The sequence below is a fragment of the Pongo pygmaeus genome, chromosome 1 (assembly GCF_028885625.2).
Source record: "Pongo pygmaeus isolate AG05252 chromosome 1, NHGRI_mPonPyg2-v2.0_pri, whole genome shotgun sequence".
NCBI lineage: Eukaryota > Metazoa > Chordata > Mammalia > Primates > Hominidae > Pongo > Pongo pygmaeus.
The window spans coordinates 208,178,142-208,248,668 of NC_072373.2; the positions used below are offsets into that span (position 1 = coordinate 208,178,142).

General features: G+C 55.0%; 1 protein-coding gene across 2 annotated transcripts; it reads right to left on the reverse strand.

Moving 5' to 3' along the window:
* Nucleotides 1-18,982: 18,982 nt before the first annotated feature.
* Nucleotides 18,983-60,104, reverse strand: EPHA8 (EPH receptor A8). 2 transcript variants are annotated; one of them, XM_054456403.2, is made up of 17 exons: nt 59,869-60,104; nt 54,262-54,326; nt 46,455-47,118; nt 36,136-36,291; nt 33,547-33,882; nt 29,311-29,435; nt 29,075-29,237; nt 27,433-27,526; nt 26,586-26,653; nt 25,286-25,450; nt 24,921-25,106; nt 24,574-24,635; nt 23,741-23,950; nt 21,760-21,909; nt 21,482-21,672; nt 21,097-21,270; nt 18,983-20,933 (listed from the first exon to the last, which is right to left on the reverse strand). In XM_054456403.2, the coding sequence occupies exons 1-17, from the start codon at nt 59,960-59,962 to the stop codon at nt 20,819-20,821; spliced, it is 3,018 nt and encodes a 1,005-aa protein (XP_054312378.1). In that variant the 5' UTR covers nt 59,963-60,104; the 3' UTR covers nt 18,983-20,818. The 2 variants fall into 2 exon arrangements, with proteins under 2 accessions (XP_054312378.1, XP_054312367.1); XM_054456392.2 differs by lacking the exon at nt 59,869-60,104 and adding an exon at nt 59,661-59,692.
* Between the last annotated feature and the right edge of the window lie 10,423 nt (nt 60,105-70,527).

Sequence of the window (70,527 nt, forward strand, 5' to 3'; positions counted from 1 at the left end):
ATTGTGACAACAGTTAATGGAGTCAATAGGGTAATGTCTTCGGAACAGTGACAAGTGTATAGTAAGCGTTCACCAAATACCAGACATGATTTATTAAAGGAACACATAGTGCGGGCTCAAGGAATCTTTGCCAAATTAATGGGAAGAGTGAGACCCAAGGGGGAGTTTGGATCCAAAGGAAGCAGGTGCTCGGGGTCTGGAGAGAGCTGCTCAGCCTCCCTCCACTGAGTGGGTAACATGATGCTGGCTGCCCACACTGCAAGGCTGTCCTGGGCATGAGTGTGGGGCTTGGGGTGGAGGCATAGGGCAAACAGGGCAAAGGGCCCTTGACCCAGCTCTTTCCTCCTCAGGGAGAGCCCCCACTGCCTGGCTTTCTCCAGGCAGACAGGCAGTTGCTGGGAGAGCCAGGTGGGAGTTGGCATATCTGGGCAGCAGCTGTGGGATAAGCCATCCTCCCCTCATCCCCCACTCTCCACGGTAACTGAGGCTTCAGGGGGATTTCTGAAGGCTGGGTGGACCCTGGCAGGAAGGAAAGGAGGCAAAGGCCCATGGGGTGGACTCTAGGGTCAGCCTGGGGTGATGGGAGTAAGTGCCAAGTCACTCTTGGAGCCAGGCCACAGTCAGCAGTTCTGCCCAGGCACCTGGAGAGGGCAATGGGACCCTGGAGAGCCAGGTTCTAGGCCCAGCGGAGCCTATGCTGCCTCAGCCTCCTCCTCCTTTCTCAGAGTTCAATAGCTTTGTCTCTAACAAGTACTATCCTGCCTGCCCCATGGGGTTGTGGGGCGATGCTTCTAAGAAGATACTCGAGGCCAGGTGCTGTGGCTCACACCTGCAATCCCAGCACTTTGGGAGGCCAAGGTGGGCCGATCACTTGAGGTCAGGAGTTCAAGAACAGCCTGGCCAACATGGTGAAACCCCGTCTCTACTAAAAATACAAAAATTAGCTGGGTGTGGTGGCCAGTGCCTGTAATCCCAGTTACTTGGGGGGCTGAGGCAGGAGAATCGCTTGAACTTGGGAGGTAGAGGTTGCAGCGAGCTGAGGTTGCACCACTGCACCCCAGCCTGGGCAACAGAGCGAGACTCGGTCTCAAAAAACAAAGCAAAACAAAACAAAACAAAAAAATCTTTGTGAAGAAGCTACCCCAAACCCAGGCAAATCTAAGGGCATCAAAGTCCTGCCGGTGGGTGACTCACTCAAGGGTCCCTCCCACCATCCAGCAGACAGTGGAGCGGGTCTGAACATAGAGAGAGAGATGTTTATGGAGCAGGAAGAGGGCTGGCTGGGAGTCCTCTGCTCCCTCTGCCCCTCTGTAGCCCATGTGCTTGCCTTGAGTAAGCAACCCCATCTTGGAGCCTCAGTTTCCCCATCATGGATGGCGCCATGCAGGGCCAGGCAGTTTTTGTTGTTGTTTTTGTTGTTGTTGTTGTTATATTGTATCTAAATGTTCACAACTTCCCTGCATGGTAAAGATCTCATTCCTGATTAGGTGACGTTGCTTGCCCTAGGCGTTAGCACATGTGCTGTGTGGCCTTGAGCTGGCACCGTTGCCTCTCTGAGGACCAGTTTTCACATCTGTAAAATGGGAGTGGCACTCTCTCCCTTGAAGGTGCTAAGTATTGGTGGACAATGAAAATCCAAGGAAGGGCCAGGTGTGGTGGCTCACACCTATAATTCCAGAACTTTGGGAGGCTGAGGCGGGTGGATCACCTGAGGTTAGGAGTTCAAGACCAGCCTGACCAACATGGCGAAACCCTGTCTCTACTAAAAATACAAAAATTAGCTGGGCGTGGTGGTGCATGCCTGTAATCCCGGTTACTCGGGAGGCTGAGGCAGGTGAATCGCTTGAACCTGGGAGGCAGAGGTTGCAGTGAGCTGAGATTCCACCACTGCACTCCAACCTGGGCAACAGAGAAAGACTCTGTCTCAAAAAAATAATAATAATAACAAAATAAAATAAAATAAAAATCCAAGGAAGCATCGCTGAGGTTTGAACCAAGGGCTGTCGCGCCTTCCCCTGCTGCACACCAGGCTGCCCCTGTGGGTGGGGGTTGGACAATAGGAACTTCAGGAGTCTTTGCAGCTTGACTTGGACACTCCCAGGCCTTCATCTAAGCCTCTGGGTTCCTTGGAGCCCTCTGTCTCACTTCATTTGGTCTGTTGCCTGAGTTTACCTGAGGGCTGTTTTTGATGACATAGCGGCCCTTGGTCCCCCAGCCCCATTTCCCAGAATCCAGGTGTGTGTGGGCGTCTTCCTTGGCAATGAGGTAGCGGCCATGACTTTCTGAGGCTCTCAGCATCCGTGAGGGGCTAACTGGGGGCGCCACTCCAGAGCACCCTCCTTTGCTTCTCAGCAGGAGGGAGTGACCAGGTTATTTTTGTGATAAAAGTTGAATAAATTGAAAGGCACGGTTTTTATTCAGTGGGTAATTAGCTGCCGCTGCTGCACTCCCTCCTAATTGTCTCTCTCACTCCAGACGGGTGGAGATCAATAGGAAGCGGCCGCTGTGCAGTGAAAGTCACAATTAATTAATTGCCGGGCGTGCATGTGTCTCCATCTCTGTCACATCAAAGGGCCTGGGGCGGCAGCTGCCCAAGTCTCAGCTCTGCTGGGCCGGTCCAGCCCAGAGGCCCCAGATGCGTGTGACCACGAGCCACAAGGCAGCCTTCCTGCCTCTCCCTCTGGCAGCAGGAGGCTCCTAGAGAAGGGGTCCCCTGAGACCTCAAGCGTATCGTCATCCCACCACCCCCAAACGTCCACCGTAGCATCCCTGCCTTGGCTACCCCAGCCCTGGTCCTCTGGCTGCCATTTGCCCATTCAGTCTATTCTTTTCCCTGCAATTTTGGCTGTATCAGTGATCAGAATAGTGGTTACCTCTGCTGGTGGAGGGGAGGTAGTGACTGGGACAGGGAATGTTCTGGGGTGCTGGAGATGCTCTACATTTTTTATTCAGGTGGTGGTTTCAGGGGCATACACCTGCATCATAAGCCATTTGACGCAAGAGCCAAAGGTACACTTAAGATGAATGCAAACAGTTACACACACACAGCACCCCTCCCCATTCAGTAATAACCACTTCCGTTTATGTGCCAGGCATGTAGACATCAGGATGACGAGGATCGCACGGCCAGTGAGTGATGAAACCACAGGCCCTGCTTAAACATCTCTTCCCTAATCTTCACCACCAGCCTTGAAGATAGGTAGCATTATTTCCATTTTACAGATGGAAAAACAGAGGCACAGAGAGGGGCTGGGAAGGAACAAAGGTGAGGAGAGGGGAGAAGAGGATGGAAGGTGGTGGGGAAAGTGGGAGGGAAGGGCTTGTGTATGTGGAGGGCTCATGTGCGCCAGGCATGAGCTTGAAGCTCTGCGTACCTCCACCTCTCCATGAAGGTGGAGCCATGCATCCCATTTTACAGACGGGGAAGCTGAGGCTCAAAGAGGTGCAGTCCCTTGTCTAAGGCCACACTGCCCGGAAGTGATGGGCCGCATCCGGAGTTGCCTCACTCCGACGTCCCTGTGATGGGAGAAGGATGAAGAGCGGTAGGACAGAGACGGTGGGCAGGGCTGGTCGGGCCGGAGAACGCACGGAGCCGGGAAGCAGGTGGCCTTAGTGACTTACAGAAAGAGCTGGGGGTGAGAGGGGGGCCCGAGGCAGAATGAGTGAACCTAGCAAGGTGTGACCGTGAAATAGGTGCTGCTAAAAGACACCACCATGTGGGTGCACACGTATGTGCATACAGTGCACATGCACACACACACTTCTACACTTTTGCTCCGTTCCAACCTTTGCAGAGGGCTTCCTGCTGCCTCACGGGGGCCAGCGTTTTCAGCTTCTCCTCACCTGCCTCCAAGGTTTGCTGTGCCTCACATACTGCCTGGCACAGAGATGGGGCTTGGCATGTGGGCTGGGAGCCGGGCAGGGCCATGCTGGACTCCGGCTACCCAGCCCCCTGCCCAAGGCCCTTGGCTGTGCAGGTGAAGCCTGGCTTTGGGAAGCATCAGCCTGCGTGTCCCAGACCCCAGCCAGTGCTCCTTTGTCCTCCCTCGGCTCTCCCAAGCGGGCTCCTCTGCCCCCCTGGAGCTCACAGGTTGACAAATATTGTAACAGCTTCCTGCTGGTGGGGGAGGCAATGGCTATCCTTCGGTCTGCTGTTTCTCAGTGAGAACACCACAGTGAGTCCAGCCTCCCGCTCCTAGCTGGTCGTCAGGGGAGGCCACCTCCATGCTCCCACCAGCTTTGCCGCCTGTCACTGTGCCTTTGAAGTGGCGCCTGATTTTCCAGTCTGTCTGAAGTTGCTCGCTGTTTATGCAGCAGCTGGTCCGGCAAGTCCCCCCGCTGGGCCTTTCCATGACGGTGCTGGCCGCTGGGGACTCGGGGAGACAGCCACCGGGCCTCCGGGGGGATAATGGGAAGAAGCCGAGATGCCATTTCTGTCTTCAGGGTCTTCTAGACTGAGTTTGCTTATTTTTTGCTTAAAAGGACAAAAAAAAAAAAAAAAGAGTTTCTATGAAACCCAATGTGCTATCTCTTCAAAGAAAAGGGAATAAAGATTTAAAGCAAAACAACAAAAAAATACACACAAAAAAACAAGAGCCAAAGCTAAAACTCTTACATTTCTTTGAACATTTTTATGGCTGCAACTGCTGCATGGCGGAAGGTGCTAGACAGGGAATGCTTTTGCAGATGCTAATGTGCCGTGTAACCTTGGGCAAGTCACTGCGCTCTCTGACTCTCTGCTTGTCGGATCCCCTGATGAGGGTTCGGTGGGCTCTGCCCCACACTACACTGTGGGACTTCCTCACAGGCCGTGCTGTTTGCTGCCCCCAAGACTCAAACCCAGAAAATCAGAGCAGGGAGGTGGAGGGGCCTCCAGGGATCATTGAGCAGGATGGTCCCTTTCAGACGTGGGTGTGTGAAATCTCCATTGTAAGGATGTCACAGCTGAGGGTCAGAGGCGTTAAGTGAGCAGCCTAGTCACACAGCAAGGGAGTCCGTGGTAGAAGCAGGATTATTGAATCTGTGTCTTCTGCCTCCCCAGCCAGTGGCTTCTTCTCCTCCCTCATTAAGCTGCAGAAGGAAGCTCCCAGAAAGCAGGGGTCACCTTTATGTAACTTACGTTTTTCCATAGAAATCTTTGGGAGTGGAGTTTAAGGGTGAAGGCTCGGAGGTCAGACAGAACTCGGTCCTGCATCTGCCACTCCGTTCACGTGACTGCATGCAATTGATTTCATGTCCCTGAGCCTCAGTTTCCCTAACTGTAAAATGGGGCTGTTCCTCGTGCCTCCCCATGCATAGCTGTGAGGGTGAGGGAGAGGACACAAGTGAGGCCCTCAGCTCACAGCCTGGCACGCTCAGCTCACAGCCCTCCATCAATGCCAGCAGCCACTCCTGTGAGCCTTCAGCGTGGGGCAGGAGCCTCATCTGTTTCCTTCGTCAAATTCTTGGGGTAGGAGAGCACCCTGGACTGTTCTCCCAGGCCTGCCTGTCACATCGTAGTTGTCATCCCACAGCCCCTCCCACCAAAGCCCCTTCCCAGGAAAGACAGGCAGCCTCTGGCAGGATGTACAGGAAATGTCAACCTCATCTCGCCCAGAGGCCACTGCTGACACTGATGAGACCCCCGGCGGGCGGGGCAGGCAATGAGCGGCTCAGGGCTTGGCCTTTTCCCCACTGGGCTCGGCCTTTCTTGGTCTCCCTGTCACAGCTCTGGCTCCAGCCTGGGGAGGTGACCCCGCAGGTTGCTTGGGTCACCTGCCTGGCTGGGAAGCTGTCAGTCTCGGGGCTGGCCTTAGAGGGAGCTGGCGGGCAGGCAGGTGGGGGGCCAGCCTCCAGCTAGCAGTGCAGACGGCAGGTACCTGATGGGCATGGGCTCAAGGTTCGGATGCAGAATGAATTGGTTTGGAAGCCTGACTCTGGCTCACTGTGCGACCTGGGGCAAGTTAAGTCGCCTCTCTAGAGGAAGGTTCTTCAGCTGAAAACGTGCACAGGGTAAATGCTCTCCCAACAGGGCAGCTGGGAAAACTGGAACAATGGCAGTTGGGGACACACAGAGTAGCAGCCTAATGAATGGGAGATGCTATTCATTGTGTTGTGTCCCCACCCTCTCGGGTGGGCAAGAGAGTCATTCAGTCAGTCAGTCATTCACTTATGCAATAAGGCGGCTTTGCACACTTACTATAGTTTGCCAGACCAGTTCTAGGCACTGGGGAGACAGCTGTGAACAAAGAGACTAGGCTCCTTGCCTTCATGGAGCTGACATTCTAGTGCAGAAGGAATGGGGGGCTGGAAGGGGAGGCTGCTGGAAATCAGAGGCCCAAGGAGGACAAAGAATGTGATGAGGCTACAGTAGAAAGAACACAGAAGACCTATGTTCAAAGCCTGTCTCAACTGCTAACACGCTGTGTGAGCTTGGGCAAGGCACTTCCTCTCTCTGGCCCTCAGTTTCCACATTTGCAAAAGGAGACTCATCATCCTGCCTCACATCACCGAGAAGCAAGTCTCCAATGAGGCCAGTCTTGGAAAGTCACCAGGAGAATGGGTTCCTCTGCCTGCCTAGCTCCCCTCCCCTGAGAATCACAGCTGGGCACCTAGTAGAGGAGTAGGGTGTGACCTGCGGCTTCTCCCCAGCCTGTGAGCCCCAGTCCAGCATACCCAAAGCTACAAACCTGAAAATGGCCGCTCCACATTTTGAAGTCTGGTGCTCACCTGAGGTGGAGGCAGGAGCTCTGCACGTCTTCTCCAGCCCTATGCCTCTGGACTAAGACCCCCTCCTTGAGATCCTGTTTCTTCTAGTCACCCTCCAGGTGGGATTCTGGGGATCAGAGTAGCCTTGCAGCTGGAGAAGACTAGCATTCATCCATTCATTCATTCATCCATCGTCAGTCAGTTGGTTGGTCAACAAACACTCACCTAGCATTTACCAGGAGGCAATGCCATGCTAAGCACAGGTTATTGGGGTGTGTCAATTTCTTCAGCAAACACTGAGCACCACCTCCTCTGTTCTGGGGTTCCATACCTGGCACTGGGGATGAAGTGATTAATTGATTTATTAAATGTTTAGAGGCACCTACCATGTGCCCTGTGGTGAGTGTCAAAGAAATATGGAGGCGGCCGGGTGTGGTGGTTCATGCCTGTAATCCCAGCACTTTGGGAGGCTGAGGTGGGCGGATCACAAGGTCAGGAGATGGAGACCATCTTGGCCAAAGTGGTGAAACTCAGTCTCTACTAAAAATACAAAAATTAGCTGGGCATGGTGGTGCGTGCCTGTAGTCCCAGCTACTTGGGAGGCTGAGGCAGGAGAGTCGCTTGAACCCAGGAGGCAGAGCTTGCAGTGAGCTGAGGTCATGCCACTGCACTCCAGCCTAGCGACAGAGTGAGACTCCATCTCAAACAAAAAAGAAAAAAGAAACATGGAGGCCTTACTCTGTGCCAAGCACTATGATGGGCATGGGGAGCAGAGTCATGGGCTCCCTGAGCACCAGCGCTGAGCCAGGCACCATGCCTGGAGAGCAGCGGCTGGCGTTTTGTATGCGGACATGAAACCCGGAGTCTCCCTGTGGCTAATGAATCATCGAGCTTCACAAGAGAAGCGTGAACGGACCCCCTTGTCCATGAATTTGCTAATTGAGCTCCTCGAACTCAGACATTAACCTGCATTACCATAAATACTGCAGAGAACAGCCGTTCTCAACTGCTGCTCAATGGTAATGGAGAAAATCAGTCGAGAGATAAAACTGAAATGGAATCAGAAAACCTGATTTTTACCATTAATTCAAACCTAGTCTCCCCCAAATACCTTCAGCTAAATCTTTCTCTAACACTCAAGGCTGGAGAGAGGAGCATGGGGATGGGGACTGGAAGAAGGGAGAGGCTTGGCCATGGAGGCTGGGGAGTGTAAACTGGGACAGGGGCTTGAGGGTAGCAGTGGGCCTGTTCTACCTCACTGGAGGCAGCCAGCCCTGGCCCATGGCCTAGAGGGGTGACCTTGGTGATGAGTGAACTCAGTGCCATACATGAGAGAAATGGGCAGAGAGCTCGGAATAGCAAGGGCCAAGAGTGGGGACAGAGACAGAGGGGGCAAGAAGTGGATGGACAGGCAGACAGGCAGCTAGACGTACTGATTGACTGCCGGGTAGACAAAGGAAAACAGACAGGCAAACAGAATGACGGATGGACAGCCAGCGTGACCCACAAGAAGCCTGATGACCCACGGGTAGACCAACAGAATCACAGGCAGACAGACAGGCCCAGGGAGAGTCCAAGCAGCAGGTCCGGAGAGAGGCAGACAGCTAGGCTGTCCATTGAGAGGACCATTGCATGGGCTGACACCAGGCAACAGGGACTGGAGGCTGGAGCTGGGGACAGAGGCTGGAATCGCTGAGCCCTCCCTAGACAGGTTAGTGGGAGGAGACCTGGCAGATGGCTTCATATTTCGTGTTAAGCCCCTTGCGTGACGAGACTGGCGTGCGGGGTGCTCCCCTGGGCCCCAGGCTTCCCGGCTTCTTCCCCCACCTCCTCCTCCCCCTCACAGCCACACGCATGATCTGGCACGCAAGGCAAGGAGGCTCAGAGCAGCTGTGACGTCTGCTCCATGGTTGGGCAGTGGGGACACTGCCTGGACCCCTATGAGGGCCCAGTTTTCTGTGGGGGACTCAGACCCAGTTCAGGGTCCTAGCCCTAGGGACTTGGACTTGGGGGGTTGGGAAGTCCTAAAGGGAGCCTGTTGGGCTGCTGCCCCATCCCTCTGCCTCATTCATCTGTTCCATCTGACCCTGGCCGCCACACTGTGTGGTAGATTCTGTTATTGCCCCCATTTAACAGAGCAGCAACTGAGGCTCAGGGAGAGGAGGCAGTTGGGCCAAGGACTTTCAGCGTCAGAGGGGTGGAATCTTTCCGTATTGGAGGCCGGGCTGCTCACAGGAAGCTCACGTGTGCTCTGCTCTTCCGTAGCCGATGTAGCCGCTAAGTCCAATGTACTTTGGCAGGGCAGTGACTGTGCCGGACCCTAGAATTCCCTTTAGGAAACCTACCAGCTCTCAGACGGAAGCCACGTTGACAACATCAGCTTCTTCAGTGATCCAAGTGCCTCTGGTATCCATCGGGAGCTGCCATCTGTCTCTTATTTGGTCACAAAGTCAGGTAAGGCAAACCCCGGACATGAGCTCTGGTCACTCAACTCCCTCTTGCTGACTGCCCCCCATCCCTGACACCAATGTGACAGGAGAGGAGGAATTTGGCGCTTCCTTGAGGAGTAAATGGGGCCTCAGCACAAATCACCTTGATTTTCATCCATTTCTCTCTTTGGTTGTGAGTCATCAAAACTCAGGACAAGAAATACTTCCATTCGTCAAGATAACGATAGCAGTGGTGGGAGCGGCAGGAGCAGTAATGGTCATTTATTGAGTGTTACCCAGGAAGAGGTAAACTGTGTTCCAAGCCCAAGACACATTAGCTCACACCTCACAGTGACTCCGTGAGGCAGGCATCTGCCCCATTTTACTGGAGTGGAAGCTGAAGCCTCTCTGGCTTCTCTCAAGTCTCTTGGTGAGAGGCAGAGCTGGGATCTAGACTCCAGTCTGATTCTAAAGCCTGGGCTCATTGTGCTGCCCCAGGCTGTCTCAGAGATGGTGCAGGAGCTTAGCAGGGCTTCTGAGAGCTGTGGCTGGGCCGTGGAGAGGGAGGGAGGAGGGGAAGGTGGTGGCAGATGGTGGGTGGGGCAGGCCGGAGAACCCACGGAGCCAGGAGGCAGGTGGCCTTAGTGACTTCCAGGCGGCTTATTCCAAGCCCTGGGCTGCTGCAGGTGAGAGACACCGTCCCATCCCTCATGAAAGAAACATCAGTGTTAATCGGATCAGGCCCCACCCCCTGGGCTGGGTGCCTCACCCATTTTTCATTTATTTCTTCCTTAAAACTCAACCCAAGGGGAGAAAGAGGGGAGGGAGCTGAGAGAAGGCTGCGGGGCGTGGGGAAAGGTAGAAATGCTCTGCCTTCCAGACTGGTTCAGGGAGTTTTCGTAGCACAGAGGTTAACAGCACAGGCTTGAAGTCAGACTCACCTGAGTGTGACCCCAGCCCAATTACCTCCTAGCTGTGTGATCTTGAACAAGTCGCCTTTCTTCTCTGAGCCTCAGTTTCCTCATTTGTATCATAGGGCTAATAATACATATACTTCTGGGTTGTTGCCGGCACATAATACGTGTTTAATAAAAGGTAGCCATTGTGCCTAAGAGCTGGTCTGCTGCCATGAGAATCCTAGAAAAATAATGTTTTTTTCTTTCTCATTGTTGGGAAGCTCATTTCTTTTGGAGGCAAAAATGATTCCTTGTTGAGGAACTCTGACAGTAAGAAAGGGTTTCTTAAGTGGAGCTGAAATCTGTCTCCCCAAAGTATCCACCATCTGGTTCTGCAAAGATCTAGCCTGGGTTCCTTTCCCAGGAGAGATTCCAAGGGACCTGAGGACAGACAGCGTTTGGTGATGCTCCTGCATCCTCACCAGGGTCTTGCCACCATCTCCCCATGCCGTGGCGTCCAGAACCCCATCCACCAAGGTTCCATCCCCTGGACACACCCAAGGCCCTGTTCTTTCCCTTCAGCTCAGGCCAGCAAGTATCGCAGCCAATTCCTGGGTTGCATCAGCCTCACCCTGCCCCTGAGAATCTGCGTAAGGGGTGTTCAGGCTACAAGAGAGGCAAGGCTCTAGATGTGCTAGGCCAGCATAGAACGCGGTGGGAAAATCGTGAGTTTCTGCTCCCAATAATCCAGCCCCAGGTCCTGGGGACTTCTTGGGAACAATGTTTGCAGCTTCTCGAAGTCAAGAAGTAGCCCATCCCAGCCCAGGGCCCAGAGGTAAGAGCCGGCGGATGCCGCTTCAGCACCAAGGACAGCTCAGCCATGCTATGGCTCTGCGTGTGTCCTGCTGAGTTGGAGGCTGAGGGAGGCCGAGGAAGGTGGTGGCTGCATCCTCAGAGACTTGGTGATGAGCTGGCAGCCCAGGTTGTGTGGTCACAGGATGGGAGTGCTGACTAACTGATAAATGAGCGACTAATTGAATGTCTTGGTTTCAGTCATTGCTGAATTGCTTTCTCAGAAAACTAGGGAACCTTCAGAGAAAGCAATTGGACTTGAAGTTGAAGGCAAAGTCTTAACTTGTCCGAACCTCAGTTTCCCCAGCTGTGAAATGGGGAGAAAGATATACAGTATATAGTACATCTAACGTCCTGGTGCATAATCCTTCTGAGATTTGGCCTTTCTTGAGGATACAGCCAGGAGTGTCTGCCTGGCCGGGAGGGACACTGGGAGGATCTTAAGGGAAACATGTTAAGCAGGACTCTGGGGCTCTGCTGAGTATCTGCAGTTGAACACTCCATGTCCAGGCTGTCCCTGCAAGGATCCTTGCATGGAGGCAAAATGATTCCTGTTCTGAGCGTCTCAACAGACATAAAATTCTCCTGGGGGCAAGATGGGGGTGGGGAGAGAGGAATCAGAGGTGACCATCCTGGCTTGGCATGTGCACAGACACACACAGCTCTCTGTACACATAGGCACACAACTCACACCCAGTCACAGCCTGGCCCATGTCACAGTCATGGAAACACATGCACACCAAGCACACACATATACAATCGTGTATATAAGACTATACCTACACCAATCACACACACACACGTACACTTTTTTTTGTTTTTTTTTGTTTGTTTGTTTTTGAGGCAGGTTATCACCCAAACTGGTCATTTTTAAAATTATTTTTTGTAGAGACTGGGTCTCACCATGTCGTCCAGGCTGGTTTTGAATGCCTGGGCTCAAGTGGCCTTCCTGCCTCAGCCTCCTAAGTGGCTGGGATTACTAGCACATGCCACCGCACTGAACCCATTTGTGTATTTTATATATTTTAGTAACTGGATTTTACACACAAAGACACACCCATGATCAGCCACTCTCATGCTCATAGCATATACTTACCCATCACAACCATACTCATATGGACACACACATGCCCGGTGGTACACCAACAGTCATATACACACGTGGAGATAATGCCACATGTACCCTTTGCACAGTCACACACCATGACCTGCACAACTATGTCACAACCCCTGCTAGTCATCTACTCACATCTAAGCACAAATCCATAACAGTGAGGTGGGGTTTGGTGACTCACATCTGTAATCCCAGCACTTTGGGAGGCTGACACGGGAGCATCACTTGAGGCCAGGAGTTTGAGACTAGCCTGGACAATGTGGTGAGATCCAGTCTCTACAAAAAATAATTTTAAAAATTAGCCAGGCATGGTAGTGTGTGCCTGTAGTCCTGGCTACTTGGGAAGCTGAGGTGAGAGGATCGCTTGAGCCCAGGAGTTCGAGGCTGCAGTGAGCTGTGAGAGTGCCACTGCACTTCAGCCTGAGTGACAGAGCAAGACACTGTCTGAAAAAAAAAAAGAAAAGAAAATAAAGAAAGAAGAGAGGGAGGGAGGAAGGAAGGAGAGAGGGAGGGAAGGAGGGAAGGAAGGAAGGAAAAAGAAAGAAAGAGAAAGAAAAAGAGAGAAAGAAAGAAGAAAGAAAGAAGGAAGGAAGGAAGGAAAGAAAGAAAGAAAGAGAGAGAGAGAAAGTAAGCATCCCTCTACTCATCACTCATTATCCCTGGCCAGTGGGCCTGGGATGCTGTCCCCCAGGAGAAATTGGAAGACAGATTCAGGTGTGACCTGCCGGCTGGCTGAGTGACTCCCAAACTTCAGACAGGGCCCACATCCTCAACCCTTCTCCCAGCCCCAGCACACACCAACACTGCCCCTCCTCGAGGAGTCAGCCTGACCTGTGTTTGGATCCTGATTCTCACTCACCTGCTGTATGACATGGAGCAAGTTACATAACATTTCTGTGCCTCAGTTTTCTTACTGGTGAGAAAGGGATGGTAATAGCAACACCCTGCTAAAGTTGCTGTGAGGACTGAAAAGCACAGTGCACAGAAAGCACTTGGCACTGTGTGTGGTGCAGGATAAAAGCTCGGTAAATAGCAACTCCCCATCATTAGTGACAATGATGACAATCAGCCACCCACAGAGGCTCCCGTCAGAGGCCATGCAGACAGCCTTCCCTCCACAGCCCCTCTAATGTGAGTGTGTGTGGGGATTATTACTTTTAGCATCTGAAGAGGGCTTCCAACCTGGGAGGGAAGGGGCTGCACCTGGACGCCCCTCTGCTCCCCACCCTGGTCCCACCCATTGGTCACCTTGGCCATGCATCCATGAACTTCTCTCCTGATGCTTTAGGCTCTCTTCACCTGAGTCTGTGACCCCCCGTCCCCTCCTGCTCCCCACCAAATGCCGCGGGGTGCCTTCTCCTTCCTTGGGTTCTACCACTTCACAGCAGAAAGGTGGCTTTCTGGTTGATTTTGGTTGATTTTGCACTGGATGCTGAAACCTGCGTTCTTGGTATTCAGGGAGAAGTTTTGCGCTAATCTCCCCACTCTGAATGCTCATCACATTTCTCTTAAAGCCACAGGAGCTCCCCCCGTCCCCATCTTTTATTCATCACCTTCCACCATCCCCAACACAGGAGACATGGAAATGCAAACCCTCTGAGGACTGCAAATTCCATCCAGCAGCTGACCCTTCACCAGCTGCCCAGCGTGGAGGAGCTGGAGGGTCATACAGAGGTTCTTGGGCTTTGGGGATGGAGTAAGATGGGCAGCCAGCTCTGGGTCCAGGCCACCAGCCCCAGGTGGAGTGAGCAACAGAAGAGCAACAGTGGGGCCGGGACCCGACTACTTGGGCTGCCCCCCCTCCTATTCCCAAAGACTCATCCATGCTTGCCAAGAACTTTGCTCTTGGCCCCTTCATAGAGACACCCAATCCCCCCCTCCCCCAGCAACAGTGACAAACACTGTCCCCTGCATGCTATCCTCACATTACCCTTCAATCCTCATGGCGAGCCTGTGGAGCAGATGAAAGTGGTGGCCCCATGTTACCGAGGATGAAACAGGGCTCAAAGAGAAGTGACTTCCTCAAGGTCACATGAAAGGGAAGGATGAGGAAACTGGCCCTGCTTTAGGGAAGATCCTCAGGGCCCCTGTAAGGGCGATTTGCCTGTGCATTTATCATTCACTGAATTCTTACCATGTCCCCCCTCCCCCTGGGCTGGGCACTGGGGTTCTCTGACCAAGTGGAGATAGTTCTGGCCTTAATCCATTCACGATGAAAGTGAGAGATTGATGACAGTAGAAGATAAGTGCTTCAATGGGGGCAGCCCCAGAATCTGTGGGATCTCAGAGAAGGGAGGCATCTAACCTCGAATTAGGAGAAGGGAGCCAGAGGTTGAGATCTTCAGTGTGCGTTGAAATTGGCCAGGGGCAGAAGGGAGAGGAAGGACATTCCTCTGGTGGAAAACATACACGCCATAGCCATGGGAAAGGGGTGAGAGTATTGATCAGCCTGCAGGTGTTTCCTCCTGGCTGGAGGTTTCCTGTGGGCTTGCCGGAGAGTAAGGACAGGAGGCAAACCCAGAGATTTGGATGGGGCCAGATTAAGGGGGGGAAAAAAGGTATGCTGGGGCCAGGCACCATGGTTTATGCCTGTAATCCCAGCACTTTGGGAGGCTAAGGTGGGCAGATCACTTGAGATCAGGAGTTTGAGGACAGCCTGGGCAACATAGCAAAACCCCGTCTCTACAAAACAAACAAACAAAACAAAACAAAAAATTAGCCGGGTGTGGTGGTATGCGCCTGTGGTCCCAGCTACTTGAGAGGCTGAGGAGGAAAGATTGATTGAGCTCGGGACATCCATCCAGACTGCAGGGAGTCAAGATCATGCCACCCTGGGTGAGGGTGACATGGGAGCAAGACCTTGTCTTTAAATAAATAAATGAAAGAAAAGAAAGGCACTAGAGAGGGGAGGATAGTTGGAGAGAGACTGGAGAGGCCAGCAGCAGCAGATGACGGGGGGCTTTGCAGGTTGGGGGAGGATTTTCGATGTTATTGTAAACGTGATAGGAAGCTTTTGCAGGATTGTAATCCAGAATGTAGCATGATCTGGTTTATGTTTTTAAAAGATCCCTTTGGCTGCTTGTGGAGAACGGATTAAGGGGGCCAGAGAGGAAGTGGGGAGGCTACTGATGAGGCTTCCGCAGTCGCTGAGGGAAGCGGAGGTGGCAACAGACCCAGGGGCAGGAGGAGATGGTTAGGCTCCGTGTACATTCTGGGAAGAGAGCTGACCAGATCTGCGGGTCTGTTGCAGCACAACCAGCCCCCGCCACCGGAGTCCAGGACCATGGACAGCGTCAGTCCTCCCCACAGCCCAGAAGAGCCAGTTCTTCGAACCTCCCCAACCCACCATCCCCCCACTTCCCCACCCCCATTTCTGAGACCCCAGGTTTCCTGAGGGCAGCCTGCAGAACCCCTCCCTCCCTTGTGGATGTTTAAAAATAAGAAACTTTATTTTTTAGAGCATTTTTAGGTTCACAGCAAAATTGACCAGGAAGTACAGAGACTTCTCATATAGCCTCGTCCCCTTTGTGTTCTTTAAACACTCTTACTTAAAATTATAGGCCATTTCAACATATGAGAAAATTGAGAAAGAATGTAGCAGACACACATCGAGATTAAATGGATATTCACATTTTGCCATATTTTCTTCAGAGTCCTCTATTTTTACAAAAGAGCTATCAATGAAAGACAGATACAGTTGTGCTGACCTGGTGTTTATCTGTCTCGTGAATATTTTTATGCTGTCATTACCTAGTTATGCATTCAAAATCTGTGTATTCAATTCTTACATATATTTTTTTAAAGTTCACATAAATGGTGTAAACCTGTGGAGGTTCCTTTGTTATTTATTTTTTTCATTCCTTGTTATGTTTGCAGACTTATCCCTATTGATGGATGTTGATCTAGTTTGTTCATTTGAACTGTGGTTGATTATTTTATTGTACTTATAAAGCAGTTTATTTTTTGTTTTCCTGCTGAGAGGCAGTTAGTCTCCTCTTTGTCTTTCTATTACACACTAAGGTACAATAAATACCCGTGGACATGTATGCTTCTGCATATGAGTGTGCTTCTCTGGGACGTGGTGGAAAACACTGTTGGTGTCCCACTCAGATGCCTTTTACCTGTAGGTGTTCCCACCCTCCAGGTGTGAGTGTTGACACTAAGGGCTCAGAGCTACTCTCTTCTTGGGAACTCCCTTGCCCACAGTTACACCACTTCCCCATCCTCCTCATGGGGTGGCCACAGCTGATGACTGAGTGACATGGGGGTGGAAAATCTTGGCTCCCTTGCCTCAAGGTAGACCGACTCTGTGTTGTCACTCATGCCCCAGAGCTCCCATGGGATCAGATTGAAGCTAATCTCCAAATGAGAACATATCACTGCCTAGCGCTTCCACCCTATCTGCCATCCCATCTCCCTTTCACCTCAGAGCTCTGCTTCAATAAATCACTGCACAAGAATCCCTGACTCCGGCCCCGATTAGGAAACTTAACCTAAGAATCACACATCAGTGGCGAAGCTGGCTGGATCATAGATTTGCTCGTCTTAAAGTTTATCAAGCATTTTCAAATTGCTCTCCAAAGTAGTTGTGCAAATTTAAATTCCCATCAGTTTATAAACATTGGTATTTCCCCCATATCTTCATCAATACTCCCGTTAGACACTAATTTTGCCAATCGGATTGGTGTAATGAGCCATCTCATTATTGTTTCAATTTGCATTTCCATGTTTACTAGCGATGTTGAGACTCTTTTATATCTTGTTTGGCCTTTCAAATTTCTTCCTCTGGTACTTATTCACATTTTTTGTCCATTTTCCTATTGCTCTGGAATGTTTTGGTAGATTGGTTCTCTGGAGTTTTTAAAAAAAAATTCTTTTGGAAACTAATTGTCTCTTGCTTATATGGGTTGCAAATATCTTCTCCCAGCCAGTGGCTTTAACAAATCTATTCATCTTTTGTCAAAGAGAAGTTCTTGATTGTAATAAGATTTATCACTTTAAAAATCATTTATGCTTTTTGTGTTTTGTTTAGTTTCTACTCTAAGATCATAAAGTTACTTTCCTCTGTTTTCTTTTAAAAAGTTTTATAGTGTGCTCTTCACATTTAGGACTTTACCCAACCTGGAACTTATTTTGTGAGTGGTGTGAGCAAGGATCCAATTTTGTTTTCCAGTAGGGATATTCAATTGTTCAGCATCATCTGTTAACAAGACCATTTTACCCTTTGTCGTGTTTCACACTCTCCTATATATTTTGATCTGCCCCTAGGCATTATTCTCTGTTCTATTATCTGTCGGTCTATTCCTGGGACCAAATCACACTATTTTAATTATTAGAACTCCATAGTGCCTATTGATACCTGCTAGGGTGAGGTTCCCTTCTTCTTCCTCTTTCTTTTTCAAAATTGTCTTGGCTATTCTGGGTTCTTTATTATTCCATGTACATTTGGGGATGACTCTGTCAAGTTGCCGGGAAAACCCCACTGCAATTGTTATTGGAAAAAAAAAGGTATAGATTAAATTGGAAGGGCATAGCCAGCGTTGTGGCGGTGAGGCTTCCCATCCATGAACATGGTTTGTTTCTGCTCTGGCTGTATTCTTCCTCTCCTCTGCATTCCATGCCTTGCACAAAGGACTGCCTCCGAAATTAGCCTCCAAACCCTTCTCATTCTTCAGTGCTCAACTGAAATGCTTCCTCCTCCAGTAAGTCCTCCATGACAGACCTGCCCGTAAAGGCTCTCTCTGACCCTCTAGAACACTTCCGTGTGCTCCATTTTTTGGACACTTAGCACATTGGATGTGATTGAGGGAACCTCTTTTGGGCAGTCTGCAGCTCCACCTAGTCTCTGAGCTTCTGAGAAGAAGGGCTGCATCTCATTGTCTTGTACCCCCAGTGGTGCCCAGCACAGAGCAGGTGTTGATTAGGATCTGATGATTGGATCCTATCATCCAATAGGATGTTAGGGTCTCTTCCCCTTAAGGGAAGAGAAGTCTGTAGTAACAGATTCTTCCTCATAGGAAACAACTGGTTTTGTGGGGAAAGGGCCTGGTGCTTAGTTTGGAGTCTCAGGGGAAGCATAGCTGGCTTGAAATCAGACAGATTTAGCTTTACGTGGTGGTTCTGCCATGTGGGACATTGGCCTCTCCAAGCAAGCCTTTGCCCATGTGTAAGTGGGGGATGATATTCTCAATATCATAGGGCTATTGTGATTCTGAGTGAGACAATGTAGGAAATGCAGTGTAGGTGTTTTCTGCCTGTTCCCACTTCCCCAGTTTGAGGGAGGTTCAGGAGCGAAGCCCTTCTCTCAGCTGGAGATCATCCACTCCCTCATCTCTAAGACCCTGGAGCACCTTTTCCAAATGTCTGAGCCACTGGCACAAATGGATGCTGTTGTTATCTGCTCTGCCTCTGTCTGTGTCTCCTGCCCAGAACCCCTGCTGCTGTTCCCTCTCCCCATGAGCAGAGGGAGTCCTCGGCTCCCTGATGTAACTCTGGAAGATGCTCGGACCCTGTCTTCCCTGTTCTGCCTCCCAGCACCCAGCTCTCCCAGTGGCCCCCCTTGATCCTGAGAAAGTTGTTCCCAGGAAATGTCCTTTCCCTGTGTACACCTCTTCCAGGGGGGCATCTTTCTCTCCAAAGAGAACTGAAGGGCAATGCCCAGCTGGGACTGGACTCTATGGTTAAGTACCATGTGCACCACTTGGAAGAGAGAATTTGGGGCTGTGGGGTGCTTCCTAGCTGAGCCTGGGATTTGGGGTGTGACAAATCTAGGTTCTGATTCATCCCCTGGTCTGTCCTTGGCTTTAGGCAGGTTGGCTGAACCAGGACTCAGCTTCCCTGTATGTACAATCCATGCACTAATCCTACCTCCCCAGACAGATGAGAAAACCAGAGGGGAGAAAAATGAATGGGATGCAAACAGTAGGTGCTCAGTATGAGGCTGGCCCTCCCCCAACAGGAGATGTCAAGCTTGCAGAGATGGGGAAAAAATGGGGGACACAGGCAAAGATGAGGCAGAATTTATTCTTATTGTGGGTAAGTTCAAGAGATGGAGACCACAGAGAGACAGATCCCCGGGACCCTGAGAGGGACCACACACTAGAGTGAGGGGCCACACTTTTGCAAGTGCCAGGCCCCTGGTGCCTCCATGACTATGAGGATCCAGAGCCCAGAAATCGGGTAAGAGTGGGGTGGGGTGGGGAGGAAGACAGGATCCCCCCCCCAGATCGTGTTCTGACCATGTTTCCGACTTCCATAGGAAGGAAGAACAGCTCGGCTATATAGTAATATAATATATAGAGGTGTAGAGAGCTGGCCGCGGCATCTGGATGGGGCTGAGACTCCCCAAATTATTGCAGGAGGGAGAGGGGGCTCAGTGCTGGTGTCCCCGCGGGATAGCTGTGCTGGCTATGGGGAGGGGGGGCAGGGCTGGGCAGCTGGGCTCGCCGCTCCCTCTGGGGCTGGCAGGGGGCACACAGTGGGGTTCCTGCTTTCCTGCCTGCCAACGGCCCCGGGATGGGGCTTTCTCACCCTGGGTGCTTTTTATGTGCTTTGAAGACCATTTTTGCATTGTCAGGAGTGAGGAAAAAATATTCTGACATGGTAGAAAAGAGATATTTACATACCCTGGTGGGCCGTAATGGGGAGGTCAGTATGAGTGGGGAGGAGCTTCCAGGGCACTTCCACTGCCAGCGCCCTTTGTGGGATGGTGTATGGGGAAAAGAGCCTTGGCGGGAGGCCGGAGCCCTGACTCTGACACTTGGTTGCAGTGCGACCTGGAATGGGGCATCACCCCTCTCTCCAGGCCTTAGTCTCCCCATATGCTACAGGAAGGGGGGGGGGGTTGGGGGCTGAGAAGATAGGATCCTCTGGTCCCTGATCCTAGGCCTGGGGGACAAAGGGCAGGTGTCAGGGCTGGGCATTGAAAGGTTGGTGAAGAGACTTTGAGTGAGGAGACCTGGGCCGTGGAGGGAAGGCATCAGAGGCTAGAGGCAGCTACTGAGCCCCTGGCCCTGGCCAGGCAGCCAAGCCCAGCTGAGGGCATCTCATGTGCTCTGCTGTGATGCCTCCATGAAAGCGGCCAGCAGGACTGGCCGGGAACCCTGTTTTCCTGTTGAAGCAGCGGTGAGAGCCGGGTGGAGGCTGCAGGTGGCCTCCTCGGCTAGAAGGAGGACCCAGACCTGAGATACAGCCAGGGTGGGCTCACCCAGGCAGAGACGAGGGTGGGCCTGGTGCTGGTGCAGTTCAGAAGTGGCCCCTGGCTCCAGCCTCCATGCGTTGGGGGACGTAGGGGTGAGCCTCTCCCCTACCCCCGTGGGTGCTGGACCTGGTGGTGTCACACTGAGTTCCCTGCTCACACACCTCCTCATTCATGACACATCATCCACCATCACCCACATGTGCCTCCAGACTTAATGGACAAGCACACGCTCATAACATGCACACGTCCATGCTGAGACCTGAAGGGGTGGACACACTTGATCACACACTGTTCACAAGGGATCCCATGACCTTGTGAGAACACCCCCCACCACACACACACATGCACGCACACAGAGGCAGGTGAGTGATGTCCCTGTTGGACTCTGTGGCGTGGAGGCCCCAGGCTCTGGAAAAGAGAAGGTGCCTGCCCTGGGGGACAGGTGTCCTGGCCAGGGTGGCCACCAAAGGCCACTGACCCGATAACTCCAGGTCCTGTGGTGAAGCCTTCAGCCCTCCTAGCGCCCGAGAGGAAGGCAGAGTCCTGGGGCCGCCCTGCCTGCTGCCAGCCCCGCACGTCCTCTGCCACTGGCATAACCTGGGGTGGGCTTGCTGGCCGCCTGGGCCCTGCCGGCTGTGCATCAGAGGTGCCGGCGGGGCCCCTGGGTGCTGGTCAGCTGGGCCCGCATGGTCTGAATGCTGCCTAGGATCTTCTTCTGGTGACCCATGAGGGTGATGCCCAGGGCGCGCACATCCCTGTGAAGGAAGGGTGCTGCTAGCCAGCTGGGCCTGGGAGGCTGGAAGCCGCGCACGCAGCCAGGGCCATGGATCTGGACCTGTAGCCTCCCCGGCGGCCCTGCCTCTGGGTCCCCGCCCCTGCCCCCACATGCATGGGCCCCCAGCCCCACCCGTCACTCACTGGGCGTTCATGCGTAGCACCATGCCCAGAGAGGAGTAGCCGCCCGCAGCGAAGTGGTCTCGGTACCGGCCCATGCGGATGGAGTCCAGCCAGTCCCCCACGGTGAGGCCCCCACCGCCACCGCTGCCCCCTCGGAGGTCAAAGCAGCTCCGGGCGAAGGAAGGGGGTGGGCACCTGAAGCACAGGGGCTCTTGGTAAGTGGCCAGAGGGTTCGGGAGGCTGGACCCCCAGAAGAAGCAGGCTGAGGAAGGGGTTAGGCAGGGCAGGGGCCGGGGGCCCAGGCTGGGCCTGGTCCTAGTGTCAGGGCCAAACTGTCCCAGGGACAGATCTGGGGCAACACTGGGAGGCAGCTGGGCCTCAAGGAGCTGGGGTGGGCACAAGGCACCTGCTGACAGTGGCGGTGGCCCTGAGACTCTCGGGGCTGCGGATCAGCGCGTCGAGGACACTGACAATCTGGGAGAAGCGAGGCCGCTGCGCCCGGTCCTTGTGCCAACAGTCGAGCATGAGCTGGTGCAGGGCTTGAGGGCAGCCCATGGGCGCGGGCAGGCGGTACCCCTCCTCCACGGAGCTGATGACCTGCAGGGGATCAGCGCTGGGCTCAGCCGTCCCTCCCTGCACCCCGAGGCGCCACCGCCCGCGGCCCTGCCAGGGCCCGGCACTCACATCCCGGTTGGTCATGTTCCAGTAGGGACGCTCCCCGTAGGCCAGCACCTCCCACATGACCACGCCGAAGCTCCACACGTCGCTGGCCGAGGAGAAAGTGCGGAAGGCGATGGCCTCTGGGGCCGTCCAGCGGATGGGGATCTTCCCACCCTGCAATGGACACACAAGAGTCGAGGGGCTGCCCAGGCCTGGCAGGGTGTCCCCCGAGCCGTCTGAGTCAGAGAGCTAAACACTGGGGTCCTGTTTTCCGGTCCAGAGGGACAACACAGCCCCCACCTTCCCAGAGCACCTGTCCTGAGGGAGGCCTCACAAAAGCCACTGTGAGGACGAAGGAAGGAAGGAGTGAGACGCCTGGTACAAGCAGGTGCTCAGCCAATACCAGTCACAAGCCAAGGGGGCTCAGGGGCCACAGCCTAGTCGTTTTCTAACTCTTCCTCTTCCTTCTCTTCCCCCACTTCCTTCCTCCCTCCTTCCCTCCTTCCCTCCTCCTTCCTTCCTTCTCTTTCCCTCCTTCCTCCCTCCTTCCCTCCTTCCCTCCTCCTTCCTTCCTTCTCTCCTTTCCTCCTTCCTCCCTCCTTCTCTCCTTCCCTCCTCCTTCCTTCGCTCTCCTTCCCTCCTTCCTCCCTCCTTCCCTCCTCCTTCCTTCCTTCTCTCCTTCCCTCCTTCCTTCCTCCTTCTCTCCTTCCTCCCTCCCTCCCCCCTCCCTTCCTTCCTCCCCCACTCCCTCCCTCCTTCTCTCCCTTCCCTCCGTCCCTCCTTTCCTCCTTCTCTCCTTCCTTCCTGTTGTTCCTTCCTCCCTCCCTCCCTTCCTTCCTCCCCCACTCCCTCCCTCGTTCCTTCTCTCCTTCCCTCCCTTCCTCCCTTCCCTTCCCTCCCCTCCCTTCTCTCCCCTTCTCTCCCCTTCCCTCCTTCCTTCCTTTCCACCTTCCTTCCTTCCCTCATTTCCCTCCTCCTTCCTCTCTCCCTCCTTTCCTTTCCACCTTCCCTCCCTCCTTTCTTCCTCCTTCCGTCCTTCCTTCCTCCCTCTCCCTCCCTTCCTTCCTCCCCTACTCCCTCCTTCCTTCTCTCCCTTCCCTCCCTCCTTCCCTCCGTCCTTCCTTCCCTTCATCCCTTCCCTCCCCTCCCCTCCTCTTCCCGCCCCTTCCCTTCCTTTCTTTTTCTCCTTCCTTCCCTCCTTTCTTTTCCCTCCCCCTTCCTCCCTCTGTCTCTCCCTTCTTTCCCTCCTTCCCTCCTGCTTTCCCTCCTTCCTCCCTCACTCCCTCCCTCCCTCCTTTCCTTCCTTCCCTCCCTCCCTTCCTTCCCTCCTTCCTCCCTTCCCTCCCTCCCTTCCCTCCTTCCTCCCTCCCTCCTTTCCTTCCTTCCCCTCTCCCTTCCTTCCTTCCCTCCTTCCTCCCTGCCTCCCTCTCTCCACTCCCTCCTTCCTTTCCTTCCTTCTTTCTTTTGTTGTCACAGGATCCTTTCTCCATGCGAAACCTTACTCAGAGGCTGTGGGACAGAGGCTAAGGCAGGGCTCCTATTGGGGCCAGGGTGGAAACTGGCCCCTGTGCACTCAGCTCCTGCGCACTCAGCTCCTGCCTTTAAGGCTGCTCCTAAGGCACCTCTAGAGAGGTCCGAATCCCCATGGAACGTGTTTGAAAACAGCTGGGTTTTAGGCAAACTTTAGAGACAGATGTGGAGTCTGGGTACAATTCGGGGAGATTCCAACCCTCCTGAAGTCTCCTGGTGAGTGAGTGACCGTAGGGACCAGCCCTGGGGTCTCCCCTGGCCACCTGGTGACAGAGGAAAGGCAGGTAAGGCTGTTCCCATTTCCCAGAGGAAAGCACTGGCATGAAGAGGAGAAACAGGATGTGCCCCAGGTTGAGGGCCACCCCAAAACTGCCAACTTCATTCAGCTACCTGCAGAAGAATTGTCGGGCCCTGGGTGCCACCGGTGCCACCTCCCCACTCCCCAGTCTAGCCGGAAGGAGTGTGGGCGACGCACCGTGGTGGTGTAGGCAGCATCCGGGTCGTCCTCCAGCACCCGTGAGAGCCCGAAGTCAGACACCTTGCAGACCAGGTTGCTGTCAACTAGGACGTTGCGGGCGGCCAGGTCTCGGTGGACGTAGCCCAGGTCTGAGAGGTAGTGCATGCCGGCACCCACTCCTCTCAGCATGCCCACCAGCTGCATGATGGTGAACTGTCCGTCATGGGTCTGCAGGGGGACACGGCTTGGGCTTCAGGAAAGCCCAGAGAGGTGCCTGGTCCGTGAACAGGAACACCGCCCATCTGTAGGATGCTCTTGAGTTGAGACGGTGCTTTGCAATTTACCAAGTGCGCCACTACTTCTGAAGCACTTTGCAGTTAAGGGTTATTCTCCTGGTCTCATTTATCCTCACAGCAGCCCTGCGAGGCAGGTGGGGCAGCAATGACTGCTTACCCATTTTGTGGAACGAGAGATGGAAGCCCAGAGAGGTTAAGCTCTGTGCCTAAGAGCACCCAGCAAAGAAACTGGGCAGGAGCTGGGAATCCAGCCATCTCCACCACAGCCAGCATGCCCCCCAGCTGGGTGGGGCCTGGATTCCCACAGAGGCACCCCCCTCAGCCTGTGTGCAGGGCAGCAGGATCCCATGGAGCAGAGGGACTTTCATGCAATGGGGGCTGAAAGGCAGTTCGACTGGCTGACCTCGAAGACCTCCTCCCTATACCTGCCTCTGGTCCCCCGGCCTGTGGTGTCCAAGCCAGGGAGGGGGCTTAGAGGGCTTTGCACTATCTCCCAACACCCAGACTGGACCTCCCTCCCCAAGCCCATGCGAGAGGCAGGGGTGGGACACGCACCCTCAGGAAGGTGTCCAGAGAGCCGTTCTCCATGTACTCGGTCACGATCATTGCCAGGCGGCCTGGGCGGAGAGTGGGGAGAGGACGGCTCTTGGTTTGGGGCTCAGGCTGATCAGAGACCCCAGGAGCCTACCGCCATCCCAGGACCTGTGCCAGCACGGGAAGCCCCAGGGTGCCTTGGGTTTCCACTGGGGTCCCAGGCTCTGGGCACCCCGAGTCATTCGGGGACCTGAACCAAGAGGACAGGGTCAGGTGGGGCAGAGCAGGATGGATGAGGGGATGGACCCAGAGGCCTCTCCAGGCAGGAGGGGCACTGCAGGGGGAGGCTGTCCTTGCCTGGCACCTACCACGGGTGACGACACCCTCGAGGCGGATGATGTTGGGATGGTCGAATTGCCCCATGATGGATGCCTCGCTCAGGAAGTCCCGCCTCTGTCTCTCCGTGTAGCCGGCTTTGAGGGCCTTGATGGCCACGGGCACATCCCGCTGTCCTGGCACCCGCAGCCTCCCGTAGCAGACTTCCCCGGACTCTCCTGCAAGCCCCGAGAGGGGCAGGCGGGGAGGGAGGGCAGTGGGACCCTCAGACTCCCCCAGCCTCCCAGGCCCTTGGACCCACTGGGCCTGCCAGACCCCTGGGTCACACGTTCCCTCTGCCCTGGGTGCCCCCACCTTGCCCCGTGCTGGCCCCACCCTCACAACCCCTGAGACTCACCAGAGCCGATGATTTTCTCGATGTGGATCCTAGAGGCCTCGATCTCCCGAGTGAAACTGCGGCCCGCCCGGCCCGGCTCCTCGTAGGTGTGGGGTTCCGCATAGAACTGGGGCTCTGGGAGCTTTCCCGGGGGGTGGTGCAGAGGCAGGAAGACAGGTGGGGGTGCTGAGGGGCGGGAGGAGGGCCTTCAGTGGGGCCCAGGAGGGACTGCTTTTTCCTGGCATTCCCTGGGCCTGGGATGGGTCTGGGGTGGGGTGAGGGGTGTCTCTGGGAGTCTCTGGATGTGGTAGCAAACAACACGCACCCCATAAGTACTTCCCAAGTGAAAGTGGGGTTTCTGGAGTTGCTCTGGGGTTTCTATGGGGCTGTGGAGTCTCCAGTGAGTTCTGGGCATGTCTGTCATTTTCTGGGGTCACTTTTACAGTCCTTGAGATCTTTCTAAATTGTTCTGGAGTAGGGATGTAGCAAAAATAAGTTTTTGCCACAAGGGTCAACTTTGATTCATTGAAAATAGTTTATGGCCGGGCGCGATGGCTCATGCCTATAATCCCAGCTTTTTAGGAGGCCGAGGCGGGCGGATCACTTGAGGTCAAGAGTTCGAGACCAGCCTGGACAACATGGTGAAACCTCGTCTCTACTAAAAATACAAAAATTAGTAGTGCATGGTGAATGCTTGTAATCTGAGCCACTTGGGAGGCTGAGGCAGGGAGAATCACTTGAACTCCGGAGGCAGGGGTTGCAGTGAGCTGAGATTGAGCCACTGCACTCCAGCCTTGGCAACAGAGTGAGACTCTGTCTCAGAAAAAAATAATAAAATAAAATAAAATTAAATTAAAATAAAAAGTAGTTAAGGAGGAGTCTGAGGCTGCACCCAGGCCCAGTGGGAATCAGCACCATGCTTGATGCTAATGTCTGCCACGGGCACAGGAGTGGGGCGTGGAGGGAGGCATCTCCAGATTCGCCTTGTTGTCTGGGATCTCTACAGGATCCTGAAAATCTCTCCGTAGTAGGGGTTCTTGTCCAAGAGTATATGCACTCCCACCCCGAAATCATATACAAACGTGTGCCCTTCCCTGGGGAGAGGATCTCTAGCATCCTGAATGGGGTCTGGGAGTCCAGGAGGCATGAATGGCGCTGCCTTCTGGGGCACCAGGTCTCTGTGACACCCTGGAATCTGTCTCTTGGGCTCTGGTTTTTTCACTGGGCACCTTCCTCCTTCCCATCTGTGCCACCCCCAGTCCAGCACTGGGTCCCCCTGTGGCCTTCCCTCTGCCCCAGACCACTGGGCCTCTGCACTCACCCTGTCCATTCTGATAGTGCATCTTCTCCTCATCCGAGTCCTGGAAGGCCTTGCTGTAGCCACAGTGCCTGCAGAGGAGGGCACCGCCCTGCCTGAGGCCAGGCCATCCCTAGCCCAGGACCTGACCCCAACCAGGGGACGAGTCATGGCTTCTCTCTTCATGCCGCTTCCCCTGACAGGTCAGCTCCTGCTCCTTACAAAGTGTGCAGGGGAGAGTCCCTGACTCCAGGCTCTCAACCCAGCTAAACTGTGACAGCCGTGATGGTCACTAGCACTGTGGGATCCTCAAAATGTCCTCGAGTTCACCTGATCCTCTTGGCAAAGTCTACGATGCTGTTAGCCCCATGTTATATGAAACCACCCTTGGTGGGGGCATTGGGAGATGAGGCTTCTGTGGCCAACTACACTGGATGACCTTGGCCAGCCCCTTCCCTTCCCTGGGTCACCATTTCTCCATCAGTTAGATGATCCTTACAGTTCTCATTGTCTGGGATCCCAAGCCCACACACTATCCTGTCTCCACCTCCCTCCAAAATGGAGTGGGAGAGGACAAAGTAACTGAGAGTATGGGCTTGAGTTTGACAGACCTAGGCTCATGTCCTAGCTCTGGCATTTATCAACTGTGTGATTCTGGCAATAAGCCTAACCTCTCTGATCCCCAATTTACTCACCTGCAAAGTGAGGTCAGAATCTCTACATCACTGGCATGTCATTAGGTTAAATGAGGTGGTGTATTTGTGAGCCAGCCCCAGGCACACGGGGACCACCGGCTCGGTGGGGCTGGGGGCAGGCAGGAGGTACGGCGCTTGAGAGGAGGGGCTGGGTGTGGCTGGGCCAGACCACCCACCTCTTCTTGCAGATGAGCAGGAGCAGAAGCACCACCAGGCCCGTGATGAGCGTCAGGCAGATCCAGACAATGGTCCTGGTGTCATAGCGGGGCCCTGCAGGGGAAAGCCAGGGTTGGGGGACCAGGCTCTCAGCCCTGGCCTTGGGCCCAGGGGTCTGGCAGACCTCTGAGCCTGCCTGGCTGTGACCCTGGGGCCAGTGGGGAGCCTCCTTAGCCATGAGCCAGCCCAGAGTCAGGGCGCAGGCCAGCTCCTCCTCTGTTCCCACCCCACCCTCTACTAAGCTTCCTCTTCAAGCTCCTGAGACCTGGATGCCCGGCTCCCTAATGCTGGTGCCGCTGCTTCTTGCGGCTGTGGGACCAGAGAAGAGTCACGTGTCCTCTGAGCCAATAAATTCCTGTCCTTCCTGTTATCCTGACAGTGACAACAGGGAGTGTGCTGAGAGCTGCACCTTCAAGCCCCAGTAAACCCTCCCCACGTCCCTTCCAGAGAGACCCCAGCACTATCTTCAGTTTTCAGATGGAAAGAGGCTCAGAGAACTCAAGGAATTGACTCGAGGCCACACAGTACATAGGATGCAGGGCTCAGGATTCCTATCCGGGTGGTCGCCAGGGGTTGCCAGGCCTACGAGCACTGGAGGCACTCAGACGCCCAGGGAGCGCCAGGTGGGCAGTCACTAGCTCTGTCCTAGCTCCACCATGCAGTGGGTGCACATACAGGAGACCCTGACTCAGGCTGGAGATTGGGGCAGGAGGAGAGTGAAAGGGACAGCCTCGAAGTCAGAGGGTCCCAAATGTGACAGTGCCTGGGGATCACCGAGGGCTTGTTAAAACCCAAATGGCTGGGCCCACCCACAGAGTTTCTGAAGGGCTGGGGTGAGGACTGGGAATTCACAGTTTTGGTAAGTCCCTAGGTGAGACCGATGCTGCTGGTCCCAGACCCTGACACTCATCTCAGTACCAGCCATTGTGTGTGGGGGGCTGTCACCATCTCTGCCGCCTCAGGCGAGCAACCTTCCTTCTCTTAACCTCGGTTTTTCATCTGTGCAAATGCTGACAGAGGCCGGGTGCAGTGGTTCATGCCTGTAATCCCAGCACTTTGGGAGGCCAAGGTGGGAGATCACCTGAGGTCAGGAGTTCAAGACCAGCCTGGTCAACATGGTGAAACCCCATTTCTATTAAATACACAAAAAATTAGGCTGGCAGCAGTGGCTCATGCCTGTAATCCCAGCACTTTGGGAGGCTGAGGCGGGTGGATCACAAGGTCAGGCGTTCGAGACCTGCCTGGCCAAGATAGTGAAACTCCATCTCTACTAAAAATACAAAAATTAGCCGAGTGTGGTGGCGGGTGCCTGTAGTCCCAGCTACCCAGGAGGCAAAGGCAGGAGAATTGCTTGAACCTGGGAGGTGGAGGTTGCAGTGAGCTGAGATTGCACCACTGCACTCCAGCCTGGGTGGCAGAGTGAAACTCTGTCTCAATTAAATTAAAAACTCCAACAACCCCACTTGGTAGGGCAAGTAGAGCAGAAATCCTGGGTTGGCACTGGCTCAGCCTGCACTAGCTCTCTCCTTGGCCACCCCCTGACCCCAGGGTCCTGGCACCTGGGCTGCTCTGCGCCCACGCCCACCCCCTCCCTGCACTCACGGGGTTTCCCGGTCTCCACCTCCATGGCCTGGCTGAAGCGGCCACAGCCTGCTGAGGTGCGGGCTCGGACCTGGAACACGTAGCGTGTGCCCGGCTTGAGGCCGGAGACGGTGGCTCTGGTGGTGACGGCCTTGAGGGTGGAGTAGCTCTGCATCTCCTTGTCCTGCCACGGGACAGTGGTCAGTGGGCCCTGCCCTGCTGGCCCGGCCCCTCCCGCTCCATCCTGCCCGTGGTACCTTCTCGTAGTACTTGATCTCATACTCCAGGATGATGCCGTTCGGCTGCTCGGGCTCCTGCCACAGCAGCGAGACGCTGGTCTGCCCCGCCCGCTCTTGCCGGATCACTACCACCTGGGACGGGGCTGGGGCGGCCAATCTCATCAGATGGGTGGACAGGAGACAAGGAGTGGCCTCTCTCCCACCCCTTCCCACGATCCACCTGGGGATCCTGGTTCCAGCCCTGCTCAGCTTCCTGACGGTCCTGCCCCAGCCCCAGGACAGCCAGCACCCTCCAGTTCTCCCAACAAATCGCGGGTGGCCACTTGGGGTCAGTCCCCTGGGGTTGGTGTGGCCTGGCATGGTCTGGGATGCTGGGGTTGGCTTGGACAAGAAGAGGTCCGAGCCCCCCGCCTCCCAGCCCAGGGCCCGACATGGACCAGCTGCTTGGGAGTGCTTGAGGAAGGGGGAAAAGTCAGGAGAAAGAAGTGCAGAAAGAATGGAAGAACTGGCCCCTCACTGCCTGGGTTTGGAGGGCGTACCTAGGACAGTTCTGGATGCTGAGGGAAGGGGGTGAGCTGAGCCCCAAGTATTCTCCCAGTCACACTTGGTTGCCCACCCACCCCTCCTTCCTTGACAGAGTCACCCATGCCTTTCTTCATGCATCTCTCCCTCCTGGTTCAGGTGCGGTCAGCCCTGTTGGGAGGCTGCTAGGAGGTGTCAGACAGCCACAGCCACAGCCAAACAGAGGGAACTGCCCTGTCCTCCCTGCCCCTCCAGCCCTCAGGCCTCCTCCTCCCCTCTGCTCACCCCGAGTTCTGACTCTCTGCCCTACGTGACTAAGTCTTCCCTCATGTCTGGGCATCCCCAGCACAACTGGGAGCCCCCTGAGGGCAGGGACTGCACACAGTGGGTGCCCAATAAATGCTGCTGAGGATTCTGGCATGAGAAATTAAGAAGCAGCTCCAGAGTTGCACTGGAAGGGTGTGGTCCAGGGGAAAGCCCACCAGTCTGGGAGCCAGGCGTGGGTTCGGGACTTGGCTCCCTCTCTTGCTAGCTGGGACCCTGGGTGAGTCACTTGCTGTCTGCGGACACCAGGTCCCCTTCTATAAAGTGAAACTAGTGAGCACCACCTGCCAGGGGGAGGGGAGGATTCGATGAGGCCACTGTTTGCAAGGGACACACAGGGTGTGTCTCTTAAAAACTGAGGCAGGAGGTGCTGTGGGATGGGGGTGGACAGAGTGAGACCAGGGCCCAGAGCGAAAGGGGAATGGGGTTCACGTCTGAGAGGGCTCCAGGGAGGAGTTGGTTGTAGAGAAGTGGCGACGGTGAGGCAGGAGGGGCAGGTGGTCTTTGAGCACAGTCCTCCCCATTTGCTTAGAGCTGTCGCTTGATCCTCTGGGACTCCTGAGTGCCTATCACATGCTGGGCACAGGGCTAGGAGCCGGGAACTCTGCAGTGCCAAGACATCCCTCAAGGAGCTTCTGTCCCAGGAAAGGAGACAGGGCGTCCAATAAACAGGAGAATGGGGGTTCTTTTGGTGCTGGGAAAGGTAGGAAGGGGTGCTGTTATGGAGAAGACCTCTGCAGGGCCCGGAAGGGCACTGGGCTGTTTCAGCTGAGGTGGTTGGGGCAGCTTCCAGGGCAGAGGAGCCAGGCATGGGAATGTCAGGGGAAGAGTGAGTCATTCCGAAGGAGAGGCCAGGCCACGGCCTAGCAGCAGGGAAAGACCCAGCGTGTTCAAGCAGGGGCATGGAGGCCATCGTGGCCAGAAGAGTGAGCCAGGGAAAGAGGTGCTCTGGAGAGGCAGGTAGGGGCGAAGCCATGTGAGTCCGCAGGCCATGAGAATGTCTGAATTGCATGTGCGCTCAGCCTGGGCTGTGAAGGGCTTTGAGGACAGCTTGATCTCATGTATTTTCATTTTAAAAACTTGGTGGGGCTGGGCACGGTGGCTCATGCCTGTAATCCCAGCACTGTGGGAGGCTGAGGCAGGAGGATCACTTGAGCCCAGGAATTTCAGATCAGCCTGGGAAATATAGGGAGACCCCATCTCTACAAAAAAAAAAAAAAAAATCACTGGGTATGGTGGTGTGTGCCCTTGGTCAGCTACTTGGGAGGCTGAAGTGGGAGGATCACTTGAGCTCCGGAGATCAAGACTGCAGTGAGCCGTGATTGTGCCACTACACTCCAGCATGGGCGACAGACTGAGACATTGTCTCAAAAATAAAAGTTATTTGTGGAGATGGGGTCTTGCCATGTTGCCCAGGCTGGTCTCAAACTCCTGGCCTCAAGTGATCCTCCTGCCTTGGCCTCCCAAAATGCTGGAATTACAGGCATGAGCCACCACGCCCAGCCCTCACTTCTATTTTTAAAGCTCACTCAGGACTGGTGTGGAGAATGTCTTGTGGGGGTTAGGCAAGAGGGGCCTCCTTGGGTGGTCCAGGCATGGACTCGTTGGGGGTGGAAGTCAGTTGGACATTTTGAAGGGAGGTCCCTGGGGCTTTAGGGGGGATGGATGTGACATGCATGAGAGTGAAGGATGACAGCTTGGGTTTGGGGGTGCCATGTCCTAGGGCGGGGCAGGTGCAGGTAGGTGTGGCAGGGTTGTTTGTTTTTCACACAACCGAATGGAGATGGGAGTGGGCAGCTGGGTCCCAGGGGAGAGGTCTGTACTGGTGACTGCGAGTTGGGGGTTGTTAGCACGAAGGTGGGTGGAATTCAAAGTCATGGGCCCTGAAATAGCCGCCCAGAAAAGATGGATCTGGGCACACAGGAAAAAGGGGAAGGCCCAGGACATTCCTGGGGACCCTGGGCCTTTAAAGGCCATTTAAAGGAGGTGGGGCTACAAAGACAGAGAGGTACAGGCCACACAGGTCGATGGAAAATGGGGATGGGCTGGGACACAGGAGCAAGAGAAAAGTGTTTCCAGGAGGAGGAAATGAAAGGGGGAGAGGCGTCCATGGATGTGGCCACGCGGGGCTGCTGATTTCTGTGGAGAGGTGAGGAAAGATGTGGAGAAGGCCCGCAGGGGAGAGGAAGAAGTAGATATGCCAGGCACGGACAGAGAGGGTCGTATGGGAAGAGAAATGGTCTGGTGGCCGGAGGGGAAGGCAGGTTCAAGGCAGGGTCTAGTTTCCTCTTTAATGTTGGGGCATCCCGGATGCTGCCCGAATGCTGTGGGCTTCTCTTGCTCTCCGCTCCACTTGGGACCAGCCTGCCACGGGCCTCAGGTGCCTAGAGACAGGTGGGCCAGGGTTGGGCTCTACCACGGGGCACATGGCTCACTCTCTCTCTGTGTTGCCAGCACCTGGCACCACACTTGGCATTTAGGGGGTGTTCCACGAGGGCTGTCAAATGAGGGAATCTTCTGAAGGGCTGAGGCCCTGGCGCCAGGGAGCAGCATGCCCTGGATTCAGAGCTGGGGGGACCCGTTTCACTTGGGAGTGACACAGACCTGGGTTTGAGCCCTGCCTCTGCCACTTCCTATGTCAGGTGGCCCTGGGTGCTCTCCAGGCCTCAGTTTCTTCCTCTGTGACATGGTGGGCATAGTGTCTGCGGGGCCAGGGCTGCGTGGTTTTGGGAGGAGATGGTGGGTGGGGGCCTAAGGGTCCTGGGCACAGGTGAGGGTGTCTGTTAATAGGAAGCTGCCCTAGGAGGGCTCTTGGGTCAGGCTGTCACTTGACAGGAAGGATCCTCCAGAATTTGGGAAGAAAAAGGTTCCGGGGGTGAATTCAGCCCACCAACTGGCCAGAAACTGATAGATACGCTACTGCGGTCCAAGCCAGTGCAGCCAAGTCTATCCCAGGGGCAGCTGTAGCAGCTGTTCTGGAAAATGATCATCAGAGTGATTTTTAAATGACATTTATTGAGCGTTTACTACGGGCCAGGTGCTGGGCTAAGCAATTTCATTCCTCTCATTTAAGCCTCCTAAGAGGACCTCAGGCAGGTACTATTATTCCCATTGCACCAGGGAGGAAACAGAGGCACAGAGAGGGAAAGTTCTGGAACCTAGGCTTTCGACGGCCACACTAGCCTGCCTCTGAGCTTTTGGGATTTCTCTTACTTATAGAACGTGTTCCACTTTTCTAAAGGCAATGAAGAGCCTCCAGCTCTGGGTCCTGTTGAGGAGGGCAGGGCCAGAGAGACACTTGCCTAAAGGCCCACAGCACGTCCCCGGCAGAGCTCTGATCCCTGGATGGGCCTGGGGCAGGGGAAGCTGGGGGACTGGGAAGCTGCAGGACGGAGTTTCTCCGCCTACCTGCCTGGTTCGTGGTGATGTTGACCACGGCGGCCCGGCGGGGCTCGGGGCTCAGGTCGGACACGCCATTGACGGCCTCGATCCAGAAGGAGTAATTCATGTGGGCCAGCAGGTTGGCCACCAGCAGGCTGGCCTGCACCAGGCTTGTCTGCTGGGGCACAAAGCGGGTGCCACTCCCACATGCCTCACAGCGGCTCAGTGCCCAGGGGCAGCGGCGGCACACGGCGTTGTAGGTGATGTCACTGCGGCCACCTGGGTCCAGGGGAGGGGCCCACTCCAGAGTCACCGATGTCCCATTCACACTGGAGATCAGGTTCACTGGTGCCGAGGGTGGCCCTGAGGGCAGAGGATGACAGATGGGGCAGTGGTTATTTATTTGGGCTGTCCTGTCTTCCTATCATCAGACCTGGGGCTCCCCAAGGGAAGGGCTCCCCATCATATTTAGGGCTCCTTAAGGATAAGGTCACATCTACTCCATCCTCTGGAGCCTCCCCAAGGGCAGAGTTTGTGTCTCTGCCATCAGACTGGGACCACAATGTCAGAGTCTGGGCGCAGAACCCTGGGACCCCATCCCCCCCACCCATCAGGACCACCATGATCCCAGGGTTTGGGCATCCCAGTGCTCACCCAGAGCGGGAGAGAGACCGCACAGTCCCGGGGGCGCCCACAGCAGCCACCCCGTGTGTAAGTGACCCAGGTATCTGCAGCCACATCTATTCCTTGACCCTTCTGTGCCGGATCTGATACAAAATGCCACTGAGCACGCACTGTGGAATTAAGTGGAGGCCCCCGGAAGCCCACCGCGTATCCCCATGGCTGTGTGCACCAAGCAGCTGCTCCCCAACCCCGGGCATGGGAGCCTCTGTCTGGGCAGCACAAAGACTTTGGAGAGAGAGAGGGGTGACCCCTTGGTTGAGGAGACCAGGACGTGGGGCTGGGGGCCTGAGGGGCTGGGGTGGGGGTTTGAGCCAAGAGGGCATGAGGGTCTGTGGGGACCCCTGGCCTCAGAATTCCAGTTCTCAGAATCCCAGGCAGAGAATCTTAGATCTTCAGAAGATAGAATTGTAAGATCTTGGAATCAGAATCTTACAATCTGAAGAGAAGAGAATTTTAACATCTGAAGGGTATAGAATACTAAAAGCTCAGCCTTTATGGTCTTAAGCTTTCCAGAACCTAAAAGCACTGAACTGTGGGTTTGGAAAGAAACTAGAGTCCAGCCAGCTTCACGCAAGCGTCCATGACCTGGGGCTGGACTCGCCTTGCCGAGGAGCCCACACTGTCACCATGTCACCCGGCCACTTTTTCTGCCCCAACAGGTCCCACATGGGGAAAATGCACAGATCTGGGCAGGGCAGCGGTGGGAGGGTGGGCGTGTGTGTCTGTATGTATGTGCACAAGCATATGAGCATGAACGTACCTGGGCCCTCGCCTGCCATGTGCGGGGAGGCTGGGGCTGGGTGGTGATGAATGCATGGGAGGGGCAGATGGGGGTCGATGCTTGGGCAGATTCAGAGCAAAATCAGAATAGTCTGAAGTGCCTCTTGCCCTACCACAAAAGCCCAGGGTTGGCAACTGGGCTGGGTTGGGCAGGCTGTGGTCCCTCCCCAGGCCTGGAATGGGAGTATGAGTGGCCCGTCAGGACAGATGAGAGGAGAGAATCCAGGCGCTGCATCAGCAGAAGGTAGGACAGTCACGTGGCCCTGCAGGCATGGGCGCAGAATCCCCTCATACCTCAGGTCTGCAGGGCACGTGCACATGCAGCCACACCCTCTCCAGGCACATGCACCCTTGCAGGGCCAGGTGTGCACACGCGCACACACACGTGCTGAGCTCACAAGACACCCTCATTCAAGCTTTACAAGGACTTCTGAGTCCCCTTCAGGTACCCAGATGTACACACACCTACACACACACACACCTCCTCCTAAGAATCCTTAATATATGTGACAAATCTTTTATATATGTGAGCTCAACTACATGTCGCACATTTACACGCAGGCATCCAAACACGATACAGGCGTCATCTGTAAGAGCAGCTGCCCACACAAACACATGCAACCACACAATCACTGCAGGGGTCCCAGGGCACACACAGAATCAGACATGCAAACTCCATGTGTACACACACACACACACACTATACACATGTAAGGCAGCTCTCAGCATTCAGCAGTTCCAACAAGTTCATCAAAGATGATGGTGATGGAGGGGTTGCTGCCCTAACCCTCACCCTCTCCGCACAGGCGAGCACCCTGGCTTGCCCACCTGGCCCCCAGGACATCAGCATCGCTGCTAGATCAGAAGATGACAAAAACTGCCCAGTGTGGGGAAAGAAGTGAGGCCAGCTCCATTCTGCCCTCCAGTGTAGGTGACACAGGACAGAGGCTGAGAGCCCAGAGACGTCTAGGCCACCGTGGAGGGGTCAGAGTCACCCCCACCGCCCGACCCCAGACTGACCTCTAGCTCAAGAGAGCCACCTGCCCCTGCCCCACAAGCAGAGAACTGGCTCTCTGAGGCCTGGAGGACCAAACACAGGGGCCCGGCCCAGTCTTGGGCTCCAGGGTGCTGGCATCTCAGAGTGGTACTCACGGGTGCAGGCTGAGGACGGCGGGTCCAGGGCTGCGCGGTAGTAGCTGAGGTCACAGTGGCAGGCTTGGGCGGCTGGAGCTGCGGAGTGGCTGTGGGGAGGGCAGCGGGCGCACAGCTGGTCCCCAGCGGCTGACTTGTAGAAGCCCAGCTCACAGGCTGTGGAGGAGAAGGCAGCTGCACATGAGTCAGCAGGGCCACCCTGGCAGGCCTCGGGGACAGCTCACACTGCGGCCCACAGCTTCCTGAGGGGTCCCCCAGAGGGACGGAGGTGCAGACCTTCACACTGCCCAGTGCTGCCCTCATTTGCAGGGGGCAGAACTGAAGCGCAGAGGGGGCCTGTGTCTTCCACAGGGTTCCACAGCTAGTCAGGGCAGAGCTGAGGTTCAGACCCTGACATGGGAGTCCCAGCCTCAAATTCAGCCCCACCCCTGAGCATCTCCAAATTCCCCAGCCCTCCTCTAATTGACCCCTCCCCCAGGCCCTGTCTCCAGCTTTAGGCGTGGAGATGCTGTCCTTCTCTCCCTTATGGGACACTGGTCCTTACGCGCGACGCCAGCCTAGGGGCCAGGGCCGTGGGGCTGAGGATCAAATGCCCAGGAAGTGACTTGGGTGGGATGAGGAAGCAGGCCAGGGACGGGGGTGTTGGGAATGCGACTAGAAAGGGGGGGACACCTGGTAAGACCCATCGTTCCCAAACACGGGCAGACATGGAGCCACCTCCATAAAAATACAGATTCCTGGCCCCACCACAGATAGCTGAGTTAGAAGAGCCAGGGCAGGTACCTGGGGTCTGTTTTACAAGCCCCCGTGGGAGGGTGACTATCCAAGAAGCGCAGGCTCCTCCCCTCCCAGGCCCACATTGTCACTGTCACTGTCACTGTGGCTGGGACTGACCCTCTCTCTAGCCACTGCCGCACCCTACCTCATCTCTCACCCACAGCAGCCTTCAGACTTGACTTCCAGCCCTGCCTCCCCCCACCCAGCTGCCTGCGTGATCATGCATTCAGTCAACCACTGTTCATGAGCACAACTCTGGACCAGGCCTGTTTGGGCCTTGGAGGGCTGTGAACCAGAGCCACTGGCTCTCAGCTGTGATCACTGCTAGGAGGGAGGGAGAGAACAAGGGGGCTAAGGTGATGGAAGGGTAAATGGTGGGAGGAGCTACTTCCCAGGGGAGGAGATGATATTTGAGTTGTGGCCTAAAGAATAAGAACGAGTCCACTGTGCAGGGAGCGGGATACCCTAGGTTGAGGGAGTCTCCAAAATGCATATCTCACTCAGTCACTGCCTGTTTCATGCCTCACAGGTTCCCCACGGCTTAGACAATGAAACCTGGTGTTCAAATCCCTCCCTGCCTGGCCAAAACCCACTTGGAACCTCCTTTAGTGCTGCCCCTCACCCCCATCCTTAGGCCAGACTAAAGCACTGGCTGATCCCCATACCCAGCAGTCTGATTCCTGCCTTGGGGCCTTTGCACGTGCTGTGCCCTCTTCCTGCGATGCCTTTTCTCCTTTGTCCACCTACTGAGCTCCTCTTTTAAGATTAATTTTGACTGTCCCTTCTGGAACTCTAGACACACACACACACACACACACACACACACACACACACACACACAAACGACCATTCCCCGCCCTGCTCCTGCAGCCCCTGCTTGGCCTCACCACCTGCAACACTATGGCTATACTCGCTTGTCAGTATCTGACTCTCCTTCTAGACTGGGAGGCCCCTGTGGGCAGATCCTTGCAAACAGAGTAGGACTCCCTCACCCATCTCAATGTCCCAGAACCTGGTCCAGTGCTAGCCCTGGACAGATGCTGTTAAACTCCAGGCAGGAGTTTTCAAATTGAATGGATCCCACCATTATCTGCTCTGGGCAGAGACCCCAGAGGTTCAGGTGGACCAAATGCCACCCAGCCAGACAGCTCCCAGCTCCGTCCATGGAACTGAAGTCCTTTGCAACAGGGACCACTGGGAAGCTCACTGTGGTTCTCTCTCCCCTAAATCCTGTTCTGGAAAAGTCAGTGCCTGAGAGAAGCTTCAATTACAAAGACACCATGCCATTGCAGAGTATTTCTTCTCTGGATGTTGATTGTATCTCTTTATTATAAAAGCTAAAACCAGGTTCATTTGTAAAATTCTACAAACTTGAGAGAAAACTTGGAGTCAGGAGAAATGGTAACGCCCTGAAGTTGCTTCATACTCTAGAAAGCTGCAGAGCCAGAAAGAGCTTGTAAGTTGCAGGGTAGGGAAAATACGCCCCAGTGTTGCAACATCTTTCCCTCTCCTCCAGAGGATCCCATGAGGGCTCTGGTCTGCCTAGGGGCTGAGCTCAGGTCTAGGAGCTTGGAGTCGTGGGGAGTCTTGATTGACACACTGTGATCTCGCCTCCTCTTCCCAGAAGTCCCCCCGGGAGGCTCAGTCCTGGGGCACAGCCTTGGGCACAGGCTCCTTCTGAACCCCGGGGGCTGCTGGGGGTGGCATCATCAGAAGAGGGCTTTGCATTTTGTCAGCAAATATTTGTTGAACCTGTTATTGAGCTGAATGACAGTAATCCTCACTGTAATGATCCAGTCCACAACGATTAGCATCTCAGAGACCGTTTGCTTCTTCCCTCCCTCGTTTATTCCTTTCCCCAACATTTACTGAGCTTCTACTATGGACCCAAGAGAAGTAAGAGCTGGGCCTGCTCTTAGGGAGCTTCCAGGGCATTGGGAGATGGACAGGCAAAGCCTCATGGCGTGATGTGGGGCCTGAGGGAAGCCAGCACCACGGCTGGCCCTGCAAGTCTCTGACCCTTTCCAGGGCCCACCTGGTCCTTGTCAGGCCCGAGCAGAAGCCCGGGCGTAGCACCTGGGTTCCTGTCCTCGTCTAACCCCCTTTATCTGAGCTCGGTGACATTAGGCAAGTTGCTGGAAGTCAGTTTCCTCGTCTCTAAGGTGGAGATCATAATTCTACCCGCCTTAGAGGGAGATGGCAAAGATGACATGAGTGAAGACACGTAAATTCATGCCAGGGCAGTGCCTGGCACTTGTTGTTATAACAATTTGATGTAGCTGGAATTCTTACAATTGTACGACAGAAGAGGAAACACAGGCTCAGGGAGCCTGAGTGCCTTGCCCCAGGTTCCCAGCAGAGCCAGAATGTGCAGCCAGGGCGGGGAGCCTCTGGAGCTATGGCCTTTCCCCCGTCCTCCCAGCACCGTCCCAGAGCTAAGAGATGGCTGCGCCGCTGTGGCTCACCTGTCGGCAGTTCTCACAAGCTCGGCTAATACCCATATGGCTATAATGTGTCAAGGCCAGATTAATCCACGCAATGAAAATAAAATAATCTTTAATAAGAATACTAATCACCAGGCCTCAGGGAGCCCAGAGACCTGGAGGCTGGGCCGGGAATTAATGGCTGAGACAGATGGAGCGGCTCTGGGCTGGGGCCCGGCCCTGCCTGTCGACCCAGGGTGCTTCCGGAGCCTGCACGTGCCCGGGTGTTGGGCCTCGAGCCAGGAGGGGCTCCTGCCCCTGCCGAGGGCACCTTGCCCAGGCCTCCTGTCAGGCCAGCAGCTGCCTGTGGCCCTGGCCACCTCTCTGCTCTCCCCCGCAAAGAGCCGGAGATTTGACAAATAAGGTGTCCGCTGGTGGACAACCAAAGGAAATTAATTCTAAATCAGATTTTAAACACAGTCAGGAAGGCAAAAGAGCTCGCTGTTCCTGCTCCCCCTCCGAAATGAGACTCTCTGATATTTATAGAAAGATGATTAGGGCTGCGAAGGGTGATTTATATTCTGCGTCCAGGTGACAGGAAGGACAGCAACCAGGACTTCAGGCTCTGAGCCGCTGCTCCGCCGGGTGATGCGCTGAGAGGCCCTTCCCCTTTCTGGGGTGAACCAGGGTGTGGGGGGTGCTGGGGAGTGCAGCCTGGTGTGGGGAGGTCACTGGATCCGGAGTTGTGGAGTGTGGGGAGCTTCCTCTGGGCAAGGAGTTGGGAAATGTGAGATTCTATCAACCACCCCTCGCTGTGTGCCCTTGGGCTAGTCACTTCACTTCTCTGGGCCTCCAATTCCCCAGTGGTAAACTGGACGAGCCCCACATGGCTCTGACATTTTTCCATGGGTCTCTGAGGTCTGAGTGCAATCTAAGCAAGGCCTCTAAAGAGCCATGTGACCTGGCGGGTCCCTTATCCCAGGCTATACTGTCTTCTGCAAAATCAAGTACTGCCTGGCCACCTTCTGAGGGTGCCTCTGAGGGCAAAACCCGAGACAGGGAGGGCAGCTGTCGAAGGGGGCCTGGCCCCTGCTGTGGGTCTCAGGCTGTCAACCCCTGCTCCTGTCACTAGAAGGACAAGAGCTCAGGACTGGGCAAGCTGAGACCCCCTGACTCCACGCCCTTCCTCTGCTTAACTGTTTGCTGAGAGAATTGCCCAAAAGGGATCAGGATGTCCTCGAACCAGGCAGGGGCCCCATGGACCTCAGCAGGTCTCCTGAAGACTCCCTCAGGCCGGGCAGGGGCAGCCCCAGATTGCAGAAGACATCTCAAGTATTGCAGGAAAGGTACCCCACTCTGTTCCCAGCCCTTCCTTTGCCCCAGGCCATCCACCAAGGAGCCAGGCAGCTCTAAAGAGGTCAAGGGCTTCTCCAGGGGTAGAAAGGGGGACCTGGAGGTAGAAAGGTAGAAAGCTCTTGGACCTGGCTCCCATTTGTGAAGGGCCTTAGTTTGGGACCCGTGCTGACCTTCCCAAATGAGGTTACACAGCCACAGAAGCCACCAACGGGGCTGAGAAATGTCTTTCCTTGTGCGACTTAAAACGGGCTTTCCATTCCCAAATCTCACTGCCTGCAGTGCACTATGAATTAATATTTTTTATAAAACTTGTAATTATCTTGCAACTGGCATAATTACGTTGTATTATGATTTAAATGTAAAATTCAAAATATGCTGCAATTCCCTAACCCCACTTCAGCATTTCTTTTTATTTGCTATTAATGTGGCAGCAGTGCCAGGGAATAGGAGTGGCCTTGGCCTCTCCCAGCCCCCGTGAGGTCCTGCCACTCAGGCCCTGGGGTTTCCACTCAGAGCCCCGCCCCTGATGCGCTGTGAACATTGGGCAAGACACATCCCCTCTCTGGGCTCCGCTTCCCTCTTCTGCCACACAGGGAGACTGCAGCGTTACCTGAGACCTCCAAGCGAGGTCTTGACCCCAAAGACAGGAGGGCAGGTCTCCTTCCTACAGACAAATGTGGCTCAGTTCACCCGGGACAAATGATTGGCGTATTTGTACTCGCTGGCTAAATCCAGACTTGGGGACGGTGGCCGACCCTGAGTGCATATGCACCGGCCAACCAGCCAGATTGTTATGACTTATGCTGTACCAGTTGCTAACCATCCATCCGAATGCTACCCCAGGGAGGAGGGAAGTGGGGCTTTGCAGAGGGCTTTGTGCACAGAGGAAGCAATTGAAGGTGCTGGAGTCAGGCAACCTGGGATCAGATCACTACTCTGCTACTTAAGTTGAGGGACCTCAGTTTTTCTTATCAGTAAAATGGGACTATAATACTTATCTTAAAGGACTGTTGTAAGGATAAGAAACTGCTAAGTCCCCAGAGGCAGGGACTCCCTGTACCTGTATCCCCAATGCCGGGACACAGTAGATGCTCAGCAGAATGGATAACTATTACAACATCAAAGACGAAAAATCATCACTAAGGTCCTTCATTAGCCCCACCTGAATGAGGGGAGGTTTGGAGCAGCTCTGGCGGACAAAGCAGCCCGGGGCAGGCCAGGGACGCTAAAAAGCCTGTACCTGCCTCAGAGCAATACAGATCTGTCTTCAGCCTCCAGCTCTCACTAGCTGTAAGGCCTAAGCAGATAACACTACCTCTTACACCTCAGCTTCCCCATCTGTAAAATGGAATTGTGATACCTGCCTTGCTGCAATGAACAAATGAGCTGGTGTGTGATGGGCCCCGCTACAAGCTGTGAAGGCAATAGGGGTGTTGGTTGTTTTTCTTCCCCAGTGCAAAACTGAGACATACAGGGCTGTTTGTGATAGTAACCATAGAGGCTTGTGGCCTGGGGAGCCTGGCAAACGAGGCTACAGAGGGCAGAACAAATCCAGAAATGGGCAAATGCCACAGAAGGTGCTTTGGGGTTTAGAGCTCAGGACAGGAGAAGACTCATAGAAACTGGGGATGTGAAACAAGATTTCTTAAGAAAACCAGAGAGCAGGTTGGACATGGTAGCTCAAGCCTGTAATCCCAGCACTTTGGGAGGCCGAGGCAGGTGGATCACTTGAGTTCAGGAGTTTGAGACCAGCCTGGCCAACATGGTGAAATCTCGTCTCTAATAACAATACAAAAATTAGCTGGGCGTGGTGGCAGGCGTCTGTAATCCTAGCTACTCGGGAGGCTGAGGCAGGAGAACCGCTTGAACCCAGGAGGTGGAGGTTGCAGAGAGCTGAGATCACCCCATTGCACTCCAGCCTGGGCAACAAAAGTGAAAATTCCGTCTCCAAAAAAAAAAAAAAAAGAGAAAACCAGAGAGTCTCTGGGAAGGGCTTCAAAGGGCCTGGTGGCTGCAGGGAAGATCCTGGCCCCAGAGATCTCTGGGCAAGACGGCTCCTAAGTGGAGCCAGCTGGACTCCGGCCCCACCTGTTATCACCTGAGGCTGTCAGCCTATGTCATGCCCAGTCCTATTAGCGCTCAGGGGCCTTTCCTGCCTGCCTGCTGGGGGCAGAGGGATGGGTGATGAGGACTAAAAGTCCTTCTCACTGTGGCCCCAGGGCCTGTGTAGTAGCAGCAAAGGCTAGGAGCATATTCCCAGCAGCTGACAAGGGCCCCGTTCCAGTTTTCACTAAGGGTATCTGGGGACAGGCTCTTGTCTCTCTGATCCCTGCATAGGAACAACCTCCTCCCTTTCACCTCCTCTGTCCAGGGGATCCAGTGATCTCAACAGCCAGGCTTCACTGAGCCCGGGGGCCTGAGCCATCATGTGCCCAGCCACTCGTGAGACCAGAGAAAACCACAGAGAGAAGCCAGGCCAAGACCAGGAACAGCTGGACACCTGCTGTTTGTCCACACAAGCTTGCTTAGTGTTCCCCACTCTTGGGGTACCTGGCTGCACAGACTCCTCCACATGCACACACACATGCGCACACCATGCATTTACACTCATGTATACATGCACGCACACATGCACACAATCATGCACACATGCACACATACACTCACGCACACACGCATACATACACTCACGCACACATGCACACAGTGCACACATACACTCATGCACACACATGCATACATACACTCACGCACACACGCATACATACACTCACGCACACATGCACACAGTGCACACATACACTCATGCACACACATGCATACATACACTCATGCACACATGGACACATGCGTGCATGCGTGCATATATACACACATGCATGCACATGTACACATATACTCATGCACACACATACACTCACACATATGCACACAAGTACACATGCATACATGCACACATGCGTACATACTCTTAAACATGCACACACACATATACACATGTACACGTACACACACATACACGCACAGGTGCACACATGCATACACACACATGCACACATACACACATGCATATACTCACGCGCATGCACACGCACGTACACACACGGACACATGCATACATACACACGCACACACGTGCACACACGCACATGCACACACATACACACATGCACACATACACATGCACACATACACTCATGCACACATGCATACATACACTCATGCACACATCCACACACATGCACACATGCACACACGCATACATACACACACATATACACACACGCACACACACGCTTACACTCATGCACACAGGCATAGACTCACGCACACATGCACACATTCACGCACACACGCACACACACGTACACATACACACACTCATGCACACATGCATACGTACACTCACACACATGCACACACGTACACATACATTCACACACACATGCACAGGCAAGCACACACTCGCACTCACGCATACATGCATACATGCATACACTCACGCACCATGCATACACATGCATACATATGCCACATGCACACATGCACACATATGCATACACTCATGCACACATGCACACACAGATGCACTCACGCACACATGCACACACACATGCACTCACGCACACATGCACACACATATGCACTCACGCACACAGGAACACACACATTCACACATTCATGCACACAGGAACACACACATGCACACATTCACGCACACAGGCACACGCATGCACACACATTCACACATACACATGCACACATACACACATATGCATACTCACGCACACATGCATACACATGCATACACACGCCACATGCACACACATGCAGTCACGCACGCATGCACACATGCACACATAACACGCACACATGCACACACGCACACGCACACATGTACACGCCCACACATGCACACACACGTACACTCACGCATGCATGCATACACACACATGCCACATGCACACACAGGCATACATGCACACGTGCACACACACGCACACATACTCATGCACACACATGTGCACACGCACAGATGCACACAGGCATACATACACTCACGCACTTGCACACATACACTCATGCACACACTGGTAAACTCACGCACATGCACACACACGCACACATACACATGCATCCACTCACACACATGCACACACAAGCACACTACACTCACGCACATGCACACACGCATACACACGCACACACTCATGCACACACGCACACACGTAAACAAACATGCACACATACACACGCACACATGCATAATACACTAATGCACAAATGTGTGCAGACACGCCCACATGCACACCCATGCACATTCACGCACACATGCACACACATGCATATTCACGCACACATGCACACACACATGCATACATACACTCGCACACCTGCACACACACATGCACACATATACTCACGCACACATGCACACACATACGCACACATACACACAGGCACACACACGTGCATATTCACACACACGCACACATGCACACATACACTCATGCACACATACATATGCACACATGCTCACATACACATGCACACAGGCACACACACATGCACACATACACTCATGCACACATGCGCACACGCACACATGCACACATACACTCACGCACACAGGCACACGCATACATTCACATACATATGCACACATGCACACATACACTCACGCACACATGCACACACACATGCACACATACACTCTCACACACAGGCACACACACATGCACACACTCACGCACACAGGCACACACACATGCACATACACTCACGTACACATGCACACACACATGCACACACATGCATGCACACATGCATACATACACTCACGCACACATGCACACACACACATGCACACACACACTCATGCACATCACCTGGGCCTAGGCTCCCTCATCTGCATGCCCTGCTCCTGCTCCGACACAGGAACCCAGCAGCACACCTATGGGTACAGCTGCCACCCTGAGTCGTGGCCCAGGGGCTCTCTGCTCACTGTCCTCCTCCACAAGGGCCTTGCCTGTCTTCTCGCACAGGTCCCTGATAAGTTCCCCCTGAACAGAAGCAGCCTGTTCAGGGCCCCAGGGACAGGCCCAACCCAGACTGTACTCCCTGGGTGCCCCGGGCTTCATACCCCTCACTGTGCTCATTCACCTAGGGCCCCGGTCCCACTTCCCTCTACCCTACAGGTCAGAAGTTCAGCGGTTTCGAGCACCAACTCTGGAGCCAGACTTCTGAGTTGAAATCCCAGCTCTGCCAACCCCAGCTGCATGACCTTGGGCAAGTTGTTTTGCCTCACTGTGTCTCCTCATCTATAAAACCAGGATAATAGTAGTTCCTACATCATAGTGTAGTGGCCAGGATTCAATGAGTTAATACTCACAAAGTGCTTAGAACTATGTCTGACCTGAGTTAGCCCGCGGTATCATTCCCTAATCCGGGTAGGAATTCCATAGCATACCCAATTGCACAGGCCTTTAGCTGTACCCCCACAGAAGGCACCACCCGGCTAAAGTCTGTTTCCCTCCCTCTCCCCTCCCCCATCTTGCTCCCACGTCCTTCCCCAACACACGGACACAGGTGGCCTGGCGTATTTGCTGATGTAGGAACACTGGAGGTTTATCCATCTTCCCAGGGGCTGTGTGGGCCACCCAGGTGCCTGTGGGCTCTGACGTCCCCCCTTACACCCTGGCAGCTGTGCCCAGACCAAGCGCCGCTGCCGGCTGACCCATGCCCAGGCCATGGTGCGCTCACCCACACAGGCATCCCGCTGCTCCTCGTAGCCAGCACTGCACACGCATTTGCCGATGGGCACGAGCCACTCGCCCTCCGCGCTGCAGTACATCTTGGGTGTGTCCCGCTCCTCTGAGTGCCGCACACACTGGCCCCTCACCTCCACCAGTGAGGACGAGTCAGCCCCCGTCACTGCCTCTGAGAAGGCAGCCAGATTGCGCACCATGGCGGGGCACTTCTTATAGTAGATGCGGAGAGAGAGGATGGCCAGGCAGGCACCTATGTCCTGGAAGGCCAGGTAGAAGCCACGCTTGCTGAGGGGACCCACACCGCGCACCTCCGTGTTGAGCTTGAGACGCCGCACACCAAGGTCGGCACCTGTGAAGCTCTCGTCGGCCGCAATGGTGTCGATTTTGAGGAACTGGCTTTCTTGTGTGCTGGCCCCCAGGTCGCGGTCCGACTCCAGGTAGTAGAGGTTGAAGGTCTCCTTGCAGGTGCCCAGCACACCGGGCATGCTGTTGCAGTCACGCAGGGTAAACTTGATCTCAGCATAGACGCGCCGGGCGCCGTCGCGGGGGACCCAGCTCGTGCGCAGCCAGTTGTTCTGGTTGGGGCTCATGACATTGCACACCTGGTACGTGTGGATGGGCTGGAAGGACTCGTCCACCTCGCTGATGGAGTCCCACTGTGGGCAGAGAGAACACAGCCACTACAGCAGAGCCAGCACCTCACCCTCTTTTGCCAATGACCCTGTGTTCTGTGCTGGGGACGCTGGCAAAAAAAAAGACCAAGGAGTTGGCCTCCTGGTGGACTGTCATAGCTACTAGATGCCAGGCCCCCTGTAGACACGATCTCGCAGAGGGCCACGATCTTCCGGGAAAGTGTTATTTACTAACTCTTGAGATGAGGAAGTAGAGGCTCTGACCTGTGAGCCACACGTCTGAGGTCATTTCGTTATCGAGCGATGGCTGGACGGGAATCAGGCCTGTCTGATGCCAAAGCTCTGCCCTCACTTCTCTATGGCTCCTCCTATCTTTCTTAGAGTGGGAGGACTTGCCTGGGGAAGTCAGCAAGTCCAGTTTCTGTATCAGCTGCCAGAGGAATCTTTCTAATATATGAACCAGACTATGCCTTGCCCACTTCAAATCCTTCAGCAGCCTCTCCTGCACTGCTGCTTGTTGAGTGACTGCCTGATCCACAGCCTCCCTCCACCCTGCTCTTCTTGCTCTTCCCCTGGGCTGGCCTGGGTCCCACTCAAGGGAATCCCAGGATGTGAGAAAGTTGAGTGTTAATTGCTTCTGTGCTGCCTGCTGGCTGGGCATCAGTGATTCCGAAATAAACCAGACACTCTCGACAGAGTGAAAAGGTAACCCATGAAATGGGGGAAGCTATGTGCAAATCACGTAGCTGATAAGGGATTAATATCCAGAATACATAAAGAATTCCCACAACTCAACAACAACAGAAAAGAAACAGTCCGATTAGAAAATGGGCAAAGGACTTGAACAGACATTTCTCTAAAGAAAATATTCAGATGGCCAAATGGTACATGAAAAGATGCTCAACATCACTAATCATTAGGGAAATACAAATCAAAACCACAATGAGACATCACTTCATACCCATTAGGATGGCTGTTGTAAAAAAAATAATAATAAGGCCAGGTGCGGTGGCTCATGCCTGTAATCCCAGCACTTTGGGAGGCCAAAGCAGGTGGATCACCTGAGGTCAGGAGTTCAAGACCAGCCTGGCCAACATGGTGAAACCCTGTCTCTACTAAAAATAGAAAAATTAGCCAGATGCAGTGGTGCGTGCCTATAATCCCAGCTACTCAGGAGGCTGCAGCAGGAGCATCACTTGAACTTGGGAGGCAGGGGTTGCAGTGAGCCAAGATCGCACTACTGTACTCCAGCCTGGGCAACAGAGTGAGACTCCCTCTCAAAAAAAAATAATAATAATGATAATAATAAGTGTTGGCAAGGATGTGGAGAAATTAGAACCCTGTGCATTACGGGTGGAATTGTAAAATAGTGCAGCTGCTGTGGAAAACAGTATGGCAGCTTCTCAAAGTGTTTAAAATAGAATTACCATATGATCTAGCAATCCCATTTCTGGGTATATATCCCAAAGAATTGAAAGCAGGGTCTCAAAAAGATATTTGTACACCCCTATTCATAGCAGCATTATTCACAATAGCCACAATGTAGAAGGAACCCAACTGTACGTCAATGAACCAGTAGACAAGCAAAATGTGGCATACACCTACAATGGAGTATTAGCCTTAAAAGGGAAGGAAATTCTGATACACCTTAAAGACATGCCAAACGAAATAAGCTAGAAACAAAAAATAAATATTGTTAGGATTCCACGTATACGCACTACCTAGAGTAGTCAGATTTAGAGAGCCAGAAAGTAGAATGCTGGTTGCCAGGGGCTGGCAGGGAGGGGGCAGTTACTGTTTAAGGGTGTGGAGTTTCCGTTTTGCAGAATGAATGGAGTTCTGGCAGTGGTGGTGGTTATGGCCACACAGCAATGTGAATGCACTACATGTCACCGAGGTGTGCACTTAAAAAGGGTTAAGACGGTAAACTTTACATTATGTGTATTTCACCAGAATAAACAAGAAAGAAAGAAAGATGCCTGGCTGGGCGCGGTGGCTCACGCCTATAATCCCAGCACTTTGGGAAGCTGAGGCGGGCAGATCACGAGATCAGGAGATCGACACCACCCTGGCTAACACAGTGAAACCCCGTCTCTACTAAAAATACAAAAAATTAGCCGGGCATGGTGGCGGGCGCCTGTAGTCCCAGCTACTCAGGAGGCTGAGGCAGGAGAATGGCATGAACCCGGGAGACGGAGTTTCCAGTGAGCCGAGATTGTGCCACTGCACTCCAGCCTGGGCAATAGAGCGAGACTCCGTCTCAAAAAAAGAAAGATGCCAAGAACACTCCCTGTCCTCAAGTGCCCTGGGTCCACCAGACTAGGCAGAGCAGGGTGAAGAGCTGAGGGAATCCAGGTGGGCAAGACTCCCAGGCCCCTCCCCAGCCCTCCTGGGTGTGGGCATCTGTAGTTTACCTGTCAACCTGGCACTGCAATGAAGCAGGACCCTCTTGCAAGGGTGGAGGTCTGCAGAAGACAGGGGAGGGGAGAGCCCTAGCTTCCTCGGCTGCTGAGCACCGGCTGGCCAGGAGCAGTCCTTGTTGAGCTGACTTCAGGGACTCATGAGGGCTCCGAGGAGGAGCTGGAGGATGAGGGCAGAGGGAGGGGTTGGTCTCTGGGCCCGTCCTGGTTCCTCCACACATGCAACACCCTGACCTTTTTCAATTGTCCTTGAACTAGAGATCCTATTGCTTAAAGGGGGAGGGGGCTTCATGACCAGATGCTCTGAGAACCTGTGGAGTTCTGGGCTTATTCCACAAGCACTAGAGAGAAGGTCATGGGCATCTCAAGTCTTTTTCTGCCCATCCCAAGCCCCTCCATCTAATCTCGTCTTGATCCTCAGTGCCCACATCTGTAAAATGGGACTCAAACAGGCCCCACTTGAGCGAGGTTTGAGAGGATGCAGTGCGAAAATTTCTGCAAAGTGCTTAGCTCAGGTCTGGCACAGGAAGGCCGTTGACGAATGGCCCTAATATGATACTGAACTGGCAGCATCTTCACAGCCCACCGTGCCTGCCTCCAGGGACCATGTGGGAGGATTTCCTGCTTCCAAAGGGGCCCCAGGGAGTGCCAGCCTCACCTGAAAGAGTTTAGGCTTCCGAGTCTCCCCGACCCAAGAAGGACCCCTGCTCCACACCCCGCTTTGCTGTCAGAGGCTCCAAGCAGCGCAGCATCACATCTGGGGTTAAAGTCATTGTCACAATTAATGGAGCACCAAAGAGCCAGCCAGCTGCTCCCTGTCTGTTTCCTACCAGGGACCTGGATAAATTAATCAGCTCAGTCTGAGTCTACTCCAGCTGCCCCACCGGGGCCAATGGTCTGGCCTAGCCCTGCCAGCCCCGGGAGCTGCTGATGCCCAGAGTGGCACAGACTCCTGGAGGTCTGGTGCAAGGGCAGAATCAGCCCTGTTCTCTGCCTGGGGCACCCCCACCCCATGATGGGTGCCACTCTCATCTCCGCTGCTTCTCAAGCCCAAAAACTGACTCTGGCACGCTGCTCCCCCAACTCTGTCCTCCTCCCATATCAGAATGCAGCGAACCAGCTGTGCAGCGCTTGGTGAGGCACATCCCTTCTCTGAGGCTTGGGCTTCTCTTCTGTAAAATGGGGTAGCGAATGTCTGCTCCTTCCATCTACTCCAGGGGGTGGTGAGAATCCAGTGAGACAATGGAAACTAACCTGCCCACTTACCTAAAGCAGCATTTGTTAGTCCATGTTAATTAGCCAGAGCAGGCGGAGCACTTCCCAGCGTGTGGAAGTTCCCGGGAGCAGAGGGAAGGACGCAGCCTGATGAAGAGCAGGGGGTCTGGGCCAGACCTCCCCTAGTCTTGGTAGAATTGCTTCGCCTCTGAGAGCTTTCAGTTTCTCGTTGGTAAAATGGCCTTTTCATGTATCAGCCCATCGATGGCACTGCACGGAGCAGTTCTAAGATTGTCCCCACGTTATAAATGAGGAGGTGGAGGCGAAGTAAGTGATCTGCCTGAATGACACTGACTACAGGAGGCGGAGCCCCCGCTCATCAGGACCCAGTGCCCTGGCCCTTCAGGCTCTGCACCTGTCTGATAATCGGGTAACATTTCTGAGGCTGGAGACTGCCCTGGGTGACCCTTGTCCTCAAGCTACTGAATGGACTCCAGAGTCAGAGGGGTGGATAGAACCTCAAGGACCATCTCTAGAGGTTCCCCCTCCCAGCTGGGCAGGAGAATCACCTGGAAAGTTTATTATTTTTAATTTTTATTTTTTGAGACAAGATCTCTCTCTATCACCCAGGCTGGAGTACACTGGCTCACTGCAGCCTCGACCTCCCAGGCTCAAGCGATCCTCCTACCTCAGCCTCCCGAGTAGCTGGGACCACAAGTGTGCACCACCACGCCCAGCTAATTTTAATTTTTTTTTTTTGTAGAGAAAGGGTCTCACTATGTTGCCAAGGCTGGTCTTGAACTCCTGGTCGCAAGCAAGCCTCCTAAAATGCTATGATTACAGGTGTGAGCCACCATGCCTGGCTCCCTGGAAAGCTAATTAAACAGAAGATTCCCAGGCCCCTCCACAGACCTCCTGGATGTGGGACTCTGCATGCCTCACCTGCTAGCCTGGCACAGGTTCAAGCTCTAGAGTTTGCGAATCAGGCATCTCATTCCAGCCTTCCCTCCTCTCCGAGAAACCCCAGTCTCCAGGCCCCCCGAAGATGGCAGGTGGTCCCTGCCTCAGCAGAGAGTGCAGGCTTGCCTCCCCATCTCATGAAACGGTCACAGAGTGGGCCTCACTGCCTGCAGTTTGAAGGTGGCGTAAGGGACTCACCGCAGGCTCTGGGCCCACAGAGACCCAAGTTTGAGTCCCAGCTTGCCATCAGCTGGAACCTGCTTGATGATGGGCAAATTACTCCTCACTGCCCTGAGCCTCAGCTTCCTCACCTGTGAAGTGCGGTGGTTGCACCCACCTCAAGGATTGGTTGTGGGGAGTGATGAGATCATGCCTGTGACCTGCTCAGAGCTCAGCGAATCTAAGTTGCCTGATTTGTTCTAACTCGCGAATGCAATGCCAGAACGCTGAGCTATGCTTTATAGCGCCCTGCACGAAAACCCACCTGAGACTGCCAGTGTGAGCATCTAAAACACGAGGCCAGCCATGCTCCCCACCTGCTGAAAACCCTGACAATTCCTCGCTACCCTAAACACCAAGTCCGGTGCTCTGAGCGGGATAAAGACACCCCGGAGCCAGCCAGGACCCAGGCGTGCCCTCCTAGCTGCTGGGACTCAGGGGAATGCCATCTCAGCCAACCGCCATGCAGTGAGGGAGGGACCAGGACCCACCTCCTCATGGGTGGAACCCTGCCACGGTGGGGGCCAGCTCACTGCACCAAAGCCCTTCCACACCACGCTCACGCGAGGAAAACAGCCACACCAAGGAGTGTTTTACAGATGGGGGAACTGACGCGCCGGGAGGTAAAGGGACACCTCAAGAACCTGGCGTCTGTCCTCAGGCAGTGGTGCTGGGTCAGGCGACCAAGGCTTCCTCCAGGCTCGGGGACCTGGAGAGCCAGGGCCATGTGGCCTGCCCCCGGCTCCCGGGAGCCCGGTGCATGAGGGCTGATAACAGGCTCAGCTCACTGCTGCCTGGTGACCAGACCCCCAGAGAGAGAGGAGCGGGGCCGTGTCTAGACTTCCAACCACAGGCCCCCCACAAAAGGCCCAGATGAAAACTCTACCCAAAGTCAAGAAAGGCTCTTCATAAATGTCAACTGTTGGTGTCGTTATCATCATTATCATTATTATTATTATCTCTCTGTCCTCAGAGCCATAAAAGCTGAATGTGGACATGAAAGAACTCAAGTATGCACGATGTGCTTGCGCCTGTGGCAGGGATGTGTGCATGTGTGTGTATGCGCGTGCGTGTTGTGCGTGCATGTGTGTGTACACACGTGCATGTGTGTGCATGTGTGTGTACACGTGCGTGTGTGCGCGCATGTGTGTGTACGCGCGTTTGTGTGTGTGTGCATGTGTGTACACGCATGCGTGTGCTTGTGTGTGTCTGCGCGTGCATGTGTGTGCATGTGTGTACGCACGTGCGTGTGTGCGCACATATGTGTACACGCGTGCGTGTGTGCACGCATGTGTGTACGCGCGTGCGTGTGTGCTTGTGTGTACACGTGTGCGTGTGTGTGCATGTGTGTGTACGTGCGTGCGTGTGTGCGTGCATGTGTGTATGCGCGTGCGTGTGTGCTTGTGTGTACGTGCGTGCATGTGTGTGCATTTGTGTGTATGCACGTGCATGTGTGTGTGCATGTGTGTGTTTCTGAGCATGCTGGTGAGAGGAAGTTCATGTGACAGTAACTGTGTGATAATACACGTGAGTAACAATGTTAATGATCATCATAAAAGCCTACGTTCATTGAGGGCTCACCCTGTGCCAGACTTGGTGCCAAGACTGTGTCATCTGCTCTCACCCTGGCGCAGACCTAGGAGGTCATCACAGACTTGTCCCTTCCTATAGATGGGGAAACTGAGACTCAGAGAAGTGAAATGGTGACCCAAGGCCATCTGCTTGTCAAGGGCAGAGCCGGGATCTCACCAGGCTCACAGGCTCACTCCTACTCTACTGCTCTGCTCCCACAGGATTCAGAGAAGAGAAGCAGAGGGATGGGGCAGTGCAGCCTGCTCACTGCAGCCACTGCCCAGGAGGATGGGGGCACGGCCTGTGAGCACGTGACCCACAGCGACCTGAAGGCTGAGTCCAGAGTCTGTGGCCAGGCCTGGGAACTTGGCCACATTGGGGAGAGAGACAAGCAGAGACTCCAGAGGTTGGAGGACTGGTGAGGCCAGGGCAGCTGGGAGGGAGGGAGCAACCCAGAAGGCAGGAAGGCCTGGCTGGCCTTCTTTAGTCCGGGCCTGGCACCTCATGAATCTGTAGGATGCAGCCATGGGGATCCCCGGACCTAGGGCTTCAGACTTGAAGAATCAGGGATCTGGTGCCAGGGTTGGTTCTGTAATCTCAAGGGTCCGTATGCACCAAATTGTTAAGAGATCAGCAGCACTAACTGCTGTGTGCCCTTGGGTAAGTCCCTTGACCTCTCTGGGCCTCTGCTTCCTTTTGATCTATCTCATGCAGACTCTGTGAGTGGCAGCCTCTCTCTGCTCACAGAGGGATGACGTTGTCCCCAGTGCCCATCACTCACCCCATGAGCCGGATACGTGAGCCAGCCCCAGTCCCCATGGATGGTCGATGTGTCCAGCAAATTCACTGTAAAACAGGAGACAAGAGGGCATCAGTGACTTCTCCCCAGCTCCTCAAGAGCAGCCTGACCCAGCTACACTGGTCCACACTCAGCCCCCAGCACACAGCCCACACGGGTCCCTCTGCCTGAATGCCCTTTCTGTCTTCCCCTCTCCTTGAAGACCCAGTTTAAGTTCTTTCTCTTCCCTGAAGCCTTCCTCTCACCCTCTTGGCCAAAAAGTAATATTCTGAACTCCCAGAACACAAGCTGTTCCAAGTGCCAGACATCCTTGGCTGGTGGCACAGTGGGATAGTAAGAGGTGGGCTCGAAGCTGGCAGGCCTCAGAATCCCAGTTGTGCCACTTAGGAGCTGTGCGTCCCTGGGCAAGCCCCCTCACCTCCCTGAGCCTCAGCTTCCTCCTCTGTTAAATGGGGTGATAACGATTCCGGTCCCACAAGGCTTTTGTGATGATGACCTGACCCTTGTCTCCTGTAAGAGCCATGATGGCATTCAAAGTCCATGCTGCAAAGTCATACCTCCCATCTGAGGACTGGCCCCAGCTTCATAATTACCCTGTTCCCCCAGCACGGTGCCTGGCATCTAGCACGTCCTCTGTGCACATCTGGTGTGGAGGGGCTTAGGGGGGTAAGAGCTGCCTCTTAATGAGCACCTACTAGGTGCCAATATCTGCAAGGAGAGCTTGAGATGCCTCATCTGCGCCCCGCACAACAACCTGAGAGGCGGCCATTATTACCTCCATTTTACAGATAAAAGAACCGAGCCTCAGGGAGGTCCGGGAATGTGCCAAGAGCCCCACAGGTGTAGCTGGCGGGACTGGCATTCAGAGCACTTGCTGTAGCAACTGTAGGCCATCCACCATCCCTGGATGCTCGGGCCCGAGAAGCAGAACCTCTGGGTAGTCTCCACGGCAGGGAAGGAGCACTGGTCCAAAGGGCAAAGTCACTCTAAGTCAGGCCCTCTGCAAAGGGGACCCCGCAGGCTCAACATGGTAGGGAAAAGAGCCCAACTTGGGGGTCATACATTCCTGGGCCCATGTCTCAAGGCAGCTACTTACTAGCAGGTGACTTTCAATTTTGTCATCTGTAAAATGGGTTCATAGTACCTAAGGGTGGGATGAGGGTCACGAAAGTACGTGAAGCCTGGAGCCAGGGCTGGTCCTTACCAACACTAGTTCCCCTTCTCTAAGTCCCCCGCCCCCCGCCTCTCTCCATGTCCCTTGTGGTCACGCCCTCACTTAAGGTGATACAGATGCATTATGCTGTTTAGAAATCAGGGCTCCGGTTTCGGCCGTCTCTAACTGCTGTGTGTCCTTGGTTAAGTCCCTTCACCTCTCTGCTTCCTTTTGATCTAACTGGTGATTGCTATATGAGAGGGCTTTTGGCTCCAGAGTCCCACAGCTTTCCCTTTCACTCTGCCTTCCATGAACCTCTTCTCCCAGCCAACAGCCATGGGCTTTTACCCACCCCAATCAGCAGGCCTGGGCAGGTGACGGGGGTTAAAGGTGGAGCTCTCCTGGAACTTTCCCGCGGGGAGGCTGGTCGTCCTTCTGCCTGAGATTTGCATAGCTCTAAGCCTGCCCCTCAAAGACGAGACAAGTGTCCTCAGGAAATGCTGGAGTGAGGATGCTCTTATTTGCTGATTTTCTCCTGCCTCTCACCCTCCCCACCCCACCGTCAGGGAGCCTGGAGGAGGCCGGCTGGAGTAGGGCTGGCAGAACTAGGGAAGGGGTTTCCATGCTCCTCCCTGCATTCCTCCCTGGGTCCCCAGGGGCCACTTGGGATCAGGGGACACAGCGAATGTCTGCAGAGGGACCTCCCCCTCCCCAAGCCGGCCCCACACCAGGGGCAGAGGCAGAGAGAAGGCTTCCCGCCTCCCTCCCTCCCTCCCTCTCAGGCAATGTAGAGAAAACTGGGTCAGGCAAGCTCTCTCCTCCTGCTGACTGGTGGGAGGGGGAGGGGGCCGCACTGCAGTTTCCCCCAGACCAGCAAAGCCGAGTTTGGGAAGATGGTGAGAGAAGGACACGTGTGGGTCCCCCCGCCCCACCCCGCATCCCGGACACAGGTCTCGGGGTGACTGGGCCCCTTCTGTGACCTGGCCTGGATGCAGCCCAGACCTGTCCCTATCCCGGAGCCACCCAAGTGGATGTCCACCGCTTAGGATTCTCCCCCTGGAGCGCGTGGGCTTCAGGGCCTGCAGACACCGCTCTCCAGGCCCTGCCCTCCTGGAGGAAGCCCCACCTTATCTGCAGCTGATTCTTGATCAACCAGTCAGGGGGATCAGATAATCCAAAGATAAGTCAAAAGTCAATTCTATCGGACTCAGGAAGGGCTATAGGATTCCAGGGCTGTTTGTTCCAATTCATTCCAGACCCTTCTCTGTCCCTCCCCTCCCTCCTCTTCCCCTGTCCCCATCTCCACCTTCCCCATCCATGTCCCCTTGAATGGGTGAGAACGCAGAGTGTCCCTTGAAGGAAGCCCCAAGTCCATAGGAGGTTTGATGAGCGCTGGAGAACGCCAGCATTAGGCCCACCCAGCCTGGGCCTGGGTCCCCTTGGGAATTCAGACCCTCTGGTCACCACAGCTGGCCTCTCTCCTGCCTCTTGCGCTGCCGGACTGTGAAGCCAATTCTTCTCCGTGGGCCCATCTCCCCACTTACAAAACACGGGGATTGGACTCCATGGTCTCCCAGGGCCCTTCAGTGAAGCGAAGCACTTAACTCCTCTGCCTCAGTTTCCTTAACTGAAAGATGTCCATAGGCAACCCTCCTAGGCCTATCTGCCTGGGCTGTTCTGGGGGGATCAAACGGGTCCCTCTCCTGCTCTGGGAAGCACAGATAACTCCTAAGCCGTTCCTGTTCGACTGTGGAAGGCATTATGCGATTTCTTTTTTTCTCCAGCACCGTCGCCTTCCCCCATTCCATTTCGCTGAGACTAATACTTAAATTGATTTACATTCCCTGAGGACGCAGCGCATGATGGTGAGGCTGGAGAATTCAGGGTGGCCAGGGGACGTCAGCCAGGATTCTGAATGCCTTGGAGATCACTTCAAAGTGGAGGATAAGCCACACCAGAGAGCAACAAGCGGCCTGGGCCTGGCAGGGGTCAGGGGGCGACTCTGCAGGTGCAGGGCCCTTCCTGGGCCCACGGGCGCCCCAGCAAAGGCTCTGAGAGTGGCCTGGTATTTGGCCAGGCTAAGGTCCTGTCACCTTTGCTAGACCTAGCTGGGAGCAGAGCCCCCTCCCTGAGTTCCAACAGTCTCCTCGGCTGGCTCTGGTTGTTCTAGACCAGCCCAGGGACAGTGCTGGAGAGGACTCCCAGATGCGCCACATGGAACTCAGGTCCCGGGTCTCCACCCCATGGCTGTCTGACTTGCATGGGTAACCTGTGCCTGGCTGTGGGTACCCCGCTGCATTGATCGGAGAGGGCGTGGACTCTCGCCCTTGGGCTATGCCTCCCTTCACCCTGGACACAGACTTCCCCACCTGCCTCTCTCTCTAGACCCTGCCTCTTCCTCAGCTGCTGGCCCCCACCCACTGCACAGGTCCCCTCCCCAGACCCATGGTTTGTCCTCAGCACATGAGCCTGGTCCAAGCCCCCTCTTCGAGGGGCTCTGGGGCTACCAGCCTGTGATTCCAGAGGGTGCTGCCTCCTTCCCAGAGAAGAGAGTTGAGTCAAGGGGTTGGGGGTGCACCACCCGGCTCCCAGCGCCTCAATGGAGGGCTCCTCAGAGCCTGCAGGGCAAATGAACTGTCCCCTTCCCTCCACCCACCCTCGGAAAGCCGTCTTCTCAGGCGCAGCTCCCAGGGCCCCAAGGCCTCTTAGATTCCAATCCTGCCCACTTTCCTACTCCCCAGCACCCCCCAACCCCAGACCTCTCCCAGTGCCCCCGGAACCTGTGCCTTGTTACACCCACCCAGCCCTGCTCTGCCGGCATCTCACCTCTCGGCCACCCTGCCGTGCCCCTCCTGCATGCTGGGCCCTGGGTTCCTCCTCCTCCATGCTGGGCCCTGGGTTCATGGGAGACTATGATTTTATCTGTGTCTGTGTGTGTTTGTTGGTGCACATGCATTTCCGTGGGCATGGATGCAAGCGACGGGCTCCTTACATATATGGTGTGATGTATATATGTAGACACAGAGTTGCGTATTTTCATGTGTATGCATCTGTACGTGCATGTACATGTGTGTTTGTGCCCATGTGTACTGACTTCATTTCTGTGTGTGTGGCTGTGGATGTTATGTGGGGTGGGGAGACTGACTACACATGAGTCTCTACAGGCCTGGGTCACAAGTGTGAATCCCAAGTAGCCTGTGTGTGTGCTTGTGTGTAGGGTGGGATCTCGGTGAGCTGTGTGTGAAGGGCAGATGTGTGGTCTGTCTGGGCGTGGAAGAGCAGCACCGGCTCCAGAGTTCGCTCACACCTGGAAGTTCATCCTGGCAGGGTGAGGACCCAGCTCTGGTCCCTGAACATCAGCCCCGGGAGCCTGCACGGAGACGCTCTGGCTTCCTTGGGGCAGAGCTGTGGGAACAGAGGAGGGTCAGGGCAGGGGTTGGGGTGTGGGGAGTGGGACCCAGGGAAACCTCCTGAGCCGGTTGGAGCTGGGGTCTCCAGGGAGCTAAGGGGTGTGTGGATGGGAGGCTTAGGTGCTCCCTCTCAGCTCTTCTTGTGCCCCCACCACCAGAAGTCATTTCCCAGACCTTTTTGGTCCCAACGACTCAGTGCACCTCCCCACCCCAATCCTTCCTCCCACACAGGGCCCCAGAGTGACCCTGCCATCCCAGTCTTCTCTGACAAGACTTTGCTCTCCGGGGCCTGCCTGCCCCAATCTCTCTGTGGCCTCCCCATCCCCCAGCCCTCTCCTCCCCAAGCCGCTCCTGCTGCCCACGAAGCTGCCTCTCCTCCAGCTGGAACTCTCCTGCCCTCGCTTCTTATCCCCAGCCCGTCGCCAGACTGTGGCCCTCGGGCCCTGACCCCTCTCCCAGACTCTCATTCCGCACCCCTCCTTCCTGCCTCCCCTTAAAGCCAGTCCTGCTCTCCGGGGTCCCGTTTCTCAGCGCCTGGCTCCTATCTCTCAATGCCGTCCCCACCCCCTTTTCCTTCTGCCCTCTGAACCTCCTCCATTCTCCTGTCCCCCCATCCCCAGTGCCTACCCCCCGTCCTCTGTCCCCAACCCTGTTCCTTGCCCTACCTCACTGTACCCTCTCCTCCTTACCTCTTCTCTTGTCTTCTGTCCAGTCCTGTCCCCTTGTCCCCGGCGTCCGACCCTCAGTTTTCTGTCCCCAGCTGCACATCCCTCAGTCCTGTCTCCTGTCCTTTCCCACTGTCCCCCAGTCCCCGGTACCTGTCCGTCTTCCTCAAGCTCGCGGGTTCCCATCTCCACCGCTCTGTCCCTTAATCCCGGGTCTCTTCCGCGGTGCCACCCCGCCCCCCGGGCCGAGGGATCCCGGCCGCCTTGGAGCTCAGGGTCGATGCAAAGGAAGTTGTGCCGCAGGCAGCGCGCGCCGCGCCCCGCGCCCCTCGGCCGCCCCCGCCCCGCCGCCGCCGCTCACCTTCGCCGCGCGCCGCGGACACGCAGGTGGCCGCCGCCGCCGCGGCCGTGACGACCCAGAGCGCGGGGGGCAGGCGGCCCCGGGCGGGGGCCATGGCCGGGCCGGGCGGGCGGGGGCGCCGCGCACCCTCGGGCTCGGCCGCGGCGGCCCGCGCGTCGGGAGGGAGCGCGCTCCTTAGCTCTCCGCACACCCGGCCGGGCGCACACCCCGGCGCACACGCGGCTTCCAGCGCACACGCGGGCACCCGCACCCGCCGCCGCCGCCGCCGCCGCCGCCCCGGGCGGGGGCCGGCCCGTCACAGCGCCGAGCCAATCAGCACCGAAGCGGGGGGGTGGGGGACACTGAGCCCGCACCACGGCCACCCGGCCCGCGGCCACCGCCGCCGCACGTGCGCACGCCCACACTCCCCCGGTGGGCACCTTCGGGGGCGCGCCTCGCGCTGCGCACGTGGACTCAGGGCCCCAGTGCGCGAAGCCACCATCGGGACGTCCCGGCGACACCAGGACCAGACCCACCCAGGGATTCCCTCTGTGGACACACGCGCGGGCCGCACGTCCACCGCACGCTCGCTCCTGCACGCATGACCCCAACGCCGAGTGCTTCGCGTGGTAACACACTCCGATGGATACACACTAGTTCATGGGCAGAGGCTCAGAGATGGGCTCAGCGGCAAACTCAGAGGCACTTTTAGGTGAAAAACCAAAAAAACACCAAAACCAAAACTCTCTCCCTTTCCGCACCCCAACAACTTGGCATTTAGGGACCACGAGATTTTAGGGAGGTCTTAGATTGCAGTGGTCAGGAGGACACGCTCAGGGACCAGGAAGACAAGTGTCCTGCTGTGTGGCCTTAGTCAAGTTTCTTAACCTCTCTGAGTCTAAAACTTCATGTCTGTAAAACAAGAATACCAGTATCGATATCCTAGGGTGGCATGAAAGGGCCCAGGTGGAACTCCTGGCAGACGGCCGGGCGCACAGCCAGGTGGCCGGTCATGGCAGCTGCTCTCCAGTGAGGGGGTACTATCATTCCCTGCTTTTCCCTCCCCTGACCTTCCCTGTCTCCAGTTCCATCCCCCAGGACTAGGGGTCTCATCCAGGGATGGCTTTGGGCTGTGAGGGGAGGACAGGGATATAGGGCTGCATCCTGGGCCTGCTCTGCCACCCTCAAGTCCCTCACACACCTGGTGGGCCAAGCAGTCCGGGAAGCAGGCAAGAGACCTGCAGCCTCCTGAGAGGGTGGATGCCCATGGGAGCAAGTGCCTGATCGCTTCCCACTGCCGTCTGGCACAGACCATCGTCCAGTCCCCTCTTCCTTCGCTCCCAGCTCTCATGGTCACTGTGGGGTGGGGAGAGTTGGAGCCATGGCTGGAAGTTACATAGGATGAGAAAGGCCATTTGGGGAACATGTGCCCTGAGTCAGACCCTGCTCTAGGGGCTTTATAAACTCGCTCCAGTTTAAGCCTCACACAGCCCTGCAGAGGTGGCACACCTAAGGAAACAGAAGCTCAGAAAGGCCATCATTTGCCTTAGATCACACAGCTGGTTGAATGCTAGAGAGGTACTCAGATCCACAGCTGCTTGGCTCCAACACCTGCTTCTTTCCTCTGTGTCTTTTTTTTCCTACAGAAAGGGGGAAGACAGTTCCATAGGAGCCCCTTCCTCGCAGCTCAGGTGGACTGCCTCACAAATGTAGTGAGCCTCCTGTGACCAGAGGCATTTAAGCAGATAGTAGCTAGAAATTGTTCAGAGATGCTGTAAGAGGGCAGGTGAGTACAAAGCAGATTGGACTAGACCCAGAGTGGCAAACTCAAATGCCTACATGAGATAGGCAGGCACCCTCACAGAGCCTGCTAGGAGAGTGTACCCAGATCCAGCCAACATTGCTGGTGGAGATGCATGCCCAGTTTTCTGCATTTTCAAGAAAAAGTTGTCTATCTGGAACTTATATGTGATACCTCTTGATTTTTAAGGTTGGCAGCTAATGTAAACATTTTAATAACACCGTAGTGTAGGCAGACCTGTGAGTAGAGTGGCCATAGCCCACAGGCCTCCGGGCTGTGCTTCAAGGCTCATCAGATGGAAGAATCCGTGGCTGGGAACTCAATCCTGGGGTGTCAGAGAAGTGGGCAGTTGAGAGGCAGAAAAACGTAGACAAGGCGAGGCATGGTGGCTCATGCCTGTAATCCCAGCACTTTGGGAGGCAGAGGCAGGAGGATTGCTTGAGCCTAGGAATTTGAGACCAATCTGAGCAACATGGCAAGACCTCATCTCACCAAAAAATTTTTTAAAAATTAGCTGGGCGTGGTGGTGCACACCTGTGGCCCCAGCTACTCAGGAGGCTGAAGCAGAAGGATTGCTTGGGAGGCTGAGGCTGCAGCGAGCCATTAGCCGTGATTGTGCCATTGTATTCCCGCCGGGGAGACAGAGCAAGACCCTATCTCAAAAAAGAAAAGAAAAAGAAAAAAATGCAGACAGTATGCAGAACACAGTCACAAGCACTCCTGGAGATCCCCTACTCCATCCCAGGCTTGCAGAAAGATTTGTTGGTGGAGAGAGGCTTTGCTGGGGGTTGGGGATCTGCATCCCCACATGTACGTGAAGCCAACCAAATCTGGGTTTTGCCCATTTTGTAGGTGAGGAAACTGAAGAAAGCCAAGTTTTCGGGACCTGGGGAGTCCTTGAAGGACTTGGTGGGCATGAGGGATGGCTCTGAGTCAGGAGTCTGCTCTACATTCCAAAGCTCTTTAGCAAAATAAGGAATTCATTTTGCCAATGTTCTGTGCAATGCTAAGAGCAGCATGCTTTCAGCTGTCTCCCTGACCCCTGTGAAACTCCCAGGATGCCCCAGCCCAGGTGTGCCCTCTCCCCGGGGTCTCTCCCTCCCACCCCTCCCCTTTGCTGTTCTGGGTTTCAAAGGGGCAACTTGCCCATCTGCCAATGGGAAGGAAGAAACTCCTAGAGGGGCAGGTGATCTCACCGGGCTCTTGGGGACATGTCAGTTCCATAGGAAGACAGTTGACCTTGCATCTGTTGACTTGACCTTCCATCCTCCCCGAAGGGTCAAGCAGCACAGGGCTGTGGGGAGAGCCTCAGAAGGGGACTGGGGCAGGCTCCCTGCTGAGGCAAATCTTCCCCAGCTCCGCCACAGCACTGCGAACACCATCCAGGCTGGACTCGGCATGCCTTTTCTCATTGAATCCCCGCAATGCAGAGATTTCACCCATTTTAAAGAGAAGCGCAATGAAATTCGAGAGGACTGACGGACAGGGAGCCCTGTGAGATGCATGGGCGGAATCCCTGATGCTTGTGGCTTCTTTTGTCTCCTCTCCCCAACTGGATCCTGAACTGCTTGAGAGCAGAGTCCATGGCAGGGTCCTGACTGAGTCCCGCTGGGTCCTCCTGGAGCACTGTAGATGCTGCAGGAACGTTTGCTGAATGACTGAATGAGCAGCTGTCTAAAAGGGCCACACTCCGCAGGCCAAGTATGCCAGGTGAGCATGGCTAGAGTTACAGGACAGTTGGATAGCTGTTCAGGTGTGCTAGCTGTACCTGCCAAGTGGGCTTGGCCTGAACCCTAGAGGTGAATCTGAACAGTGCTCTCCCTCTCCCATCAGCACGTCGGGACCTTGTTCTACAAAACAGGCAAGCTGGGGGCCGCGGTGGGTAGAGCTGGGCTTGGCAGAGCAGGGCAGCCTCTGACTCAGTCCTTCCCCACTTTCAACTCCTCCCTGATCCATATTTTTTCCTTCTGGGAGGGGGAAGAGTAATTGCAAAGAACATCAGGCAAGCCTCACCTATGTGCGGACCCTCCCAGATGTATCTCTCTTCACTTCACCTTTCTGAGCCTCAGTTTCTCCAGTTATAAAATGAGGATAATGCCAACAACTCACAGGGTTGCTGTGAAGCATAAGTGAGTTCACAGATGCAAACGTGCTTGGAAACCTATAACGAGATCTAAGATTGGAAGGCACGGTTACATGCTAGAGGAGGGGACTGAAGCCCAGCGGCTCTGCGCTCTGCGGGCGAACTAGGCCAGGTGCCATTTTAGGCCCAGGTAGAAAAGATGTTCTGGCAGAAGACAGATGTGTAGGAGTGTGAGGGGTCAGTGGTGAGTGGTTAAATCTTCACCCATCCTTGAGCCACCCTGCCCTCGGCCTGGCTCTCTTGTTGCCCACTCAAGCTGTCTCAAAACTCCCACCCCACATCCCAGAGCAGGCTTGGTTCACTCTGTGAGGGGTCTCAAAGGGGACAGGGCTTTCCGGACACTTGCATCTGAATCTCTTCCTCTCCTCTGGCTGGAAGGTGGAGTCATCGGAGATCTTGGAAGAGCCGTATTCCTAACACGAGGCCCATGTTGCTTTCCTGCTTAGGGCCTCTGTTTTTCCACCTGTAAGGTTCCTTCTCCAGCTGTTTTCCGGAGTTGCAAGGGGAATGGAGCATGGCGCTGGCACTCCACCGGGCTGCTGCTGGGGTTCCCTGGTAATAAGATCTGACCTTGCCCTTGAAGTGTCCCAGCCAGAAACAAGTGAGGAAGTAGCTTATGTTGCGTGGGAGAGTTTCACGCAGACCATGGGGAATGTGTTTAAACTTTGTACTTTGCCTCTAGAGTCAGAGCAGAAGGGTCTAAGACTCTCCTGTCTGATAGAAAGACAGTGGTGTGTGCCACATATGTAATTTAAAAGGTGTTTAGCATCACATTAAAAAGTAAAAAGAAGGCCAGGCATGGTGGCTCACACCTGTAATCCCAACACTTTGGGAGGCCTAGGCAGGCGGATCACCTGGGGTCAGGAGTTCAAGACCAGCCTGGCCAACGTGGTGAAACCCTATCTCTACTAAAAATACAATAATTAGCCAGGCGTGGTAATGGGCATCTGTAATCCCAGCTACTTGGGAGGCTGAGGCAGGAGAATCACTTGAACCCAGGAGACAGAGGTTGCCGAGAGCCAAGATCGTGCCACTGCACTCCAGCCTGGGTGATAACAGTGAGACTCCATCTCAAAAAAAAAAAAAAAAAGAAAGAAAGAAATAGGTGAAATTAGATGTAAGAATACGTTTGTTGATTGAGTGGCACCTGGTATGTAATATTAATTTATTACTAAATTCACTCATTCAACAAATGTGCACCGGGCACCCCCTATAGCACCGTGCCAGGTGCTGGAAGAGGACCGCGCGCCACACAGACACAGGCCTCGTTCTCACAGCGTTTCCGTCTAACAGGATAATTAAATAGGCAATTACAAAACCCCTTTCCACATAAGGGAATGCTTCAGAAACTGTAAGGCACCAAAACTTAAAATGTACAATTTAAAATATTATCTCCAAAAAAGTCCTATTTTTTTTTGAGACAGAGTTTTGCTCTTGTCACCCAGGCTGAAGTGCAGTGGCACGATCTGGGCTCACTGCAACCTCCACCTCCCGGGTTTAAACAATTCTCCTGCCTCAGCCTCCCAAGTAGTTGGGATTACAGGTGTGTGCCACCATATCCAGCTAATTTTTTATATTTTTGGTAGAGACGGGGCTTCACCATTTTGGCTAGGCTGGTCTCGAACTCCTGACTTCAAGTGATCCACCTGCCTTGGCCTCCCAAAGTGCTGGGATTACAGGCGTGAGCCACCGCGCCCGGCCCAAAAAAGTCCTTTTTAAGCGTCAAGTACTGAATGTGATTTAGCCTATTCTTAGTGGTTGACAGTCATCACTATGAACCAAGAATCACTGAATCTTGATGTGAAAAAAGACCTAGAGATGAGTTCGTCCAAGCCCCTGCTTTTGGAGTATGAGACAGACGTGCCTTCAGGGCCACGGGGCTGGGTGGACTTATTTGCCCTGGCGCCCAGGCTTGAATGAGTTTCTGTCTCTTCCTTCTCCCTCAGGCTATCAGCTGCCTTTTCTGTCTGCTGCAGGTCTCCTGCCTCTGACAGTTTCTAACTGCCTCCTGCATTGTGGCTTCTAATCTCTTGTGGACTTTGAAAATAAAAAGGAATGCTTGTTAGAATTGTTTGTAGAATAAGAGTCAAGGGGCTGTAAGCGAGCAACTGCCTTATGGGCAGAGTGTGAGGTTAGGGCGGATGGTGTGGCTGCCCAGAGGTCTCTTCTGCTTATTCCTGGCGGTTCTCCAGACATTTGTTCTCGGGTTGAAGGGTAAGGGAGGTGTTGTTCTAAATACATAAGAGGCTTATTAATGGCCAGGCATGCACAGACTAATTGCTTCCTGCTGTTTACACATAATCAATCACATCCACAGTTTGGAACCACTAAGCAAGCAGCAGAGTTGGAGTGGAAAGACGACTGGATGGGGAGGGGCCTCAGAGGTCTAGGCTGCTCCATCCTTCACATTCAAGTCTGTCCTGTCCTAACAAACCAGAACAAAAGCCTCCCTCACTCCCCTGCCTTCTCCCTCTTTCCTCCCCTTCCAGCAAACTGCTGTTCTCACGGCCTCCCCATTTCCTTCTCTCCCGGTCTCCCCTCCACTCCACTCATCTCCCAGTCCCAGCACAGCCCAAGATCACCTCCATCACAGTCCCTGCACAGCCCAAGATCACCTCCATCACAGTCCCAGCACAGCCCAAGATCACCTCCATCACAGTCCCTGCACAGCCCAAGATCACCTCCATCACAGTCCCTGCACAGCCCAAGATCACCTCCATCACAGTCCCAGCACAGCCCAAGATCACCTCCATCACAGTCCCTGCACAGCCCAAGATCACCTCCATCACAGTCCCAGCACAGCCCAAGATCACCTCCATCACAGTCCCTGCACAGCCCAAGATCACCTCCATCACAGTCCCAGCACAGCCCAAGATCACCTCCATCACAGTCCCAGCACAGCCCAAGATCACCTCCATCACAGTCCCTGCACAGCCCATTGTCACCTCCATCACAGTCCCTGCACAGCCCAAGATCACCTCCATCACAGTCCCAGCACAGCCCAAGATCACCTCCATCACAGTCCCTGCACAGCCCAAGATCACCTCCATCACAGTCCCTGCACAGCCCAGGATCACCTCCATCACAGTCCCTGCACAGCCCAAGATCACCTCCATCACAGTCCCAGCACAGCCCAAGATCACCTCCATCACAGTCCCTGAACAGCCCACGATCACCTCCATCACAGTCCCTGCACAGCCCACGATCACCTCCATCACAGTCCCTGCACAGCCCAAGATCACCTCCATCACAGTCCCTGCACAGCCCAAGATCACCTCCATCACAGTCCCTGCACAGCCCAAGATCACCTCCATCACAGTCCCTGCACAGCCCAAGATCACCTCCATCACAGTCCCAGCACAGCCCAAGATCACCTCCATCACAGTCCCAGCACAGCCCAAGATCACCTCCATCACAGTCCCTGCACAGCCCAAGATCACCTCCATCACAGTCCCAGCACAGCCCAAGATCACCTCCATCACAGTCCCTGCACAGCCCATTGTCACCTCCACAGCCCTTCAAACACCACCTGCCCCTGCCCCAGATGATGCCCTGGGCCTCTCCCAGCACCATGGGCCGCCCAGTTGCACAAGTCAGGAAACTGCACCTTGTCCCTGTGCCTCCTTCTCCACCAGCCACATGGCCATGACAGCCCAAGTCCTGTTGCTGATACCACCAGGACATGTCTGGAGTGTGTCCATGCTTCCAGCCTGATCTCCATCTCCACCGACATCAGCCTGCTCTAAGCCTCCCTCACCTCTCACGGGGACAGCTACAGTGGCCGCATCCCTGGTGGCTGCATCCCTGGCCTCTGTGCACACCCTCTGGCCCCTTCCAGCCGCTCGCCACACTGCAGCCAGGAAGCCATTCAGTGCACAAGGTCATGGTCAGCCCTGCCCCTGCCCTCCCCTCCTCTGACCTGATTGGAGCTTTTCCAGAGCTTTCTATTGCTCTCTCTGGATAAAGACCCAAATCTTTATCACACCTGCAAGTGCAGGGAGAGAGGGGCGGGGTCTGGCCCCTACCACTTCTCCAGTCCCCGCCTCCCGCTCCCCAAGCTTTCTGGAAGGCACTGTGCCCCTCCTTGCACACAGCCTTTGTCTCTGCTGCTCCGTCCTTCAGCCTCTCCTCCCCACCACCCCTCACTCCTCCTTCAGCTTGGCTCAGGCAGCCGGTCCTCAGGGAAGCCACCCGCCCCCTGCCCCACCCCCTGGCCTAAGTCAGCTCTGTCCCAGAGCCTCGTCTGTCTCAGCGGCACTCTTGGCTGGGGCTGGAATCCTACCTGGATTCCTCAGCTGGCTCCTTGATTCTCACCACCCTCCTGGGGAGCAGGGGCCCCTTCTGCTCTCGCTGGACACCAGCTCGTCAGTGCCCGGCTGGCAGGCTGCCCTCCACAAGGGAGGCCCTGGCTCCTCCTTGAGGCCTGGCCCAGCCCTGGAACTGAGGCTGGATTGTCTTTGCCACTGCCTGCCTGTGTGACTTTAGGCAAATCACATTACCTCTCTGGGGTGCTGCTCCGCATGGGGGAGGGCCTCCAAGGGCTCTCTGCATCTAGGATAAAATGACAGAATAGTCACTATTCTTATTAATCTTAATAACAATCCTTTGAAGCGAGTTCTATTATTATCAACATTGTCTCTATGTAAATGGGGATCAGGCAGGAAGGGGGAACGTGACGTGTCCAAGATGCCACAGCTATTAAGTGGCAGAGTCAGGATTCACACTCAGATCTGTTTGGTCCCAAAGCCCAAGCACACAGTCATGAGACAGCTGGGGCCAGGCGGCAGGGGGAGGACTCTAAGCGTGCAGAAGGCCTGGGCGAGGGGCCAAGTAGGCAGTGAGGACGGAGCAGGCGCCACGTGGGTGCTGGGTTATTGATTTGGGGGTTACCAGGTGGGTTGGCTGACCCTTCTCTGGCCCCTCAGACTTCTATGGGGAAGGTCAAGGAGCTCATGGCCCCGAGGAGAGGCCAAAATCTCAGTGGGTGGAGCAGGGAGGTTCTGCCAAGTCCACGGGTCAAAGCTGGGCTTGACTTCTAAGTGTGAACACGGGGCGGTGCAGGGGCCCTCCCTGGGGACAGCCAGGGTGACAGGCTCCCAGGAAGCGGCTAAGGAAAGTCTCTAGACTGTTGGGAGCAAAGAGCTCTGGAGTCAGACCTGGTTTAATAAAAACTCCAGGCCTGACCCTTCCTGTGTGCTGTGTGGCTTTGGGAGCTCACTCTACCTCTCTGAGCCTCAGTCTGGATCTGTAAAATGGGGCCACCACCCCCTGTCCTTTAGGGTTGTGAAGATTAAAAGGATGCCTAGCACAGAGTAGGTCCTTGGGCTTCACAGGACCTTCGCCCGCCTCTCCCTGCCCAGCCCCAAAGCTGCCCCCAGGGGGAGAAAGCCTCGGCTGGGTATGAGAGAGAGGAGCGTTAATGTCGCTGATATTCAAAAACAACCATATCACCACTCTGCCTTGTTCGGGGGACAATGCATCGGCATTCTCACATATGCGAGGAACTCTCTGCACGCCAGTGTTTTCTAGAGAGACAGACAGACAGAACGAGAGGGAGGGGGAGAGAGCGTGTGTCTCCGTGTGTGTGTGTGTGTGTGTGTGTGAGTGTGTATGAGAGAGATGAGAGAGAGAAAGAGCAAAGCCAGTGCCTGGGTGACAGTGACTTGTGTGTGGGGGCGGGCACTGCGTGGGTGTGAGTGGGTGGGTGTTGGTGAGGGCACCTCTCTCGAGCAGGGGAATGGTTTAAGGAGAGTGACTTGGTAATACCCAATACCGAATGTATTGAGATGCTAAGCAGCTCTAAAGATCTGTGTCTGATTCTCATTCAAGCTGCCGAGGCAGAGGGCGTGATGGGAGGGGCAATGGCTCCACCACTGCAGGGCAGGTCTGATTTCAGGAGCCAGAGCCAGGGTCATGGCCAACACCGGAGCCACCCCCACCCACACCACGGCAGCCACCTTCCCAGTCACTGCCACTATTGTTATCACCACAGCCAGTGCCACACAAGGGATGCTCTGGCCCCTGTGTTAGGCCATGTCGGTTGCTGGACATCCGGGCCTCAGTCCCCAGTGCTACAAACGAACGGAGGGAATGCCTGCCCAGTGCTCCGCGTTCGGAAGTCCCCCTCCCCAGCCTCCTGGGCCCATGTGCTCATCTGTCACATGGGCAAAGAAGACCCCTGTCCCACCTCCATCCCGTTCCATCCACCCACATTTTCTGAGGCCTGACAGTGTGGAGGACCTGTGCTAGGTGCTACATACTGGTGACACATAACCCGCCCTGCAGACACTCCTGATCTGATGGTTCAGACAGACTTATGTAGACTGTTTCCTGGCAATGAACAAGCTACTGTAGGCTCCAAAGGAGGGAGAGCTGAACAGTGGTGTGGGCGTGGTGTGTGTGGAAGGACAAAGGGAGTGATTGCAGGGCCCAGAGAGGGAAGGTGACTTCTCCCAGGTTGCACAGCCAGCAGCAAATCTGGGACCAGAACCCAATCTCCTGGCTCCTCATCCAGGGCTCTGGCCGCTACCTTGGGCCATCTCACCATGGAGCAAGCAGATCATGGAAGAGCCAGGCTGTGGGTCTGTTCACTTGTCAGCCTCAGGGGGAGGAGGGATAGGGGAGTCTGTGTGCTGATCCCCAGCAGGGCACGTGGAAAGCAGCAGCCGGAAGGGGCTGTCATCTATGCGGTGCCCAACATGAACTGGGTGCTTTGCAATTCCCCTCCTCCACTCAC

What these genes read in the sequence shown, in the direction of transcription:
- EPHA8 (XM_054456403.2), bottom strand. Translation starts at nt 59,962, where the DNA reads ATGGCCCCCGCCCGGGGCCGCCTGCCCCCCGCGCTCTGGGTCGTCACG. An exon ending in GGTGGAGACCGGGAAACCCC is followed by an intron (nt 27,527 to 29,074) that starts GTGAGTGCAGGG and finishes TTTCCCCTGCAG; the next exon opens with GGCCCCGCTATGACACCAGG. An exon ending in CGAGGGTGTCGTCACCCGTG is followed by an intron (nt 24,636 to 24,920) that starts GTAGGTGCCAGG and finishes CTCTCCGCCCAG; the next exon opens with GCCGCCTGGCAATGATCGTG.